General features: G+C 34.0%; 1 long non-coding RNA gene across 1 annotated transcript; it reads right to left on the minus strand.

Moving 5' to 3' along the window:
* Positions 1-23,836: 23,836 nt before the first annotated feature.
* Positions 23,837-41,400, minus strand: LOC140848202 (uncharacterized). The gene is made up of 4 exons (XR_012128763.1): positions 41,223-41,400; positions 40,697-40,772; positions 37,584-37,705; positions 23,837-23,971 (listed from the first exon to the last, which is right to left on the minus strand). It is a non-coding gene; the product is annotated as an uncharacterized lncRNA (long non-coding RNA).
* Between the last annotated feature and the right edge of the window lie 30,689 nt (positions 41,401-72,089).

Below are 72,089 nucleotides of genomic sequence, written 5' to 3' on the forward strand. Positions count from 1 at the left end.
GGGGAAATGGCTAAAGCAATGAGTAGGAGATAGATGACCTTATCTTGGGCACAAATGGAGGGCTTGACCTTAGTATCATGGAGAGAACATTCACTGTAACAGGACAGCAGGTAGTGATTAAGGGCACAGTTGAACACATTTGGTAGAAGAGGCGGTAAAAGCTGTAAGTCCTGTCAGTTGCTTCTGTATTCCTAATGAAATTATTGCCTGATTCAATTATTTTTTATAAATTTATGTTTATTTTTAGAAAACCTCTCATGCTAACAGAATTTTCAAATTTGTTACTATAATATTTTATATTGAATTTTCTTATAACTTTTTAGTTGTTTTTTTTTTGCTTTTGTTACTGTATCATTCTAATGACAAATTAAATACATATATATATTTTTTTCACTTCTTATATTCATTATGCTATCCAGAGGTTTGGAGGTTGCCTATCAGAGGCATTTTAAGGTGAGCCAGTAGAACAAGATTTTAAACCACATGTTTTAGGTTATCCAGATTACTGACAAGTCTCACACGTAGCCATAAAGTATCATATTGACAGACATGGCTGCATTTTTGTCCCTTTGACTGATTGCTCCTGAAGGAAAGCTGCTCTCCAGCTAGATATAAAGTTGAAATCAAAGTTTTAACAGCATGCTAGAGACCCCCAGTATTCAGATCTTTCTCTCCAAAGCAAGTCTTCTTTCAAAACTTCACAATTCAGTATCCTCACTTTTGTTTTGGGAATTTTCATTTTTCAGGATTTTTATTTTGAGAAAAAACCCTATTCAGCTAAACACCAAAAGAGCAACTTTACCATGAGCATAGTCCTCTCTGTGTAAGTTACAGAAGCTTCTTTACTCTCATCTTTCTCCTTGATTTCTTTGTCCGTCTACTTACCTTCCTAGCACTCTCACACTGCAGTTGGTAGCTGTTAGTTTCGTCTCCCAGTCAGTCAGTGCTTTGGAAGCCATCACTAAGAAGTCCTTGCCGTGCATTAGGAGGCAGCCTGTAATTAGCAGGTTTTGTTGTTATCTACGTGCCCCTGCCCTTCGCTGTGGAGCTCAGTCCACTAGTTCAATTTACAGTAAAAATAATTAGTTCTGGGCTTCACATCACAAGCAAAGGTGATGGCCTGAATCATATCCAGTACAAGACACTTTCTTGGCTCCAGCAATAATACTGGAGTAATTTCTTTACATGCCTTGGCAAAGGCATTACCAAGCCTCTCACTGAGAATAATCACCTATAGAACCAGCTAGAAGACCCAGAGGAAATCAATATGATTAAACACATACATAGGACATTTCTACTGTGATTTTATTGACATTCAATCCCTTTTAGTCCAACATTTAACTAGTCCCAGGACTGAGGGGACTGAGTTTAGAATAATAGCTCCGGAGTTGGATTATGTGAAAAAAAAATGTTCAAAATAAACCAAAGAATAATAAATAATTAAAGATGAATGTCTTATTTTTGTCAGCGTTTGAAAATAGTGCTTGAATATGATGTAGATTGCTCTCTTCAATTGTAATTAATTTTTCTGTTGACTCTGGGCTGCTTCTTCACAATGGAGTGTTGAAACGGAAAGGCACCTGCACACCAGCGTATTTGCCCAGCTGTGCTGTAATTGTCTTAAATGTGAGCTGATGGGAGAAAAACAAACAGCAAGAGACTTTGTCCGGAACCCAGACACTGAAAAGGAGACCAACCAAAGCAAAAATGACATTGAGAGTAAAAACATAACCCATTCCAAAAGGAATGAGTAGGCCATTTGCATACGAAATAAGATATTCTATCACAAAACATACTGAGGCCTATTTTGGTGGCTGCAGGTTAAGGGCTAAAATAAGATTTAGAGAATTACAAATGATTACAACTTGAAGTCCTTCTGTGGTCTATATTATTTTCATGTTGACTATTTTTTTTCTTTTCTTATGCTTTAGATGGAAAAAATGTAGGGGTATATTTTAGATGAAAAAATTGTATTCTTTGGATGAAAACATGATTACTAAGTTTATATTAAATATGGTAACAAAATAGCTGAGCTTTTTTAAGGGATACATTTCAAAAGTCGTGGCTACTTGTTTAGGCCATGCAATTCAGCTGCCCATCTGATACCTCAAACACCCTGTCAATGTGAACTTCTTCACAATGGAAGGAGTTCCAGTTCTTTGCTATCTGAATTCCCACCATTGATTGCCTTCTAGGGTCCATCCTCCTACCCCCTGCATTCCACAGGACACCATATGATTCAGAAACACGATGCCCTGCAACTAAATACTTTCTTAATACAAGCACAAGCGATAGCAACAGTTAGAAATATGATTAGCCAAGTAATAGAGATCCAAAATAGAGTTACTAAATAGTATCATTGTTTAATTTTTTCTTATATAAATATATACATGTATGGCAGCCACAGGTCTCTGGGACTCATTCTACCTATATCTTTCTATTCTCTGTCCTTAGACTGTACCCCTTAATGCATAGCCCACAATAAAATTCCAGTCATATTTAGCAGGAAAGAACATTTCCTAAAATCTGCCTAATAGCATTTCTACTTGCATCTAGTTTTCATGTGTTTGTCACATGGCCACATCTGCAGCAAGGCAAGTTGGAAAATACAATCTTCATTGAAAATAATAAGATGGCCAGACCAAACAAATGAAAGTTATTTGAGGAAGAGATTAGATGCTGACATCAGCAGCCAGAGGTCTTTGCCTGAGAGAATTCAGTATAATAGTCTAAAGTAGGATTTGGAATTTAATTAAGCAAAATAGTTGAGAGTGGATTTTGATGCTGTAAAATCAATCTTTTTCAAGGTATCTCTACCATAGTGGGGTAAACATATGTATGGAAGATAATGTATACACATCTCAGGCCTCCCTTCAAAATCCAGGGATGTTGGCTTCAGATCATTGGCAGCTGAGTCCTTCTTTGGGAATTTTCTTTTACCAAAGGGGTTGCCTTTCCCACAGTTAGGCCCCTTGGTCTGTTGACAGTCCACATCTGATAATTAGTCAATGCAGAGGTGTAAAGGTCTGCCATCTTGCTTCAATTCTGGACAACTGTGAAGCACCATCCCTTTTCTTTGGTTCCCCGGTGGGGCTAGCTGAGGCCACTGTTGCACCTTCATCTCAGTTCAGATTCTCCCTGGGCACAATCCTTATTTTCTCACTTCCTCCCAGGTCTTTTCTCCAAAAGCACTCATCAATAAATGTTCATGTGAATCTCTGTTACAGCGACTGAGTTCCCAATAACCAAATGAAGGACAGTTGATACCAGGCTTCGTTTTAGCTGGGTCAGCAGCAGGCTGACTGGCAATGAGGGCCTCATTACTGACAGAAAATAGACAAACAGTAGTCCCTAGCATGGTATAGTGGTACAATCATTTAAGCTTTCTTCCGACGTTTCTTGCCAATGGGTTTTAGCCGCTGGCAAGTCCACCATGAATCCAGTGAGACTGAGGAACGACAATGGAACATTCCTGGAGTAAAAGGGTTTTTACCTGGCTTTGTTCTCCTGGCAATAGATCAAACACTAGAATCACATCTGCATCCAACAATCTGCAGGTCTGTAATCCTGGGCAGAGCACTGGGCAGAGCTCTTTATATTGTGACTCTGTCAATAATAGCTTATTGCCTATGGGTGTGGAAGAGGTAGCCTAGCAGCAGGCCAATTGCATCATCAAGTAGTTTAGGATCAGATGAGGATACTGGCCATAGAAGCTTCCATTTTCCCCACATGAGGGGACCTGGGATGGCATGTTTATAGAAAGGAATGTACTGGTGGATGTGACATAGTGTAAGGACTATGGAATCATTGTTAGTAACTAGATACTATCAGTGTATTAAAGAAATACAGTAGAAAACTGTATTGGCAACTACCCACCAACTTAAGGTGACGTTTGAAACTCAGAGATTCTTCCCAACAGCATGTATGGAGTTTTTCATTTCCCGCAGCAAGAAAACAGAAAAAGCTGAGGATCAAGACCAAGACCTAAATATGAAAGAAAAGTAGAAATCCTAAGACATCTGAATTCTCAACTATATCAGATCTACTATGTCAAAGCCATGGTCCTACAGGGCCTGAGTCTTAGGATGGAGATATTTGGATATATGAATTCAAGAATCTTATAATTCTAGATCTCTCTGAACTCTCTGGGCCACTAGAAGTGGTCTAATACTCTCTGATTAAGGCTAGTGATCTCCGTTGGTTGAAGACAGTACAGCTACCTGCTTAGCTTTCCAGTCTCTACCCTATGGTTTAGTCCTCCTCTCCATCTCACTTCCTTTCCTAGGCATAATACAAATAATTGAACTCAAGATTAAACTATAACCTAGCTAGAGAAGTGCTGGTTTTCCAAGAAAGGAAATGGAAAACATTAAAATTACTAAATATCCTAGCAAACATGTGACAGGAGCCAAGACAGTATGTATGGAGCTGACCCATGAGGGTTCAAGATCAAGGCAATAACACATGCAATTGGATGTGGGAGCAATTGTCAAAATGAGAACACTCTCTGACAATACAGGAGTTAAAAAGTTTAGTTCCAAAGGACCTTGGAAAAATAGTGCTGTGTGCTGCCAGCATGACTCTTGGAAAAAAAGGACAGAGTAAATCAAGTGAAGCAGAAATGCCAGTATTGTTGTGAAAGATAAAGATGAGGTGATCAAAAGGCTCAGAGTAGTGGCAGACTAGAGTGCATATACCACTGAGGCTGGAAACCTCATCATTGGTCTCTGGTCTCTGGAAGGAACCAAAGGACACTTCATTTAGCAGTTTGATAAAGGAACCAGCATTGATGAGATGCTCATGAGCCACAGCCCTGGATAGGCCAGAATTGACTGTAGAAGATGCTTTCACAGAACTGGGCTTCCTAACAGCAATGGGGGTGATAGGATTTAGAATAGAGACCATATTGTGGTGCTTAATCATCAGAGGCATTGTGACCACAATTACTTTAATGGTGGTCAGTTACTGTAATGGACAGGGAATGGGGATATTTTGCATATTTGCACATTTTCAGAAAGTTATGGATATGAAACTGATTAATAAAATATGGCATTCTTAAGAACAAAGTAGGTGGTCAGTCAATAATAATATTGCATGGTCTGAATTCTAAGGGCTGCTGCTCCCACAGAAATTCACAAGGCCTTTCCCAGTTTCTTGACCTGGTATGGTTCTGGGACTCAAAAACCACTGTCTGAATAAGAGGCAGAGTCCCATGGAGAAAGGATGCTATTAATACCACAACAGGATACATAGTAATAATTCTTGTAGGCACTTTGCAGAAGGACCTTTGGCATTTATACACTGGTAACTGTACAAGAGGGATCAAGAACTGATGTACACAGGACCTAAGTTGATATTCACAGCTGGACCTGAAGGATCTATTTTACTCCCATCACCCCCACTGTAAAGGAGATGAATGGAGTATAGGTAATAATTGGGGTCTTGATGCTGGCCTGGTTCTCAGTGAGTGCACTGGGTCTATGAACTCTCATGATAGTCATTTTCCTGGTCTTCAAGCGTGTAATTCAGTGGATATACATGGCAGTTGACAGAACCCCTGTAATGGTTCATTAGCCTTTAAGAGCCATTGCAGTGCGGTGAACCAAGAGGGAGTACAAGAAACCATTCCTCCTCCTTGCCAAGGTAAGCTGTATCACCTTCCAGGGGAAATAGCAAAGATGAGTTTCATCCTTAATTATCTAAAGGATACAAGGGGTTGATTCCCATAATCTCCCCATTTAATAAGAAATCTAACATCTACAAAAGAAAATGGATCCTGGCAGATGACAATTGACTATCACAACTTAACCAAGCAGTAGTTCCCATTGTAGCTGCTATGCCAAATATGGTATCTTCATGAAAGCCAATTAACTGAGCTTCAGGCATGCAGCCATAAGCAGGTGAAAAAAATTTTTTTTTGATCCCTTTCAAGAGAATTGATTAAAAGCAGTTCACATTTATTTGGGACATACAAGGGAATACATTTAACTTCTTGCTCCAAAGCTATGTTAATTGTTCTGCCTTAATAAAATCAGAAGGAGCCTGGACTATCTGGACACTTCACAGAAGATAAAATTGGTCCAGTATTTTGTTGACATTAAATTAATTAAGCCAGATGAGCAAGATGTGTCAAGTATATTGGAGGCCTGGATAAGACACATATGCTCCAGAAGTGAGAAAGAAATCCTATAATGTTTCAGGGGCTTGTAGTTTTTAGGGGTCTAGCAGCCAGGGGCATTCAAGGAAAACCTTTCTAAGATAAAGGACAAAATTACTACATGTAACACTTCCCACACCTCAGCAGGAGGCAAAACACTTGGGAATCCTCTTAAGGTGCTAGAGACAGCATAGTTCACACTTCAGTATATGATTATGTTGTTCTGATTCACTTACTAAGTAACAGGAAGCGCTTCCAAATTTAAGTTGGACTCTTAAAAGGAAAAGGCTCTTCGGCTTGTCCAGGCTGCAGGGTAAATGATTCTTATACTTGGGCCAAATGATCTGTGGTCCTTGTGGTACCTGTAATGGTTAAGTTTATGTGTCAGTTTGGCTGCACTAAAGGATGCCCAGGTAGCTGCTATACATTATTTCTGGGTGTATCTCTGAGAACATCTCAGGAAGGTATTAGAATGAATCAGTAGACCAGTGAAAGAAGATTGTCCTCACCACTGTGGGTAGGCATCATTCAATCCATTGAGGGCCTGGATAGAACAAAAGAGTGGAGGGGAGGGTGAATTTTCTCTCTGTCTTAGCTGAAACATCAATCCTCCCCTGCCCTAGGATGTAGGCACTCCTGGTTCTCAGGCTTTTGTGCTCAGGTTGTCACATCACAATTGGCCCCTCCATTCTCAGGCTTTGCGATCAGACTGAATTATACCACTAGCTTTCCTAGTTTGCCAGCTTTCAGATAGTAAATCATGGGACTTCATAACCACATGAGCCAATTGCTGTAATAAATAAATATTGTCTCTGTTTCTCTCTAGAACTCTGACTGATACAGGACCAGAGCGGTGTTTTTCAACTTCAGACCATAAACATTTCAGACTAGATAATCCTTTGTTGTGGGACTGCCCTCTGCATTGTGAGGTGTTTAACAGCCTCTGTCTACTACATGCCATCAGCATCCCCCTTACCCAGCCATGACAATCAAATGTGTCTCCAAACATGGCCAAATGTCTGCTAGAGTGAAAAATGTTCCCTGGTTGAGAACAAGAGCTCTAGAGATATCTGTAGTGGGGAAAATAACTTCATGGGTTCAGGGCTAACTATACAATCAAATCACAACATAGACCTATGGAAGTCTGGTACCAAAATGCGTCATCTACAGTAGAGATACACAATTCAAAAGCATCCTGTTATGACTGGTAAAGGGAAAGAATCTAACCATAAAACATCAAGCCACATACAACCAAAGTTTCTCTTTATGAGTTGGGTCTGTCAGACCCATAAAGTCTTAAGATACATCTAAGATTAGGTGCATACAGAGTCAATGGGCATAAGTACACTACACAAGCATATATTCCAAATCCTATGTCATCCACCATGGTTCATCTGCTCCTGTCTTTCAGTTCACTCTTATGGCTACAAAGAGAATTTCTTATGACAAGCTGAAGTGAAGGAGGAGTTAAAAAACAAACTAATTGGTTCAGTAAGTGAACCTAAGCTGAAAATGAGATATTGCTGCACTACTGCCCTACTTAGGGGTAGAACTGAATAGGGCTGTGGTGGTCAATCCATATTTGACATAGTTGCTAATGCAAATTTAATTGAGAAAAAGTTGTTCTTCAACAAAGGATTTGGAAACTAGCCATTTGGATAAAAACGAATCTCAGCCATTTGTTTCCAACACACATAAAAAATACCTCAAAATGGGTCATAAACATAACAACTTTAAAATGCCCAAAGAAAATACAGATGACAGTTTTTTAAACTTGAGGTAAGCATAGATTTCTTATATAAAATAAAAAGCACAAAGATTTTCATAAAAGAAGATTAGATTTCTTGAGCATCGTAAAAATAAAGAACATTTGCTCTTTAAAATACTTCACTAATAAAATGAAAAGTCAAGCCATAGACTGAGACATATATTTGCAATGCTTATATCTGACAAAGACTCTGGAATCTAAATATATGAAGAAAAAAATCTACAAGTTGATGACAAGAAAACAAGCAGTGCAATGAAAGTGGATAAAAGACATACCTTTCAGAAAAGAAGTAGTACAGTGTCCAATAATCATATAAAATATGCTTGTATTCATCTGGAAAATTCAAATTAAAATAATTGTATCACAACACATTCATCAAAGTGGCTCAAATTTAAAGGCTGATGACATCAAGTGGTGATAAGAATGTGGATGGAGCATTTGGAACTAACTGCCTCACACTGATGAGGGGGATGTAAAATGGCAAAAGTGTTCTGGAAAACACTTTGGGAATTTGGTTACACATACTTATCACAGAGTCACCAATTCTCTTCTACTTATTTAAACAAAAGAAACAAAAATACATAAGCATGAATTTCCATGGATCTTTAGTCCAAACTATAAAACTGGGAACAACCTAAAGTCTGTCAAAAGTGAATGTTTAAAGAAACTGTACAATATTAATGCAATTAAATATGACCTCATATGTAAACCAATTACTGAGAGGTACAATAACATGGACAAATCTCCAAACCATTTTACGCAGATACAAAAAAGAACATGTGGTATGATTTCACTTTTACAAAATCCTAGAGCAGACAAATATATAGTGACAGAAACAGGTCAGTTGTTGCCTAGGGGTAGGGTAGGGAGTGGGGTTATTGACTATAAAGTGGCTTGAGGGAATAGGTAATAGAAATGTTCATCTCTTGACTGTGGCTGTGGTTACATGGACGTATATATTTGTCAAGCATTACAAACACTGTGCTTAAAATGGATGCATTTAATTTTATGTGAATTATACTTCAATACATTATTTAATAAGAAATAAAAGAAAGTTAATACATTTGTAACTTTTAATGCCAAGGGGAAAAATAATAAAAAGGAAGAAATGAATAAAAGAGAATATGATTATATAGAAGATAGTCAAAGATAATTCTACACACATATATTTAGACTCAATAAGAAATAAAAAGGAACAGAAGAGAATGTTGAAAATGATAATTGAAAATCATAACTCTTAAAAAAGTCTGGAATAAAAGAAGATATACTATACAAAAACTAATCAAAATTAAGCAGGATAAGCTCTGTTCAAATGAGAGAAAATAGACCTGAGAGGGAAGAATATTATTAAGGAAAAATGGGATAATTTCATAATGATAAAGAATTATCCAAGAAGACATAAAAAATATATGAGGCAAAACAGAACAGATTGGAGAGATAAATTTATCATTATAATTGGAGACTTCAACAGAACTATTGTAATAATTTATAGAAAAGTTAGATTATCAGTAAAAATAGAGAAAACTTGAACACTATCAACCAAATTGATCTAGTCAACATTTTTAGAACATTCTACCCAACAAAAAAGAATACAAGTTGTTTTACATTATACATAGAACATTCAACAAAATAGATTATACTATAGGTTAAAGAACAAGCCTTGACTAATTTAAAAGAATATAAATCATCCTAAACATGTTCTTGGATCATAACAGAATTAAACTAGAAAACATTAACACAGGAGTATTCAGAAATATTATAAATATTTGGAAATCATACATCTCACTTACAGATAATTAGTCGAAGAGGAAATTTCAAGGGATATAATTTTAAAAATACAGTTGGCCCTTGAAAAATATGGTCTTGAACTACACAGGCCCACTTTATGCAGATTTTTTCAATAAATATATTGGAAAATATTTTGGAGATTTGTTTTATAACATATAAAATGTATTAATTGACTACATCATTGGTAAGGCTTCTGGTGATCAATAGGCAATTAGTAGTTACATTTTTGGGTAGTCAAAAGTTATATATGGATATTCAATTGTACAAAGGGTTGGCACCCTCAAACCCTTACGTGGTTCAGAGGTCAACTGTATATTGAAATTTTCAACTTTCTGAAATTTGTACAATTCAGCTAAAGACATGCTTAGAGGAAATGTACAGATGTAAATATTATATTACAAAAGGAAAATAAAGTAGAAATCTAAATCCAATTTCCAAACAAGCAGAAGGAAAATAATAAGATAAGCAAGAGTACAAATCAAAATTCAAAGCAAAAGCAAAAGAGAGAGACAGCAAGAAAAGTAAAACCAATCCAAGCAAACTGGCTCTTTGAAAAGATTAACCAAACTGACAAACATTTTACAAGATTGACCAAGAAAAGAAGAGAAAAGATAAAATTTTTCAGTAGGAGAAATAAAGGATGGGGACATCACTGAAGACTTCAAAGCCTTCTCAAACTATCAATACTATGAAAATCACTGTGGCTCAGAATTCAATAACTTAGAAGAAATGGACCAATTCCTTGAAAGATACAAATTAACAAACTGTACTTATGTATTGTTAGACACTACAAATAACAAAAACAAAAAACAAACCATAATTCTTCATAATTATGGAAAAGTAAAAAAAAGTCCATAACAAAATACCAGTAAATTAAATCTCTAAAATAAAGAAGATATTATAAGCAAGCACGGTTTATACCAAGAATGCAAAACTGGTTCAATATTTGAAAACCAGTCAATGTAATTCACCATATTAGAGTAAAAAAGAAAAAACTCTAAGAACAGAAAGAAAATGATTTAACCTGACAAATTTCACCTACCAAGGAGCCTAAATCTAATATAATATTTAAGTAAGTGACTAAATGTTTTTCAGTTAAGATCAGGAACAAGACAAGAATTTATTTTCAACACTCCTATTCAAAATTATACTGGAAGTCCTAGCCAGTGCAATAAAATAAGAAAAAGAAATAAAAGAGATCAAATTGAAAATGAAGAAAAAAATCTGTATTTATCAGAGAAAACATATTTGCTTATGTTATATGTAACAAATAATCCAAATACTCTATGCAAAAGCTCCTGGCAACTGGAAATAAATTTAACCAAATCACAAGATAAGAAGTATATATTCAAAACTCATTTGTGTTATATATGTTAGTAATGAAATATTGGGATTAAATATCTTAAAAAGTACCACTGACAAGAACACCCCAAAAAAATCAACTGTTTATGTGAACTGCAAAACATCAGTGAAAGAAATTAAATAGGATGGTCTTTGATTGTTTGTTTTTAAGAAGAGATAAACTATGTTCATGATATGGATGATTTAATGTTGTTAAGATGTCAATTTCTCTAAAATTGAAAAATAGATCAAACATTATCCAGTTGAAATCCCAGCAGACATTTCTTTTGAGGCATAATAAAACTGATTCCAAAATTTAAATGTATAAATAGAGTTAGGTAACTATAACAATTTTGAGGAAGATGAACCAAGTTGTGATCATACTGCATCATTTCAAAATGTATGATTAAAGCTACTGCAATCTACTGCAATAAGACTGTGCTGTTGGTGACAGGATTGTATATACACATAGATTAATGGAGAACAGAGTTCAGAAATTTACACACTATCAGGGTCAACAGATTTTGACAAAGTTGTAAAAGTAAAGAAAAAAGATTAGTCTTTTAAACAAAGGTTACTAAAAAGATTGGTTGTCTAAATGAAAACAAAAAAGTAAAATTTTCTATTCCATATAGAAAAATTAACTCAAAGTAAATAATCCATCTAAAGGTAAAATGTAAAAATATAAAATTTCAAGAAGAAAATATATGCACAATAGTTACACAAATCTTACTTCCTTTCGCTTCCTTCCCTGAGTGTTTCAATATGTCTGTTCTATTAGTTGGCGAATTTCTTTAGAGTATAACTTAATACATGTGTCTCTCATCTTCCAAGGCCTTCTTATATAATACTTCTTAGTTGACAGATTAATTTGATTTACATACTATAATTCTCCTGAAAATATTCCATATTTTCTTTCACAGATGTGAACTTTCATTCAATATAGCAATGTTATTAAATGCAAAGAAAAATAAATTAACTGTTATATTAGTGACAGTTTAGGAAGAGAGCAGAAGGTAGAAGTTAGGTGTGTTAGTGAAGTATAATTTTAGCTCACAGTGTAAATGTTAATTAAATGTTATTGCTAATACTATAGCTGTAACAATGTAGTCACTTGTTAAATGTAGAAACAAAGTAATTATAGAAGTCAAAACAGTGAATTAAATCAGGCAGGTCTTGTTAGCATACCACCATATTTTCAAAGAACTAACAATGTAGTGAGCTCAAGACAATGAGGTAAAAAATTATTGGTGTTCAACATAAGCGTTCTGAAATCTATATTCAAAGAGAATTTTGAAGTCACAAGAGGAATATAATATTAAGTACTGTACACATTTGCCCTCTTGAAGGCAATTTCCTCCTCAGATTTGTTGATTTGAATATTCTTGTGCTCAAGTTGTTTTTAAATTATTGACTCAAATTAGTTTCTTAAAATTTTTGTGATGGTTCTTCTTCTGAAGGAATAAATTTAATATTCAGAATATAATTTTCATTTGCATTTATTCCCATGCTTGTTGATAAAAATTGAGATAACTTGATAATGGACTTCTCTCTAAAATGGAAAGTGAGGTAGATATAGAAAATTTTACCAGTAGGTACAGAGGGGTATATTGTTTGTTTTACCAGTTATATATGAAACCATGATAATTATGTATGTTATTTCTGATTCCTGTTTTGTCCACTCTGGTGCAGTGTATACAATGTTTCCAGTGTCTTCACACTTCAGATAGAATTTAGAATTTGCCATATTTTAGGGTATGTGGGAGACATATTTATTGTCATGGTTAAGAAATTTGCCTGCCCTGGCTCATTTTGAAATATACTGTAGCCTCTCTTAAAAGTACAAGTATGGCAGTGTAAAAAAAGCTCATTATTATTTGTCATCAAGGGTGAGCTTCTCTTTATTTAAAGTCAGATTCGGAGTATCACTAGTGATGAGCACTCCTTTAGGGGATATGGAAGAAATTAAAACTAACAAATTTCTCTTTCCTGTACATTATTTTCTTTTATTCATTTTTGCTTTTTCTCCATTTTGCTTTTTCTTGCATCATTAGAAAATGTATTCAAGAAGGCTGTAAAAATTATTGTAATACAAAATCATCAAAATAAATAGTTGGTGGAATGCAGTCAAGGGGAAATAAGAATGAGTCTATTATAAAATAATAGAGAACTAACAAGCTGTAATGTGTGTCCCAGTAACCAAAACACAAATACAAACAAGATACCTTCCCTATCAATGCATTTAGGCTGTGTGTAGTTTCCACATATTCACTCAAACTAATGCTTACTTATTTGTGTGTAGGAATGATGCATTTAAATAACTTAGTTCACCCAGTGAAGAGGAAAGTTATATATTTAAAGAGGAGAAGGTAGGTGAGAAAATTTATAACTTTCTGTGCTTCACATCCTTACTTTCCATAAAACAAAATATTTATATCGTTTTTTGGGGCAGTCATTTGAAATCCTCTGGGAGCTATGGCAGCCTATATGAACTTGAAAGTTTTTTTTTTTATCATTCCCTAAGGTAAAACTAAATTTAGATATCACTGCTTTGAAAGTTAGGAGTCTATAAAGATCACAGATGGAGCACACACTTTGTGTCTGGTTCCATCTCTAGATTTTGAGCCCCTAAAGGACACTAATTAGAATATCTTAATTCCCATTCATCACTGGCAGGCATTTTATAAATAATAATGCCAGATGAATGTTGGTTTGATTAAAATGAAAGACTTGTGTTTACTTTATTCTCTCATAAATGCAAACTGAGTACTACATGCAGATACTTACAAGTTGTTATATTTTCTTCTTGTGGAAAAATGTACTTATCCTAGGTATGGGTCTATCATGAGGAGAAAAAGAAGAAAAGTAAGAAATGAAACAATTACATACATACATACATACGTGTATGTGAGTCCAACAGTAGATTGGCAAATGTGTATTCTTAAGTTTTTTTTGTTTGATGTACCTATGATAGCACACACTGTTAACTGCCTACCCGATATCCATTCTCCCCATCTTCTACACCTAACCAAATAATAAATTCTTTCCAGAGGTCCAAGCTGTCCAGAAAAAAAAAGACAGAAACATTCTAATTCCCAGAATGTCTTGCATCTCATGGTCACTGTGCAAGCCAATTCTAACAAGCAAGATGAAAACAAACATTATGGGTAAACTAATTAAAAGTAAAGATGAAGTCAGCCAATATATGCCTTTTGTCTTACTATTTCTTTCCACTTGTGGAGTATCAGGCATTTGCATGTGTGAGGATGGAAGCCACACACAAAGTATAAAGACTCAGGGTTCCTGAGGAGCACATGGGTGTGAAATTCTAGGCCAGTCTTGCTTGCCTCTGGACTTCTCTCATATGAAAACATATTACTGCCACTGAATGCAGCCTACATCATGCTTGCTCAGAATTTGTATTTCTCCTGTTCAGAAGAGATTCAGGAGCATATAGATTTATAAAACTATAGTAAATAGGTTAAAAGGGTGAAAGAGAATGATAATATGGGAAAATGATAGAGATTCACATAAAGTTAATTCATGAAAAATCAAATGAACAAACAAGCCACAAGTTTCCATCCGTTTTGTTAGAAGAGGCTCACAAGTGTGGCTTAGAGTTTTCTAATAATCATACTGATGGGGAAGTACCATCATAGCCCTATCGCCAAGGAAATCAGTTGTTTACAAAAAGCCCAGCTCTTCCTGATACTTGGGTCCTAGAATGCAATTGAGAAGAAACTAGTTATACAGAGGGGAAGACAGGGAAAGAGCTGCTGGTATGTTTGAGCCAGTGAAAGAGTGATTGTAATGGTGATGGTTCACATTTATGCAGCGCTGTGTTGGGAATGTGGAAACAATTCTAAGGTTACTTGGTAGTGTATGGACTCTCACCCGATGCCCAAACAATGCATTATAGGTTAAAGCATTCATGCAAACCTACTTTTAAAAGAAATCATGAAATCCATTTTTAAATTTTGGTGAGGGTACAACTTCCCATGGGATAGTCATGGCCCCTCTATACTTACGGCTTTGACAGCACCAAGTAATTTTTTAATTTAAATGTTCAGACTATTGAAGAATAACAAATCCATAAAACTAATTTAGCTTTTACTGCAGAACAGTGTCTACTCTATTACTGCAGTCTTTGAGGCAATGCTTATCCTATTATAGGAAAATTTAGTGACAGGTGACCTGATAAAATTCAGGTCAGAAACATAGACATAAAAGGAGAATCTCCCTTTTCTTGAATCTTCCTGCTCTAGAGGCAAACTTCGGGACAGATAAGAGTCTAGCAACACTCACTATAGTATGTGGTTCAGAGTTAAGATGTGACTTGCAGATTTGTTTTTTGTTGTTGTTGTTTGGTATCATTAATATAAAATTGCATGAGCAGCATTGTGTTTACTACATCCCCCATTATCAAGTCCCCCCCACATACCCCATTACAGTCACTGTCCATCACCGTAGTAAGATGCTATTAAGTCATTACTTGTCTTCTCTGTATATATTGCCTTTCATGTGTCCCCCCACCCACTATATTATGTGTGCTAATCTTAATGACCCTTTTTCCCCCTTATCCCTTCCTTCCCACCCATCTTCCCCAGTCCCTTTCCCTTTGGTACCTGTTAGTCCATTCTTGGGGTCTGTGAGTCTGCTGCTGTTTTGTTCCTTCAGTTTTTTCTTTGTTCTTATACTCCACAGATGAGTGAAATCATTTGATACTTGTCTTTCTCCACCTTGCTTATTTCACCGAGGATAATACCCTCTAGCTCCATCCATGTTGTTGTAAATGGTAGGATTAGTTTTCTTCATATGGCTAAATAATATTCCATTGTGTATATGTACCCTATCTTCTTTATCCATTCATGTACTGATGGACACTTAGGTTGATTTCATTTCTTGGCTATTGTAAATAGTGCTGCAATAAACATAGGGGTGCATATGTCTTTCAAACTGGGCTCCTGCCTTCTTAGGGTAAATTCCTAGGAGAGGAATTCCTGGGTCAAAATGGTATTTCTAGGAACCTCCATACTGCTTTCCACTATGGTTGAACTAATTTAAATTCCCACCAGCAGTATAGGAGGGTTCCCCTTTCTCCACATCCTCGCCAATATTTGTTGTTGTTTGTCTTTTGGATGATGGCCATCCTAACTGGTGTGTGGTGATATTTCACTGTGGTTTTAATTTGCATTTCTCTGATGATTAGCGATGTGGAGCATCTTTTCATGTGCCTGTTGGCCAAATCAATTTTGTCTTTGGAGAAGTGTCTGTTCAGATGCTCTGCCCATTTTAAAATCAGACTATTTGCATTTTGTTTGTTGAGGTGTGTGAGCCATTTGTATATTTTTGTATTTTGGATGTCAGCACCTTACTGGATATATCATTTATGAATATATTCTTCCTCATTGTAGGATGCCTTTTTGTTCTACTGGTGGTGTCCTTTGCTGTACAGAAGCTTTTTAGTTTAGTATAGTCCCATATGTTCATTTCTGCTTTTGTTTCCCTTTCCCATGAAGATATGTTCATGAAAAGTTGCTCATGTTTATATTCAATAGATGTTTGCCTATGTTTTCTTCTAAGAGTTTATGGTTTCATGATTTACATTCAGGTCTTTGATCTACTTCAAGTTTACATTTGTATATGGAGTTAGACAATAATCCAGTTTCACTCTCTTACATGTAGCTGTCCAGTTTTGCCAACACCAGCTGCTGAAGAGGCTGTCATTTCCCCATTGTATATCCATGGCTCCTTTATCTTATATTAATTGACCATAAATTCTGGGGTTAATATCTGGACTCTCTATTCTGTTCCACTGCTCTATGGGTCTGTTCTTGTGCAGTACCAAATTGTCTTGATTACTGTGGCTTTGTAGTAGAGCTTGAAGTTGGGAAGCGAGATCCCTATGTTTTATTCTTCCTTCTCAGGATTGCTTTGACTATTCAGGGTCTTTTGTGGTTCTATATGAACTTTAGAATTATTTGTTCCAGTTCATTGAAGAATGCTTTTGGTATTTTGATTGGGATTACATTGAATCTGTAGATTCCTTGAGGCAGGATGGCCATTTTGACAATATTAATTCTTCCTATCCAAGAGCATGAGATGAATTCCAATTTATGAGTGTCCTCTTTAATTGGCTTTTCTTGTAGTTTTCAGGGTATAGGTCTTTCACTTCCTTGGTTGGGTTTATTCCTAGGTATTTTATTATTTTTGATGCAATTGTGAATGGAATTGTTTTTCTAATTACCCTTACTGCCAGTTCATCATTAGTGTGTAGGAATGCAACAGATTTCTGTGTATTAATTTTGTATCCTACAACTTTGCTGAAATCAGATATTGGATCTATTAGTTTTGGAGTGGATTCTTTAGGTTTTTTATGTACAGCATCACATCATCTGCAAACAGGGATAGTTCAACTACTTGCCTACCAGTCTGGGTGCCTTTTATTTCATTGTGTTGTCTGATTGCCATGGCTAGGACCTCCAGTACTATGTTGAATAAAAGTGGGGAGAGTGGGCATCCTTGTTTTGTTCCTGATCTTGGAGGAAAAGCTTTCACCTTCTCACTGTTAAGTATGATGTTGGCTGTGGGTTTATCGTATATGGCCTTTATTATGTTGAGGTACTTCTCTCTATACCCATTCTGTTGAGAGTTTTTATCATGAATGGATATTGACTTTTGTTGAATGCTTTTACAGCATCTATGGAGATGATCATGTGGTTTATGTCCTTTTTGTTGATGTGGTGGATGATGTTGATGGATTTTTGAATGTTGTACCATCCTTGCATCCCTGGGATGAATCCCACTTGGTCATGGTGTATGATCCTCTTGAGGTATTTTTGAATTTCGTTTATTAATAATTTGTTGAGTATTTTTGCATCTATGTTCATCAGGAATATTGGTCTATAGTTTTCTTTTTTTATATTGTCTTTTCCTGGTTTTGGTATTAGAGTGATGCTGGCTTCATAGAATGAGTTTGGAAGTATTCCCTCTTCTTCTATTCTTTGGAAAACTTTAAGGAGAATCAGTATTCTGTCTTCTCTAAATGTCTGATAAAATTCAGTGGTGAATCCATCTTGTCTGAGATTTTGTTCTTGGGTAGTTTTTTGATTACCAGTTCAATTTCATTGCTGATAATTGGTCTGTTTAGATTTTCTGTTTCTTTCTGAGTCAGTCTTGTAAGGTTATATTTTTCTATGAAGTTGTCCATTTCTTCTAGTTTATCCACTTTGTTAGCATATAGTTTTTCATAGTATTCTCTAATAATTCTTTGCATTTCTGTGGTATCTGTAGTGATTTTTCCTTTCTCATTTCTGATTCTGTTTATGTGTGTAGATTCTCTTTTTTTCTTCCTAAGTCTGGCTAGATGTTTGTATATTTTGTTTATTTTCTCAAAGAACCAGCACTTGGTTTCATTAATTTTTTTCTGTTGTTTTATTCTTCTCAATTTTATTTATTTCTTCTCTCATAATAAAGATGAGAGATGTTTCTACTGACCCTCTTTCTATTGATGTTGGGCCTCATTTGTTCTTCTTTTTCCAGTTTCAATAATTTTGAATTTAAATTATTCATTTGGGATTGTTCTTCCTTTTTTTTTTGTTTTGTTCTTCCTTTCTTAAGTAAGCCTGGATTGCTATATCCTTTCCTCTTAGAACTGCCTTCACTGCATTCTATAGAAGTTGGGGTGTTGTGCTGCTGTTTTCATTTCTCTCCATATTTTGCTTGGTCTGTTTTAATTTGGTCATTGATCCATTGATTATTTAGGAGCATGTTGTTAAGCTTCCATGTGTTTGTGAGCCTTTTTGTTTTCTTTGTACAATTTTTTTCTAGTTTTATACCTTTGTGATCTGAGAGTTGATTGGTTCATTTTCATTCTTTTTGAATTTAGTGAAGCTCTTTTTGTGGCCTTGTATGTGATCTCTTCTGAAAAATGTTCCATGTGCACTTGAGAAGAATGTGTATTCTTCTGCTTTTGGGTGTAGAGTTATGTACATGTCTGTTAGATCCATCTGTTTTAGTATGTTGTTCAGTGCCTCTGCGTCCTTACTTATTTACTGTCTGGTTGATCTCTCCTTTACAGTGAGTGGTGTGTTGAAATCTCCTAAAATGAATGTATTGCATTCTTTTTTCTCCTTTAATTCTGTTAGTATTTGTTTAAAATATGTAGGTGTTCCTGTGTTGGGTGCAGAGATACTTATATTGGTTATATCCATTTGTTGTACTGACCCCTAAATCATTATGTAATGTCCTTCTTTGTCTCTTGTTACATTCTTTGCTTTGAAGTCTATTTTGTCTGATACAAGTACTGTAACACCTGCTTATTTTCCCCTATTTTTTGCATGAAATATCTTTTTCCATCCCTTCACTTTTCATTTGTGTATGTCTTTGGGTTTGAAGTGAGTCTCTTGTAGGCAGCACATAGATGGATCTTGATTTTTTATCCATTTACATTTAGGATGATTATTGATAGATATTTACTTATTGCCATTACAGGCTTTGGATTTGTGGTTACCAAAGGTTCAAGGGCAGCTTCTTACTATCTAACTGTCTATCTTAACTCACTTATTATGTTTTTACAAATATAGTCTGATGATTCTTTCTCTCCCTTCTTTTTCTTCCTCCTCAACTCTTTATATGTTAGGTTTTTTTATTCTGTACTTTTTGTGTTTCCTATGACTGATTTTGTGGATAGCTGATTTTATTTTGCATTTAGTTAGTATTTAGTTGGTCTACTTTCTTTGCTGTGGTTTTATCTGGTGACAGCTATTTAGCCTTAGGCATACTCCCATCTAGAGCAGTCCCTTTAAAATACACTGTAGAGTTAGTTTGTGGGAGGTAAATTCCCTCAACTTTTGCTTATCTGGGAATTGTTTAATCCCTCCTTCAAATTTAAATTATAATCTTTCTGGATACAGTATTCTTAGTTTGAGGCCCTTCTGTTTCATTGCATTGAATGTATGCCATTCCCTTCTGGCCTGTAAGGTTTCTGCTGAGAAGTCTGATGATAACCTGATAGGTGATCTTTTTTTCTCTGTCTGTCTGCTTTTAATACTCTGTCCTTGTCTTTGATCTTTGCCATTTTTATTATTATATGTCTTGGTGTTGTCCTCCTTGGGTTCCTTGTGTTGGGAGACCTGTGGACTTCCATGGCCTGAAAGATATTTTCTTCCCAAGATTGGAGATGTTTTGAGCAATTATTTCTTCAAAGACACTTTCTATCCTTTTCTCTCTTTTCTTCTTCTGGTACTCCTATAATGTGAATATTGTTTTTTTTTTTGGATTGGTCACACAGTTCTCTTAATATTCTTTCATTCCTAGAGATATTCTTAACTCTCTCTGCCTCAGCTCCTCTGTATTCCTGTTCTCTGATTTCTATTCCATTAACAGTCTCTTTTACCTCATCCAGTCTGCTCTTAAATCCTTCTATTGTTTGTTTCATTTCTGTTATCTCCCTCCTCAATTGATCCATAAGCTCTTGAATATTTCTCTGTAGCTCCATCAGCAGGCTTGTGACTTATTTTGAATTCTTTTTCAGGAAAATTGGTGATTCCTGTTTCACCAAGCTCTCTATCTGGTGTTTGAGAGATTTTGGATTGAACAAGGTTCTTCTGTCTTTTCATGGTGATGGGAGTGGTCATCAGTGAGTGGCATGTGTGTCACCTGTGAGAATAAAGTCCCTTTCTGCTTGTCAGTTGCCTTGTCCATCTCTGCTGTCTGTGCTGGTTAAGCACACAAAGGGAGCAGCCTCTGGGTTAATCCCCTGAGCTATGGCACTGGTGGGGTTGACAGGCAAGCAGCACGTGTTCTGCTGCAAGAGCAAAGCTCCTTTGAATCTGCTGTTCTCTGCATACATTTCTGCTGTCTGTGCCAGTCAGTCGTGTGCAAGGAGCATCCTCTGGGTTAATCCCCTGAGCTGCCATAGGCGAAGCAGCCCTCAGGATGGCCTAGGGCACTGGCAGGGGTTGCAGGTGTGCAGCGAGTGCTCTGCCATGAGAACAAGCCCCTTTGTGCCTTCTGGTCTCTGCGCTCATGTCCACTGTCTCTGCTGGTCAACTGCACACAGGGAGCAGCTGCTGGTGCTAGGCCAGTTAACTGCGTGCAGGGAGAAGCCTCTGTGTTAAGCTGTGTGGTTGCTGTAGGCAGGGCTGCTCTCTGGATGGCCTGCAGCAATGGCGGGGACAGTGGTTTGCTCTCAGGTGCCTTTGGGGAGGAAGGAAACAGTCGGCTGTATTCCTGTAGGATCCCCTGAATGCTAATAAGAATATGTTTACCCTAGAAAGAATCCTTTGGTATATTATAGTTGAATATTAGTTGTTGTTATTCTTCTAAGATTTCTCCTGGGCCGACATAGATTTACAGCTCTTATACAATTGCCTTAAGACTCTGAAATATTAGTCTTTTCTTCCCCTTTTGGTTATGTGCCTTGATCCAGCAATTCTCTCTCTTCTAAGTGGGTCCAGGTTTCCCCCCCTTTCCTTTCCCCTTTCTTTTTCCTTTCATTCTTCCTCTTCCTTTTCATTTCCTTTTTATTTCCTTCTCTTTTCTTTCTAGACAATGCCTGATAATTTCCTAGAATTTATAAATCATAATGGTTTATTATTCCAGTTCTCCTATACCCATTATTCTCTGATAGTCATGAAATATATGTAAGTGGTTCCTTTTAATACCATTTTGTTGACTGGTACAATGGGAACAGCTATTGCTATAAAACTATTTGATGACAGAAACTGACATGAGACAGGAAAAAACATTTGAAAGAAAACTTGGGTGACCCCTTTCCCATCAAGTTCACATATACCTAGACTTCCAGCATCCTAAAGATCTTTGCTGTTCCTGCATTTCACTATAGTGACCTACAGATAAACTTGTATAATTAAATTAATAAAGATACTTCTTCCCTTTCTTTAAACCCAGTTTTACTCCTTTTTAAAATTTAGCATGAAGGACTGAACTAATTAAACTCACCTCAGGTCCAGAAGCTTTTCAAGATGAGAGAAACCCTTGTAAAAAAATATGCAAAGCTATTCATATTAAATATGCCTTTTATTCTAAATTCACAGCGTTAAAGTTATAACTAAGACAAGAAACTTTTGTTTTTCTCCCTGCCTTAATGAGTGCTTTATACTATTTGTTGTACACAAGATTGCACTGTTATCCAATTAGGAAAGTATACAGGATGCAAGGCTTATCATTATTTTGCACATAATTGAGCCATGAACCTTCTCCCATCATCATTGTTTTATCTCCCTCCAAGATGCTCATTTTCATGCATAGTCTTTGCTTTTTGACAAATTTGATGATGTATTTTGGGGGTTAAACCTCAAAGTAACTTGACATCCTCATTAATTTTTATGGCAACAACTATATTGAGCATGCTTATACTGAAAAGATGTTTCAGATTCTTATCATTTCTCTCTTTCTTGTTCCATTTATTACATTCAATTTTATGTTATGGATCAGAAAATAAAAGAAAACAAGAGAACTGCCCAGGTTTTTCAATTTGTGTTTTAGAATATGTTTAAGTAGAAATGGCAATTTGTTTCTCATAAACCAAGAGGCAGGTGTTCTATAAAAATAAACCTTTAGCAGTTCACATAACCATTTAGGTTATTTCAGAGAATTTGAAGTCTGAAAGGTTTGTTAGTGATTACTAAGACTACCCATCTTATTATATAAATGAAGTCACAAAGGTCTAAGTAAAGACACAAAAATTGTCAGAATAAAATTAAAATCACAGAGTATATTTTTCTAAGGCCAATTGTGTCTAATGCATGTCAAAGCATGCTAAAGTGTTTTAAAATAGGAGGCTATAATATAGGTAGAGTAGAAAGAATTGTCAAAATTTCATTCCTTCTGGACCATCCTCCAGAGTACTGTGACATTTATATTTGAACATGGTAGCCTTCTGTTTAAAAAGCTTTGCTAGTTATTCTTCATCTACAAAAGATTTTTACAAACTTTTATGATTAGAATCCCACAGCACCTACCATTTCATATCCCTTATTCAGCAATCAATCCCATATTGTTCTATAGTTGCTCACTGAATATGTGTTTTCATTGGAAGACCATTGTAGATGGATGCTTTTTTCTTCATACTTGATTGTGTGTTAGAAAATCTCTGATTAGTCTTTCCTACCAAAGTGTATCAACTCCTCTGGGCTGGAAGCAAGCTCTCATGAATCACTTTATGAGATGATCACCAGGGGGCAGGGTGAGCCGTTCATGAAAACCAAAGGGCTACTACTTCAAGCGTATGGTAGTGAATTAAAAATTGGCACTGTCTTTTAGGGGTACCAGAGGTGACATTGAACTGAATCACTGGGTGGACTGCCTGACTTAGGAAGATTCTTTGTAAGATAAGATACCTTCACTCACCACACAATTATATTTTTTAGAATCATGGAATAGAAAGATATGCAAATAAACATCTATATCTCTATCTCTGTTTCATCTATGAAACCTGGAGAGCCATGTGTGTTCCAGGTCAGAGCAGGGTTGCATTTATAAAATCATAGGTCCATCTATAAAAGTAATATTAAAATAACTCAAATCCTTTGCTTTCATCCCTGAATAATACCAAAAAACGGATCAAAAGATACAATTCACATCATTAAAGTCCTTTATTTCTTTTTCCCTTGGTTCTTTAGTTCCTAAAGCCCTTCGGAGATTCTCACTCCACAAATCACAACAAACCATCACATTCATGCCATTGTTCATTTTTCTCAATTAATTTCCTTTTCTTGGCTGCTTTTGTCCCCACCAGAAACTCTAATCATACCCATACCACTCCCTCATAGTCACCATGATACTGTCCCAGACGTGCTTAGCTGCTCATTTCTGGAAGTAGTAAATTCTGTCTTCCATGCTTGCAAATTTTCTCACTAGAATTAACTCTGTTTCCTTCCCTTCGTCTAACTCTGTAGGAGGTGAGAGTATATAATTGTAGATACATGTTAATAATTTTTTAAATTACATATGTCCATATAGATTTTAGTATTCCTAATTTTAATGTTTATAGATTACAAAAATGAAACATAAATAACAATCTCCTACATTTTCTCTACCCAGTGATATAGACAACACATCATTATGTGCCTTTTGAAAAGATTACATGTAAATATATGTTTTTTCAATATATACAATCCAAAAACAGGACTTGGATTATATGGTATATGTAATTTTCCATTCACACTTATTCTACAATATGTTCTAAGAAACCTTTGAATGCTTCTATAAAAATGTGATTTTAAATGTGTTTTATTTTGTGAATATACTATAATTTCTTTAGCCATTCTCATATATATGTACATATATGTGAAGGATACATAGTGAAATGGACTTCAGAAGGTTCCGTTTTATAGAAAGAACAATCTGATGTCAATACTTAAAGAGATTCACAACTACTTTTGAAAACGCTTCAGTCTTCAAAGAACCAAAGGTACTTTTAACTCCAAAGAAAATGGTTGGTGTAAAATGATACTGGCCTGGGTCCAGTTAAACATTCTTTTTAAGTTACCTTAAAAGCAAGTCAAGATGTCTCTCACTATATTTCAGGGGAGGAAATAGAAGTTTACCAATTTCCAATTTTATGAATTAAATTTTAAGTTCAGCAAGCGAAGTTCTTTATTAAATTTTGTTTCTATGATAACTAAGCATATGCTTATCAGAAGATATTTTAAGCTCACTGTAATCATTCAATTACTTCATCAATCTAATACAGACAGTACATATTCTTCATGGTAATTTTATTCAATATTCTGCAGTCCAGGCACACTAAAAATGCATTTTTTTTAAACAAACGAAATTGGATCAGTCAGTGAAAAGAGGCTGAGTCTGATGGAATTTTTAAGCAAATGCCAACTTCAGTATTCAATTTATTTATTCAAAAAGAGAGCAATTGACAGGTAAAGAGAAAAATTATATATTTTAATCACATTCTAAATTCATAGCTTAGCCCTGTGACAGAAAGTACCAAACAACATAAAATAATACTTTTGCCTTCTCTGAGCCTCTTACCAAAGAAGCTTTAAAAAGTTGCGAACATTAACCTTACTAGTAACCTTGATTTTTCAGCCAGAGAAACTAAAGTAACTAAGAGGTCCAGATGGTAGTATAAAGTGCAAAAAACAATTCAGCAAACATAGCCAAGATAAATCTCGCACTATGTTTTACTCTTATATGCAGCTGATCCCTTCTTCGCAAAAGAGAAAATACTACTTAGGACAACAATGACGCTGATGGTGACAAGCACAATGACAATAGCTACAAATATTTCCACTAGCACCATGTGATCTTAACAGCCATAGTGGTCAGAACAAAATGTTTGCATGGCTGGGAAAGTTTGAGAGCATTCAAAAATCTTCATCAAAATGAATTAAAATGAGGAATTTTGAAAGAAAAGTTTTGTATTTTTAAGAGAAGAATATGTTCAGATTATTATCCTCATCGTTAAGTAAGGATAGGGGAGCAAGGGAAAAAAATTGTATTGCTTTATGGTTAGTTATAAAAGGAAAAAACGGCCCACTTTTAAACAAAGTTTTGGCAATATTGGATAAGTTGAACTACATGAAACTGTTGTAAGGCAAAGAGTTAAATGTAAGCAATTTCATATGATATACCTAATAAAGCTAAGCCTATTTAGTTTCTCACATTGGATAGTATATATTTAGATACTTTTCTCTTAATTTATTTGCCTTTCCTACTAATCCCCTCAGGCCATCTAATCTCCCCTGATTTAACTTACTTCTCTCTTCTAAAATGCCCTTACTTAAAGCTTGCAGCCATGAGGGAGACATTTTTAACATTCCTTAGGGTTGCCACTTGAGGTAGAGGCTCTAGAGCCCAGGTCTTCATTAAAATGGTTCACACATGGAATTGCATTAACCAGTAACTAGAGTCTTAGCCATATTCCCAGTAACAGGAGTTTGAAGCTATTAGTAGATTTTAGAATCAGTTGGTTCTAGGTGTAATTGCATGTATAACCTCATAAGCATTGCAACTTTGAACAACTGAATTATTGTTATTGTACTAATTACTAATTATTGTAGTTGGAGTTTACAGATAAGCAAGGAGAGGAAATTAGAATGATCCATATAGTAATGGATTAGAGTTGATGACTTTAGTATAAATTCATGTTTAGCTTAGTATATAGATGCAAATGGTGACATGGAAATATTTATAGGTATATGCACATCCACAGGTTAATACACAAACATGTTTCCTTGCCTAGAGAGCCTAGTAATAACCATTCCTGGTAACAAAGAATGCATCTAGCACCCAGATCATGATTTCTAATACCACTTTCCAGTAAAAGAAACTATGGCTCCTTGGAAAAACAGTTTCTTTTAGGACTGGGGCAAGAAATATGCAAGATGAGCATGGGGAACCTTACAGTGCCATGAAGTAAGAGAGAACTAACAGCAACAAAAAAACCCTCAAAAAATCTATCATGATGGGATTTGTCAAAGGGACACAGGAGCCAACTAAAAGAACTCCCAAAGGCCAAAGCTGGAATACTTTGAACAACACAATAAACAGTATTGTATTATAGCGAAGTATAGATAACAATTCATGGGTCCATCCTGATATAAATAAGTTATTGAATAAATAAACAAATGGGAAAGAAGAGAAAAATATTCCATGTATAAAAATGCCTAATAATTTGAGTAGATATTTAACCTCAAAGATGTGGAGCAATATTTCCACTTAAATTTGAGTGGGCATGATGACCTCCTTCCAAGGAGTGTAATACGGAAAGGTGAAGAAAGAGTAACTTTCAGTTGAGAAGCCTGACCAACATGACCTCAGTAAGGTGAGGAAGGTCAACATCAAGAGTGATAAATCATGTTGATAATATGTAGCCTTGATACAATGTGCTGAAAATTGTACATTGCCCCATGATCTTCTTATCAAAAACACATAACCCTAGTTTAATCATAAGAAAAATAATAGACAATTACCAATAGAATTTTCTGCTAAATGCCTGACAAATGCTCCTTGAACAGTCAAGGTCAACAAAAACAAGGCAAGTCTGAGAAATGCTGAAAACAAAGAGTAGCCTAAGAATATATGACAATTGTAATGTTGTATCCTGGATGATATCTTGGAACAAAAAAAAGACATTAGGTAAAACTAAGGAAATTTTAATGAAGTATGTATTTTAATTAATAATAATGCATCAGTCTGGTTCACTAATTGTTACAAATGTACCATGCTAATGTAAGGTATTCACAATAGAAGAAACTGGGTGTTCAGTATTTGGGAACTGTAGTGTTTTCACAATGTTCTCAATAAATATAAAATTGTTATTAAAAATAAAGGTTATTGAAATAGAAAATTAGAATGACAAAATTAAAAACAACCACTAAATGAGTTAATAGAAAATTTTCTCATGCAAAAAAAGACAGTACAGAAGAAAGAGAGAAACAGAAAAGATATGGGAAATAGAAAACAAAAGCAAAGTGATAGACATAAATTCAAGCATATGAACAGCATTACATGTGAATGGAATCATATAATCAAATCAATAGGCTGAAATGGTCACATTAAATAAACAAATGAGATTCAACTTGATACTGTCTACAAGAGATACATTCAAGATTAAAGATATAAATAAGTTGAAAGTAAAACTTAGAAATAACTTTACCATACAAATAATTATGATTAAAGAGCTGTAGCAACTCTAATATCATACAAAAGACTCTAAAACAAAAAAAAGTCAGTGACAGATGTGAATTTTATAATGAGAAAAGAATAAATCCATTAGGAACATCTATCAATCATAAATGTATATACATTTAAGAAGAGTATATGAAGCAAAAACCGACAACCGACAGAATTGAAGGGACATGTAGACAATTAACAGTATTTGGAGATTTCACTACTCTACTTTCAAAAATAGAAAAAGAAGATCAATGTGGAAATCAGATTATTGAAAATACACTATAAGCAAATTAGACCTTACAAATATCTATAGAAAACCAGATCCAACAACAGCTGAGCACATATTTTTCTCTAGTACAAGTGGAAAAATCACCAGGATAGGCCTTATACACCTCAATAAATTTAAAAGGATTGATAGCATACAAACTATGTTGTCTGAGAAGAATGGGGAAACATTACATATTAATAACAAAAATTAGGAAATTCACAAATATGTAAAAATGAACAATACTTCACTAAAAAAAACAACATATCAAAGAAGGTTCTTAAAGTAGAATTAGAAAATACTTTGAGACAAATGGGAGTGAAAACATGACATAGTAATACTTATGAGATACAGTGAAAGCAGTGCTTTGAGGGAAATGTATAGCTATGAACATTAACATTAAAAGGCAGGAAGTATCTAAAGTCAATAACCCAACTTTACACCTTAAAAAAAATGGAGCAAGAAGAGAAACCTTAGGTCAAATCAAGCAAAAGGAAGAAAATAATAAGTATTAGAACAGAAATATGTAGAGAATAGAAAAAACAATAGAAAAAAACTACAGGAAAACAGAAGTCATTTCTTTGAAAATACCAATGAAATTGACAAAATTTAGCTACAGTGATAAAAGGATGGGGAGGAGTTCTAATTACTAAATTAAAAAATGAAAGATGGAAAATCACCACTAAACTTATAAAAATAAAAAGGTCTATAAGGCAATGGTATGAATACTTGTATATCAAATAATTAGGTTAGATGAAAGGGGTAAATTCCTAGAAAAATAATGACTACTTAAACTGATGGTAGAGGAAATAGAAAATCAGAATAAAGGCACAGTTATAAATTTAATTTATAATTATAAAATTTCTCACTAAGAAAATCCCAGATCCAGATGTCTTCAGTGATAAATCTTACCAAAAATAAAGAATTCGTACCAACCTTTCAGCAATTCTTCCCCAAAAATAGAAGTATAGGAAAAAGTTCCCAACTTACTCGATGAGGCCAATAATACTCTGATTTCAAAATCTAAGACATAACAAGAAAAGAAAACTATGGAGCAATATCCCTTGTAGATATAGATGTAAACATCCTTGATAAAATAGCAACCAAAATCTATAAACATATAGAAAGAATTACATACCATGACCAAGTGGGATTTTAACCCAGGAATGCAAGGTTGGTTTAATATTTAAAAAATTATACACTGTAATACATCATAGAAATGGAATAATGTGCAACAAGAGACTGATCATATCAACAAATATATAGAAAGCGTGATGACAAATTTCAACATTTTTTATGATTAAAAAATAAAAACTCAACTAGGAATAGAATATAATTTCTGAAATCCAATATATGGCATTTTAAAAAAACCCATAGATAACACATCATTCATTGGTGAAAGACTGAATGCTTTCCCTCTAAGATCAGGAACAAGACAAGAATTACGAAAGCAAATTAAAGCCATCCAGATTGGAAAGGAAAAGTAAAATGGTCTCTTTGTAGATGGCATTAGGTTGTGTATTGAAAATTCTAAGCAATCCAGTAAAAAATTATAAGAATTGAAAAATGTGTTCAGGAAGATTGCTTTATACCAGGTAAATATTCAAAAATCAGTTATATTTCTACACATCAACAATGATAAATATGAAAATGAAATTAAGAAAATCCATTCACAATAGCATAAAAATAATAAAATACTTAGAAAGAAAGTTAATAAAGTGTAAGACTTGAGCACTGAAAGCTACAAAATATTGTTGGAAGAAATTAAATAAGACCTAAGCAAACAGAAAGATGTCTCATGTTCATAAATTGGGAGATGTATTTTGTTTTGATGCCAATATTCTCCAAATTTATCTATGATTTATTGCAATCCTTATCAAAATATCATCTAGCTTGTTTGAAGGAGTTAGCCAGCTGATCCTACAATTCATATGGATATGCAAGAGACACAGAATAGCCAAAACAATTTTGAAAAAGAACAAATTTGAAATACTCATACTTTCCTATTTCAAAACTTAACAGAAGGATATAGTAATAAATACTTTATGGCACTGGAATGGGGATGGATGTATTACCCAAAGGAATAGAGTATAGAGTCCATGAATAAGCCCATATGAGTATGATCAACTGATTTTTAAGGATGCCAAGACAATTTAATGGGTGAAAGAATCATCTTTTTAAAAATTAATTCTGGGACAACTGAATATCAATATACAAAAGAATGAAGCTGGATTCCTATATCATCCCATATATAAAGATGAACTCAAAATGGATCAGAAACATAAGTGTAAGGGCTAAAACTCTAAAACATAGGAGTAAATCTTTAAAACCTTGAAGTAGGCAATGATTTCTTAGATGTGTGCCAAAAATACAAGCATGAAAAGAAAAAATAGTTAAATTAGGCTTCATAAAAATTAAAAACTTCCATGTTTTGAAGAACACTGTCAAAAATTGCAAAACAACTCACATTTCCAAATTATATATCTTATCAGTGTTTAGTATCCAGAATATATAAACAACTGCTACAACTCAACAAAAAAAAGGCAAAAATAACCCAATTAAAAAAAAAATGTGAACAGACATTTCTCCAGACATGATATAAAATGATTAATATGTGCATGAGAAGATTCTCAACATCATCATGCACTAGGGAAAATGAATCAAGAACACAGTGACATATCATTTTATACACCTTGGGGTGCCTATAATCAAATGACAGACAATAACAAGTGTTGACAAGGATGTGGAGAAATTTGAATCCTCACATAGCAGTCATGGGAATGTAAAATGGATAACATTCCCATTTTACATCATTTGGATAACAAATTTTACAGTCATTTGGATAACAATTTTATATTTGGATAACATTTTACAGTCATTTGGATAACAATCTGATAGATCTTCAAAATGTTAAACATAGAGTTTCCCTAAGATACAACAATTTCAACACTAGGTATAAGCCCAAATGAAATGAAAACATATGTCACACAAAATCATGTATTTGAATGGTCACATCAGTATTATTCACATTTGGCAAAAGAGAAGATGACCCAAATGTTCAACAACTGATGACTTGATAAGTAAAATGTGGAATGTCCATACAATTTTCTGAATATTATTCAGAAAAAAAACGTAGAATAAAATCTAACACATGTTAAATTTACTGAATTTCTAAGTATGGATAAACCTTGAAAGCATTACTGTTAAAGAAGCCAGTCATAAGAGACCACATACTATGTGACTCCTTTTCTATAAAATAACCAGAATAGGCAATCGTATATAGACAAAAAGTAAATTAGTGGTTATCCAGACCTGGAGAGTGGGAAAAATGGTGATAGACTGCTAATTTGTACCTGGTTTGTTTTGGGGGACTTAAAGATTCTGAAATTAGATTGTCATGATAATTGCACAATTCTGTGACTACATAAGAACAAATTACACACTTTAAATGGATGAACCATGTGTTGAGTTATATTTCAATAAAGCTGTTTCAAAAAGTATTGATCCAAAGTAAAGGCAGAATTTAATAACTTTTCTCTGAATTGCCGTTCTCCTTCCTTACTAAGAAAAGAGAGCCTTGAAAGAGTGGCTAAGCCTCATGGATGTCTGGAAGCCAGGAATGACTTAGAAAAGCCACATGCAAAAAAGGAGGGGCTCTCATCTAATTCATAAGGTTTTCCTAGCTTGATAAAATAGTATTTACTTTCAGTAATACATTGTGCTTCAGCTTCATGGTATGACTGAACAGCAAAGCCAGACCCCTGATTGTCTTTGACTCTATCCGTGAGTATGAGCGAATATATATGGTTGGTGTAATAATTCACCCTGCCTTAGCTATGTCAATTAGACTTCAATGTGCTTCTAACCTGAGCTTCTAGGTCCTACTACTTATTTTTCTGTCTTTGAATGACATTATAGATTTCAAGGAGCCTCAGAATTGCCTCTGCTGCTTGCTTTATTACATTAACATGATTCCCTAAGCCTTTCTGCTGCTTAAGTACATAGAGATGGCAATAATAAACCTTTTTCCATTTTATGGTTTTAAGTCATGACTAAGTAAATTTAGAATTTCAATCAATTCAGTTTAAAATGTCATCAAACCAACTGTTTAGCCAATTAAAATTACCTAATGCTTCAGTGCAAGTGTATTGAGATGCTGAAGATAAGCATTATAAATCAAAATCATTTTCCCCAAATGGTACCTTAGCATTTGCTAACTCATATAAGATTTTGCTGACCACCGAATTTATTCATTGTATAATGTTATTTACTGTTTATGTAGTTATGCTAGTTTGCATTGAACTCCACAACTGTTAATATGGTAGATTTCTTAGCTTTGATTACAAAGAAGTGATGTTTGCTCATGCAGTATCCAATTGTTACGTTTGTATAAAATGTGACTTCTTGCAAATATTCCTTTGCTTTTATTTCTGTGCATCTGCAGGGATTGTATGCTGATTTCAGTGACAAAAATTTAGTTGAGACCAATGCAAATTTTGAGCAATTTAATTGTAATTATCAAAACATTTCTTAGAGGGTCAACTTTAGTTTCAAATGCATCTTCTCTCATTAGATACATTTAATTACATCTATTATGACTTTTGTCTTTTTGAAGTAGAGGAAATCTTCAACTCCATGGAGCTTCTTGCCTATTGTTTTCAATTATTAATATTACTGTTATTGGTACTAAAGTAGTTTTATTCACTGAACAGTACTTGAGAAATGAAAAAAAGGAAAGTCCAAGAGACACAATTAGAATTACAATGTGGTGCTTGCCATCGGTCTGCAATTGTAATTCTTCTTTGTTCAAGTCATTTACAAATGCCCTGATCACTGCTTCTAATTCCTTGATTATTTTAGCACCGTATTTACCATTGTTTTCTCACATACCAAGAATCTTGCCTAATTCTTGATAATTTGAATATCCACATAGATCATCATCTTTCAAGAATTTTTGACTACCTCCTGGTTTCTTGATCTCCCTTCCACCTAATCTTATCTGCCACATTTCCCCAGTCCTCACTGCTATGGACAAACCACATTGTCAGCATCAACCTCTTCCATCATAACGATATGAATTCAACTCCCTGTCTTTCCAGTTTATTTTCCCTTCATCCCCAACTATTAAAATTTATTGACCTCACTAGGTCCTAAATAAAACCTCCTTTGTTTCTACCTGCTTGTTACTGTTCCTTACTTTCTATATTATTGAATCCTTTCCTATCTAGTGTGGTTTCTATAGTCTATCATTGGACTAATTTTCTTGCATGTACCTTTGCTCCTCTCTCCTGGGGAAATTTACCCCAAGCCTGGGTAAATCCAATTATCTGTCTATCCCACATCTGCATTTTGATAGTTGACTTGGGTGTGGAAAAACACAAACTTCATTGATTCTATGATAAAAATTGCAAAATGAATTCAATGACATTTTAGTTGTTTTCCTTCTGAGGCCCAAAGTCTATAACCCAGAAGTTTATATTTGTAGTAAAGTAGACAAATAAGTTAAATGAATCACTACATTATTATTTATAAGGTTTCTCTCATAATTCACAGATACTTGAAGTAGCCAAAGCTTTCTCACAGCTACGAAGAACATTTTCTTTTGATCTTGTGGCCCCATACTAAACTGTCTGTTCATTCCCTTATTTCTTTAAGCTACTTGCTCCTGTGGCTTTATTTGTATATTCTTGTCCTTAAATGTTGACTTTGGTTTGCATATATAGAAGATGATCTCTCTAAAGTATTTAATTTTAAGCTACCGTATACTAAGTTCAAACCATGTTGGCACAAACTGTAAACTGAATTTACCTCCAATCTTTAGCAAAGCCATTCAAGGTAGGCATTATTTTCATTTCATTAATGTCTAAATGTCTCCATGCTTAAAAGTCATACAGCTAATAATAAGTTTTGGAAATAGGATTCCTTTCTAGGTATGTTTAACTCGTAAGATATGACTTGTATGAAGTTATTTAGCCTCTTCATTGCCTACCAAACTTAAGATTACATAAAAAGAAATATGTGTGCTTCTTCATAAGAGTGGGTTTAACCTCATTATCATGAATAATCCCAATACTCCTTAACATCTACCCTAAATGTACATTTTCACTATGTTTATTTTACCTGAAATACCTTTTACTACTTGATTTTTATTGCAGAAAATGTTTCCTTTTTTCCATTTGATTTTATTTTTATGTTAACTTTTATTGAAGTGTAAATGTAGAAAAGTGTAAGTGTATATAAATTGTAAACTCAATAACTTTTCATAATGTGAACACACTAATGTAACCAGTTCCCAAATCAAGAACTAGAACAGCACTTGTACACATACAGTATGTTATCTTTTATGCTTGGCTTCTTTTACTCAATGCTAATTGCATGCTAAATGTTGTGAAATTCATTCAATTTTATGTGTAACAATAGCTTTGTTCATAACTGTGTAATATTTAATTGCTGGGATGAAATCCAATTTATTCCAACCATGATGGGCATTTGAGTTGCCACAAATTTTGGGTTAGCATGATTACTGTCTATATTCTTGAACACATTTTACATATGGAAATGAATTTATTTTAGTTATGTAAGTGAAATTGCTGAATTACTTAGTATTCTTCAATAGAAAGTGATACTCACTTCTCTCAAGTGTTGTGCCAATTTATATTTCCATTAACATTGTATGTGTTCCAATTCCCACCAACACATGAACTTGTTTGTTTTTTTGGTGAATATGTCTGATATTGCAGTATTAATATTCATGGCTCTAATGATTAATGAGCATCTTTTTTATATTACTTGACCATTTGGATAACTTTCTTTTGTGAAGTGCCTGTTCAAATCTTCTGTCCTTTTTTTAAAATTGTGTCATTATTTTTACTTGCTGACTTGAAGGAATCTTTTATATAAGTACTTGATAGTGTATTCACATTACACATCTTACCATACACCTTCCATATATATCTCCTACTCGATAGCTTCATTTTTCACATAATAATGATGTCTTTTGATAGGCAGATACCTTCAATTTTAATGTAGTCTGAATTCTTTTCCTTTTTGTATACTAAGAAATATTTCTATCCTTTTTTCTTTGATTTTTATTCCTCGCTATTTATTATATATGGTTCTTTCTTTTAAAACATTTAAAAGACAAAGCATCCCACATTTAATTTTATCAATATAAGAGGTTTTGAAAGGGCCTGTGCAAAATATCTAACGTTAAAGATTTTCACTAAAACTTCATCAATAAAAAAGATTTAATAATGAAAAGATGCCACAAAGTATTATTATTAGTACTTACCTCTTTTAAAGATTCCCAATTAATTGCAAAATATCACTTCTCCAAAAGAGATAGGCATTACTGATACAATGAATGATGAAAAGTAGAGTATTGGTCTACTTTAAGGAAAGGATGTGTTTCATCCTTGAGAACACAGCAGTATTTAAATTTCTCATCAGCAAAGCTGACTACATTTTCTTGATTTAACAGTTAATTACACTGGAGCTAATTATTAAAACTCATAATAAGTGATGCAGCAGAAACTACAGTATATGCCCTCTGAAAATGCAAATAAGCAATAAACATTTTATTCTAATTTACTTCTATTTTAATGTTCATATGCTAGTTTGATCATCTGATCTCTGTCCATTAAGCTTATATACATAACTAAACTTTAAGTAGGAATGAAATCTCATTGTACTGATTAACCATAAGGAGCTACTTAAAAAGAAAGAGTGATTATCATAAACTTCCTGAAAACTGCTCAATTTGGGTTCAACTGCAATGAAAAGGGACATTGCTGCTTCCAGTGTTCAGTCATTTTCAAAACCTAAGTTGGTTTTACACTTACGGATCAAACATCTGAAGTTGTTCCTAAACACATTCAGAGGGAGTAGTGGCTACTGTGAGTTAAAGCCAGAATTTCATCATACCATTTAAACTTAAGACAGTGTATAATGATTGAAAAACAGTTTGCTGAAGTTAATGAGGTTGGGTTTAATCTCTTTTAAAAAAATAGCTGCACATTTTTATATTCTTCTTGTTGGTTCACAGACTGTGTTGTTTTTCTCAACAAGAATCTGTGTTATGGTTTCAGTCTGGACGTGCTTGTCAGAATCATTGTTTTCCTAAGATGGTGTGGTTAATATACAATTTAAGTACCATCAAAATAACAATATAATGTTTTTAACTTATACTTAACATTGACTTTCTAGTTTGAGTTTTTTTTTTAACAATGAACATATTTTTGAGGTAGGTAAATCTACTTCAGTTTTCAGGATAGCCACACATGGAAAGAACTAACTTCTAATATGTGCATTTGTTTAAAATATTTCCTTCCAAAGGCTCATGATAGGTGATGACAGTGAGGCCAATTTTTTAGGTAATTTCTTTGATGTTGTTGCTTGACTGGTGGTGCTGCTGTTTTACACTGACTGGTGTCCCTGTCAGTCCTAGGCATCAGAACACCGAACAAATGTGTAATTGGTCTGCCGATGTGGCTGACAGGAAAGTCCTGCCCCTGACGAGGGCTACATCTGGGTAGCAGTGAGAATGAGAAACAAGGAGTGAAGCAGTTCAGAGGAATATATTACAGTGAAAAAGTTTGCACAGAAGTAGGCATGAGAGGACCATAGGACACCAAAGCCAAGAGACCACTAAGAGGAACATGGAAACAGAATGGAGCCCTTCTGAGGGTCACATTAGGAGATGTGATAGAGATGTCAAGAAATGGCTGTGGCTGACATGAAGGTGTCTTGGTTTGAATACCGTGTTGCCATTTTCTACATTTGGGGTTTTACCTACGTTTAGACCAACATGAGAGCAGTAGCATCTGTGGCTGCCAGAGGAATTTTTGCAAGGTTGACACATTGCAAACCTTTATTATTACAAGCTATTACTTAACTTAGTGCTCTGTACATGGTGAGTAATCAATAATATATACTTCTGTAAATATAATTCAATATTTCTACCCACTTCTGGTCTTCATTCTATCTCATTTCTTGTAGAAAGATTTTCTCCTATAGATCTTAAAGTTTGCAAGTGGTTCTGAAACCCTCAAGTCAAGAATGCTTGCATTAAAGTTCTCATCATAAAATTTTCCTTTCTTCTCTCTTTTCTCTTTTATCTTCCCCCTTTGCTCTCCATATCTCCTTGGATATATCTTTAAACACTTACTGATTGGCTCTGGACATATGCAGAGAAAAACATCTTATATTAAGGAGAAATTACAGTTTAGCTGGCAGAAACAATGTGTAAAGTAATATTTATAACTCACTGGAGTATGTTGTAAATATTATTGACTCTGAATAAATTTTAGTTTACTTAATAGGGTAAATTGGAGCAAAAATTTAAAAAAAAGCAGCATTAATTTATATTGTCTTGATAGGAGGGTTATTAAAAGTAGTTTCCAGGGAATCCAAAGAGTAATGTAAAAAAGCTTGCATAACATATTGGATTTGTTTCCTATGGCTGCTATAATAAAATACTACAAACTTGGTGGGTTAAAATAACATAAATTTACTCTTCACAGTTCTGGAAACTAAAAGTGTAAAATGAAGGTGTCTACAGGCATATACTCCTCCTGAAGGCTGTTGGAAGGATCTTTCCTTACTTTTTCATAGATCTGGTAGCTTCTGGAAATCCTTGCCATTATTTGCCTTGTGTAAGCATTGCTCCATTATCTGCTTCATCTTCACGAGGACTTCTTTTCTGTGTCTCTTAGTGTCCTTCTTCCTTATAAAGAAACCAGTCATTGGATTTAGGGTCCACCCTAATCAACTGTGACCTTATCTAAAGTTAATTACAACTATAAAGACCCTATTTCCAAATAAGATTGCATTCTGAGATTCTGGGTAGACATGAATTTTTGGGGAATAGTATTCATACCAGCACACACATATTGGCCCTTGCACCCCCTGCACAAAACATACATCTTCCATTACATCCACTGTGTCATAGGTCTGTAGATAAACAGGTAGGGCTAGAAAAGGCTTCTATAATATACTAGGTCAACTAAGAAATATATATCAAAAACTTTTTAATTCACTTTTTTTCTTTGACTATGTATTTATTTATTTTTCCTAAAGACAGGAGAGGTTAAGTATCTTAGAGACAGTATTTACTTTCTAAAGTCAAGATTCAAATATTATCTAAAATGTTTGATTTTATTCCTTACAGAAAGAGAGAGCTCTCACTTTTTTTTTTCTGAGACTTCCACAATAACTTCTTCCCTCCTCCCTAAAATCCTGACCATTTTTTCTCCTCTAAACCTCAGTTCCCTGGACCACCTAGATGTTTAGACTATAGCAAGTTTGAACACATCTGACAAATGTGCTTCTGAATTTTGTCCAGACCAATTGCTTAACAGCAGCTCCTATCTCTCTAAGAACTCATTTACTGTATCCAGAACATCTCTGAGTCATTTATCAAGAGTTGCTCTGTACAGCTTAAAAATGAGAAATTCCAAGTGATATACTTGGAAAACTTCCTTTGAGCTTGGACTGTCCTACCTCTTTTGGTAAGTAATAGTGTTTTTTATGATCAGTGAAATATATATGCTCTTCTTTTCCAGAGTAAAGAACCATGCCTATGATATTAATTACTTAAAACATCATTATTTAATGAAATAGTATCTCAATATTTATTGATTCCTAATTAGTGGCACACACTTCAGAAATACTTCTCCCAAGCTGTAGATGGCATATAAAAGCATGTATGTTGGACAATTTTTAAATTGTATTTGTATTTCTTTGGTTAAAAATCATGCCATCTGCTTCAATAATTGCTTGGTTTTAGCAAGAAATTATAGAATCTAATACAATCTTCATTGAGCTTATGGGAGAGGAAAACAACAATATTGTCATTTTCACTGAAAATTAATGTAATCTTTAGAGAAAGATATTTTAACGTCACCTATGCATTGCAAAATAGGACATTTACACATAGATGCAGACTCTCAAAACAACTAACTGCCAGGTTAAACAATAAACTGGTGCTAAAGAAATAGCAGAAACAATTATAGACTAGTGCTTGGGAAAAAAAGCTATACTTCACAGGGAGGGAGCTTTTGACCTATGTTCTCATTGAAAACAAAAAGAGATCAATTGCTAACTGCTAATTATGCTTCTATGGCTATTTTTCCAAGAAAGGATGAATGATCACTGAGTGAATAAGGGTTAGAAGAACAAAACACCTTTGATATTGGCAACTCATAAATCCAAAATTGGTTGGAGTTAGAATATATGCTAGAGTTCAGAAGTTTGAATGCTTATCCAAACTTGACTATACCCATATCTTTAAAAAATGTCAGGTGCCCACTCTTAATTGCTATTTAGTGTCAAATGCAGGAATAGAGATTATTCAAAGTAATAATGCAATATTCTTATGTATTAGTCACTGAAGTCCTAGGGAACACTGTTGCGATGAATGAAATGTTAGTATGCATTTTGATATCAAATGCTATAATTAAGACTAACTATAAATTACAGGGGATTGCTGAGTTGAGCAAGGTGTCTTTCGTGAGTGTCATTTATAGTATTCTTTGTCCTTGTATTCTCTAATTCAGCCCTTTGAGCTAAACTGACCCTGTAATTTACTATAGGAGGTGAGGTGATTTTCTTCTTCATTTCATGGCATACAGATTTTCAGTATCGGGATAGTCATTAGATTTTATCACAGTTGTTTCTCTATTTTCTTCCCCATATAAGCACAATCCCCAGTAACCAAAACTTAGTCTTGTTACTACTGAAGCCTATGCCAAGGACAGTGTCTTTTCCTTGTAATTGTCTAACAAATGTTTTCTAGTTGAATGAGTATACTAATAAATAACGGAATAGTTACCAAAGAGGACTCCATCACCGAACATTGAACTATTTGTTTCCATACATCTGAATATTAAAAGCTGTTCACCTAGATTTTCCTTAAGCAACATTTTTTCATTGGAAATGCCTTTAAGAAAAAAACTACTAAGTTCTTACCAACTGATAATGTAGAAGATAATGGGCAATCATGCTTTATTTTCTTAGATCAGTGCTCAGATCACCATATTGTCTCATTAATGTATAAGGGATCTCAGGAAGAGAGCTGGTACTGTTACGTATTAATCTGAGATTAGAAAATTTTGGTATTTGGATGAACTATGCATTGAATTTTCTTTTTGCACCAGATTAAAAGTCAATGTGGCATTTAAACACTGAACAATGTTCAAACATTAATTGTAATTTTTGTTCCTGGCTTTTCATAATTTTTGTAATGTCTTTTATTTATTGTTTGGAGTGCTTCAAATTAGGAGAATACCCTTTGAATACTAAATTTTTTGAAGATTTTATTGGTCATTTTGGTACACAGCCTTTTAAAATGGCTCCCAACTATTTCCACCTCTTGTTTTCTATGCTTTTGTATAATCCTTTCCCCTTAGATGTGAGTTGGATCTACTAAATTGCTTCTAACACACAGAATATGGCAAAAGTGATGAATTATCTCTTCCAAGATTAGGCTTTGAAAAGCATAATTCTGTACTGTCTGTCCAGTCTCTCTCTCTTGATCTTCTCATGTGCTATCTCTGATGAAGCCATCTGGTGAAACCTAAGTGTTAAGGAACTGAGGAAGGCCTTAATTGGTCAAAAGGTCCATTGGCAGAGAGGAATTGAGGCCCTCAATCCATAGGCCTTGAGAAACTGAATCACACCAAAAACTATATGAGTGAGTTTAGGATTGGGTACATACCCAGTTGAGTCTCAGTCAACACTTTGATTGCAGGCTCGTGAGAGCAAAGCAGAGGACACAGGTAAACTATGCCAGACTGTTGAATCAGAGAAATTATGACATAATAAATATGTATTCCTTTAAGTTGCCAAGTTTTGTGACAGTTTGTCACATAGCAATAAATAGCTAATACGATGCATATCATACTTCATGCACAGATGTCAGATGATATCCAAAATCAAGTCCCATTCAAAAGAGAGATTTTCTTGAAACTTAGGGGTTCCAAAATAACATTAAATTCCATGACTCTACCAAAAAATATTTATTCCTTTCCACCATGAAATCTACCCAGAGCCAGATTGGAGATACAAAAGCAATTAAGATAAATTTATCAATAGATACAACTTGTTGCTTAATTGGATGATTGTAATCCATTAGTTAAAATACATTCTTGTAATCAGTAAGAATATGAAATGTTATTCATACCAATACTCATTCTTAAACACCACAAAACCCCAAATCACATATCTGGTAGAGGAATGCATACCTGCTGCACATTTCCCAATCTTGGGAGTCATTTAAGACTGTTTTCCTCTATTGGTGCTTATAGTAGAATAGTAATTTCAATTTAACCAATGAAATCTTATTGCTTTCTAGAAGAATTATCTCAATTGCTGGTATGAAGCACTGTACTAGTCTCTTCAACCTAATTGTGGAAACATGTAAGATGGAGCCTTTGATATCCCGGCTCCCTGAGTGACTGCCACACAACAGCCATTGCCAAGTCATAATGCACATATTGTGAGGGAACAAAACATAAATGGATTTTGTAATAAAAGGCTGACAATTTGTGTGGTTACTGTAGCATCACTAGGCTTATCCTGACTCATTTATGCCTAGGGTTAAATTGGATCCGTGAGTCCAAATCTGGAGGCATGTTTGTGTGACAAACTGATTTTTCTTGTTTTTATTTTTGCTTTTTAATTCAGACTCTAGGAAAGATTAAGGCAGATAATTGGCCATTCAAAATTATCTTTTCTTAAATTGCTTCCTAAAAGCCACTAGAGGAATAAGTAGTATTTGAAAATTTTCTAGCCCCTGTGAGTTCTCTGTTAGTTTTATTTTAATATTAGGCTATTATATGAGTATTAATATTATTACCCACATTTTTGTGAAAATTAAATTATAATGTAATATATTAAGAGTAGTGAATATAATGTAAATAGTTTTACTTTGGCGATTATCCTGAGGATTGATTCAGTCATAATGTTTTAGCAGTTTTCCTGTTCCTCTCCTGAATCATCAATTGTAACTGCTGGACATTCCATTTGAAAATACATAGCCAGTTACAGTTCTGAGCTAAAAAGACAAAAAAATTAAAAAATACAACCTCAACCACATTCCCACCTCCATTTACAGTCCCACCCATTTCTTTCTTCCATCTAACCTGCTACTTTCTCAATCTTTCTCAACCGTTTCAGGTTGATGACAATTCCATTCTTCTTGATGTGTAGGCCAAAGAACTCTATGCCATTCTTGACTGCTTTATTTTGTACATGCTCTGTGTTCAATCTATCAGTAAATTATTTTGGTTTCATCTTTAAAATATGGCCCAAATACACTCATTTTTACATTACTTGATTCTAAGCTATCATTATCCTTTTCCTGATTTTCTAAAATTGCTTCCCACCTATATACCTACTTCTACTATGCTTTGTACAGTTGAATTTCAATTCAGCTTCTAGAGTAGCCTTTTCGAAAAGTAAGTCCAATTATGTTAAATCTCTCCTCCAAACCCTCCAATAGCTAGCTTCTTATGTCATTCACAATGAAAGTTAAGTCCACAATGGTCTGTAAAACTCGATATAGTTGACACCTTTGTACCTATTTTATTTTATCTTCTGCTACTCTCTCTCTCTCTCTCTCGTTTATTCCATTTTAACTGGGCTGGCCTCATCTCTGTTCCAAAACCACAACAGGCACCTCCTACTTCAGCACCTTTGCATTTCCTCTTTTCTTTTACTGGAATGCTTTTCCCTGGTATCTCATAGTTTATTTCTTTACTAGTTTTACTATCTTATGTAGTTATAGTGTTTTGAGTGAGACCTGACCTGCCGACCTGACTTAAATCTCCATTCCTATCTCAACAATTTCTACCTCTTTCCTGCTTTGTTCTTCTCCTTATCACTTATCATTATCTAATTTCTTATATAGTTTTATTTATTTTATTGAATATCTGTCTCCAAAAGCAGAACATAAGCCCAATAAGTGTGGAGATTTTGTGTTTTTACTGCTATATTCCTATCACCTAGAAGAAAGCTTATTTACTTAATGAAGGACTTGGCCACTACCTTGAGGTTAGTAACTATTTAGTTATCTATAAGAATGGTGCGTGCCTCTCTCAGAAGCTATTGTTTGTTTTTGTCTTCTTTCCCTGGAAAATGATTTGAGATAGCTACTCTTTCTAATGCATCTATTTATGAATCTAAGGAAAAAACTTAGCATTTATTACGCAACCTGAGACAAACGTTATTCTTCCAACTCTATCTTTAGTTGATTGAAATTTAAGGAGCCATGGTGAATAAAAATGGAATATTAATATAAATTCTTCTCATTATATAAATGTAATTCACATTTTCAAATTAGTAAATTGTAATAGTTTGGGCTCAAATCTCTGATAATTAATGATTTCATTGTCTTATTTTTCAAAATATAATTATCAATATTAAAATATTTAATATATAAAGCAGATCTTTCAGTTGCCCTATGTAGGAAACACCAGAACTAAGGATCTCTGTAATTTGGCCTGATTAAAACTCTAGCATCAACTTTAATATTAAGGTATAAATGAAAATTCATTGGTAACAAAAGGAAAGCCATACCAGAGACTTTGATCAATTTTGATTAATTTCAACCCTAAGGTCTTTTTTTTTTCTGACCCTGATAATGTTATAACTTCCAGCCTGAATCTCTCAAAACATACTTCATATGTTTATTATGCTTTCAAACTATCTTCTAATTTTATAGCCAATGAGAGCAATCCAATTACTGTTGTCACTCTTCTGATTTCCTTTCCTCACCAGTTTTTTTCTCATAACTCGGTGTCATCTGGCCTGTCCTAAACTGTAACCTTTCAAAGCAATAATAATCTTATTATTACAAAAAAAGAAACCCTCATGTTGGAACTTATCAAGGCGAGGTAAATATGATGCTCTTTTTTTGTAATGTTCTCTCTCTGCCCTTATAAGATTTATTACACTGAGTTTTATACCTATTCCAAGCAAACAATCAAAAAGCTATTCTCCAATGATTTTTAACTTTTTTTTCTTTCATTCTTCGTTATGTTTATCGAGTGGGATATGTTCCTCATCTTCATGAACCTATAGTATGGCAAACAAGTTTTCAGTAAACTAAACCAGACATTAATGGTAAAATTACTTTGACTTAGATTATATTTCTCACATACCTCTGATTTGCTATCATCATAAAACTCATATATGGGGATTATAAAAGTGGCTCTCATGATGAATTATGTAATGCTCTACTTACCAGTCAAAAAAATGCCATTTATATTCATTTTGTTTGCTGTCTTTGCTGAAGTGATTCTTCTTTACGTTGTTATTGAATCTTATAAAATGTTTGTTGAAAATCCACATTTGGTACCTAATGCATAAGGTCTTTCAGTACCTTATAATCCAAACTTTACTGTGTAGCTTCTAAATGTTTCTCTACTTTCCTGGATTATTTTTAAACCCAAACAGAATACTTTTAGGACCCACGGTCTCTCTTCCAATCAGATGTTTTTGTTGTTTTCTTGCTGCTGTTTTCTTTCCATACTTTTGCTGGGAAGAGTGGATGCATGGCATAGAGACATACTGGGTTGGTGCTCTAATAATTAGGCACAGTAACAGCTTTGTGCATATTCTTGTCACTCTGTGTGGGGCTATTTTACTGAATAATTTTCACTGAAGTCAATTGAGACACCTTAAATAGTTTCAACATGAAATTTCTCTTTTCTCAGCCAGAACTACAGACTGGTCTTACATCATCCTATCTTTAGTAAGACTGAAACCAGTTTGACACCCTGCTAGATAGAAAGGAACTTGTCATTTGATGACAAAATAGGCTCAACATATAGATCTGTTTTTCTCTATCCACAGAAGCAGTTATCTAATGGCATGTTTCTTGTAGAAGCCTATGGGAAATGTTTTGGCAATTAATGTGGCAATTAGTGCATTTCATATGGTCAAAAAAACATCACAATTTTTCTTCCACATATCACAAATAATTCATTTTTAGAGAGTAGAAATGAAAATCAAAGTTACATAAAAAGAAATCTATTGCTAATGCAGATTATGAGGTTAGATAATTGGAAAAACAGCTAAACAATGATTGATGTTAACATCCTTAATAAAATTTTAGTGAGTCAAGAGTAAATAAACAAATCTGATTTATTTGTTATGAGTTGGTAATTTTATTTAGATCACTTGACCCATGTCCTGTATCATATGAAGTTCTTAGATCTATGCTAAACAAAAAAAAATTCAAGGATAAACAGGTGTTTTGATTTTGCAGGACAAAGCATCAAATAGGCAATCTACAGAGAATCTCCTTCACGTGTTAAGTAGAGCAGTGATTACTGCATATGTGTGAGGAAACTAACAAAGGCTAGGAAAAAAATTTTCTGAAACTATTAGGAGAAATAGTACCTGGGCAATTATAATGTCAGGAACAGTCCTATTTCAACCAGCCAGACTGGAAAAGCTCTTAAGGTGGAGCACTGAGTAGAGTGCTCAGGAATGCCTTGCAGCTATAGTGAGTGATACTTAGCACTAGGAGGAACCAGCCAACTGAAAAATAAAGCAAGATCCCAAAGAATCAGACTGTATCCAGGCAATCTAATGACATGTCAAAAAAAAGTAAAAGAATAAAGAAATACAAAAACATCCAGAACCCAACAAGGTAAAAGTCACAATGTTGGGCATCCAATAAAGGATTACCAGACATGCAATGAAGTAGTAAAATATAATTCAGAAGGAGGACACTAATCAATAATTTTATTGAGAATGACATAGATGTTAGAATTAACAGACAAGAACACTAACAATTATTATGACTCTATTCCACATGTTAAATAAGTTAAGTAACAATTGGAAACTGTAAAGAAAGATCCATTCTGAACATTTAGAAGTGACAATTATAATGTCTAAAATGAAAAATACATGGAGTGGGATTAATGGCTGATTAGACACTGCATAAGAAAAGATTACTGAACTTGAAGGCATAGCAAGAGAAACTATGCAAAAACTAACACCAATAGAAAAGAAATTAAAGTAAAATGAAATATTAACTCTGGGGAAATTTCAAAAATACTAATATATATGCAATCGGAGACCTTGAAAGTGAGATGGAGCTAACACACCAGTTAAGGTAATTTTCTAATGCTAAATGCCAGCTTAGAAAAAAAGAAAATCTCAAATTGATTATCTCAGATTTAAGAAGCCAGAAAAGATACATCAAATGAGGGCCAAAATAAGCAGAAAATGATAATAGAGGTCAGAGGGAAAGTGAGAAACAAAACATAAAGAAAAACAGAAGAGAAAATTGATAAAACCAAAGGGTTATTCTTTTAAAAGATTAACAAAATTGATGAGCTTTTAGCCATACTAATAGAGAAAAAAAGAGAAACAGTTAATATTACAAGCATATTATAATATATATTTTGTATAAGCCTAATCTAAAATTTACATGGAGAAAAAGAAAAACTTTGAAAAAAAAGAATAAAGTTGAAGAAACTCCATTGCTGACTTTAAATCTTTTTAGTGCCACAGTAATAAAGTCAGTATGCTTCTGGTATGAAGACAAATAATCCAATGAACAGAACATAAAATGTACAAATAGATCCACACATATATGATCAATTAATTTTTGTGTAAAAGCAATTCAGTGGAGAAAATAGAGTACTTTCCATAAATGGTGCTGGAACAACTGGATAACGATTGGATTATGCAAAATAATTATTTCCACCCATAACTCATAATATATACAGAAAGTAAAATGAATGATAGACCTAAATGGAAAACCTAAAATTATAAAACTTCTAGAAAAAGTAGATGAAACTTTACTGTAACTTTGACTAAGGCAAAATTCTTAGATAATAACACCAAAAGTCCAATCTATAAAGAAAAAAAAAAGATTAATTAGACTCCATCAAAATTAAAAATTTCTTTTCTTTGAAATATTCTTTGAAGCAAATGAAAAAAAGAATGCCCAGATTGAGAGAAAATATTTGGTAATTATTCATCTGATAAAGTTCTTAAATCCAGGATATACAGAATACCTTCAAAACTCAATATAAAGTATGTATAGAACCCAATAAAAAATGAGTAAAATGTTTGGAAAGCATTTCACCAAAGACATATAGATAGGAAAAATGAAATCCATGAAAGGATACCCAATATCATTTTCATTAGGGAATGAAAAATGATACCACTACGTATCAGAATGCCTAAAAAAAAAAAGAGTAATGGTCACAAATGTTGGTATAGAGGGCCACTGACTCTCATACACTGCTGGGCATGTAAAAGAGAACAATAGCTCTGTAAAACAGTTTGGCAATTTCTTATGAAGTTAAACATTCATGTAGCATGACTCAGCTCTTCCACATCCAAGAAGTTATGCAAGAGAAATGAAAGCATATGTCTATAACAAAGACTTGTACATGGATGACCATAGCAGCTTTATGTGTAATAACCACAAACTTGAATTAATCCAAATTTTCATCATAGATGGGTAGGAACACAAATTGTGTTATGTGCATTCTTCAACAATAAACAGGATTAACTATTGTTACATGCAACTTTATGAATTATCTCAAAATAAGTAAGCTAAGTGAAAAAAATACATAATCTTTAATTTCATTAATATACAATTTTAGAAAATATAAATTGATTTATATCAAGAGATCAATGGCTGCCTGGAGGTTACACCAGGGAGAGACTGGAATGAGAGGCCCTAGAGGTCAAAAGAAGATTTAGAAATTATTGATTTGTTTGATATCTTGATTATATTGATGGTTTTACAGGTCTATATTTACATCATATATTGTACATTTTAAATATGTACATTTTATTGTATCTCAATTATACTTCAGTGAAGATAGTATGAAAGAGTTCAGTCTTTATTTCCAATTAGTTCATCTTAACCTCAAAATTCTATGTTAAAGACATATCTAGAATTCTACCAAAGCTTATTTAATAAAACACATAGTGATTTGCTCTTTGACATTGAGGTCCCATACTGTCTATCAGAAAACAAATTACTGAACAGGTGCTCCATGGTCCACTTGGATGTAAAAACTTAATATGGAATAAACACAAAGCAGAGATTGATATTTCTGTTTCAAATGAGAATCTGAAATACATAATTTCTCAACATAACAGTTAGAGATAAATGATCTTATTTCCTTTATCAGTATAGTTAACACATAAGAACTCACACTTAACATCCAATTTTCTTACTGTGTATGTGTGTGTAAATGTGTGTGGAGCTACAAATACATACAAACACATATATACTTATATATGTACATATGTGTGACTATATGTATATAGATATACACACACATATAATCATATACACACACATACACACACATATTATCACACACATTACTATTCAAATCTAATTTTCACATAGAGAACTAGAATTTAAAATTAGTTTCCATTTAGTTTTAATTTTGCTCAGTGTCTTTGCTTGTAAAGATATTGGCAAACAGAATTGTTCCATTTTCCTGTTTTACTCTCTGGAATCCTCTAAATATATGTTGCTTTATTTGATGGGAGTGGTCCTGAGAGTAAGGAGATCTCTAATGAAAGCTCCAGTTTGTATTGTGCTTCTTGAATCTGCTGTGCATCTGGAGCTCTCTAATGTGCCTGGTAGATTTGAATTTTCCCCTGGCCATATCACTAGCAAAGCAGATTAGTTTTTATGACTGAAATATTGCCCTTGTTAAGTATCTCTTTATTTTCCTGCAGCTCCAGCACTAAGGAAAAGTGAATTAAATGTTTTCACGTATTTTATTTTAGTTGAATTAGCTGCAAGAACCAGCGACTTTTCCTTTTTAGACTGAGAGAGAATTGCTGCCTTCTTCCAAGTCACTGCTTGGTAACCAGATAGCTCTTCTTGACCTAGATTTATATTTCTATGTCTGAGTGGAAAAATTCTGTAGTCAGTGTTGTTTGGGTCATAGCTGTTGAACTCTTTCACTAACACTGTCCTCATTAGGTCACTGAGAAAATTAAATAGATTCTATCAGTCTCCTTTTTAACACACAGGTGACACTTTATGTGCTATAGGCTGAGAGTGAAGAATTTGTGACTTCTAAGAAGTAACTTCGCATTAGGATAATGAAATATTTTATGCTTCCCGTTAATGTGGATGCAGTGGAATGATTAAGAAGCATGTCTTTTAAACTCCTCATTACCTATGAGCCAGATTAAATATTTAAACATGCCCCTAGAGTCGTTCCTAGCATAGTATCTGCCACCTTTTAAAACAAATATAAAAGAGCCAAATCTTTCCTAATTAGTGTTTCCATGTGCCCTAAGCTACAGTCAGCAATCACTTTGGGGCCAACTTTTACAATTCCATTTGAGAACTGAGCATTTGGTCAGACTTTCCCTGCCTGGGAGTCAGGTATATTTGCACAGGTTGGAATCAGAAACACCAGTCTTGCAGATCACTTTGCGACTTCTATCTGTATGATCATGGACAAGATCCTTAATTTCACTAAGTATCAATTTACTCTTCTGTGTTGTTTAAGTGTTCATTATTTTAGTTAGAGAGCAAGTTAAACTTAGTCTGTTATCACAAAGAGATGCTAAAAACACAGTGACTTAAACAAGAATTTTATTTCGACATGGAGGCAGATTAGAATTGAGCAGTCCAGGCTGCTACAAGGTGACTCTTTAATCCACAACATACAACTTCTGTCTCTGGGATCAACACTGGTGATCATTTCCACCCAACGTAAAATAAAAAGGAATATATGGGCAAGCAGTTGCCCTGCTGGGAATATCGCACATAATACAGCCAGTATTCTAGCGTTCTCCCACTGCTGGTTTGGTCACTGGGAGTCTGAGAGAATGTGCCCAACTGAAACTTGGAGGGATCTCTTTCTAAAAGAAAGAAATAGAGAATGAATATTGGGGGAAATGAACAAACTGTAACATTAAAATAAGCAATTACTTATCATAGGAGGTAATGTCCAAAAATCAGCTTGGATGCAGACACATCAAAATGATTCAATAAATACCCAGACATTTTAATTAATTAAATAATTATTTAATCTCTTTCTGTGTATAAGAGCTCCTGGAAGTGACCTTAGTTTCTTCACTGAAGTTTTCAAAAGATGTATCTGTGCATTTGTTTCTATCTGCTAATACAAATGCCCAAATATTTTTGAAGCACTTGGACAATCCAGCTTACACAGTTAACAAAGACAGAGGTAACACAAAATAACCAAGGAAGGAGATCCACACATTGGATATTTTAAAGTATTTTACATTTTAAAATAGCAAATTATACAGAATTTTATGGTATTATGATCATGAGTTTTAGAATCCAAAAAATATTTTTTGGGATTTCAGCTCAACCATTGTAACTAGCCATGTATTCTTTGGGCAAGTATGTTTTCTGTCAAAGATAGTGTTCATTTTTTTTAAATATGTAAACCTACACAAGTACTCATGCACTTTTCACTAAGAACAATAATCACACTCTTGTCCTGTTGAATCTACATTGTAACAATCTTCTTGAGCAAATAAAAAAGATTACAAATAAAATTGAGTTTCTTTTGTACCCTTCCAGTCACAAAAGTGCTGCTATTGTGATTTGTATGTATCCTATTGATGTATTTTTATACTTATTCTCTATATATACCTAGGTATCCTATATGTGCTTTTTCTGCATATGTGCATTCATAACATATATATATATATATATAGATCCTTCTGCAGCTACTTTTTTCTTTCAATATTATTTATATTTTTGAGATTTCTCCATAAATCTAGCTCATTCATTTTGTTATTTATTTATTTTTATTAAGGTATCATTGATATACAATCTTATGAAGGTTTCAAAGAAAAACAATGTGATTACTACATTCACCCTTATTATCGAGCCCCCCGCAATGCCCCATTGCAGTCACTGCCCATCAGTGTAGTAAGATGCCACAGCGTTCCTACTTGTATTCTAGCTCATTCTTTTTAATTTGGAAAAGAATTCTGTCATATTGCATTTATTCATTTCTTTATGACAGATATTTAGGTAGTTTTTTACTTAAAAACAATGCTTTATTAAACATCTTGTACAGGTGTACTTGTGCAGTACACATATAGAAGAATTTCATTGGGTCATATTACAAGTGGATTTGCTCTCTGTAGGCTACATAATGTTGAGTTTTGCTAGAGAGTGGTAGACAGTTTTCCAAGGAATACTTCTAGCTGTGATGTTAAAGAGTTCCAGTCATTCTGTATCCTCACTATGCTTACTATTATAAATTTCTATTTTTCAAATTTGAGGGCAATGAAATAATTTCTCACTGTCTTAATTTGCATTTTCCTTAATGCTGATAATGTAATCTTTCCATATCTTTATTTGACATTTTATTTTTCTTTTCTGTGACTTGCCTGTTTATCTCCATGAATTTTTTAAATTATCTTTTTCATATTGATGTGCATGAATTAGAGCTAATCAAAGCTCTAATCAAAGCTCTAATGCTTTTGTCTGTTATAGATATTGCAAGTATGTTCCATGTCTTTCACTTGTATTTTAGTCATGATGCCTTCTCACATAGTTTTATTTTTTATTTGACCTTGTTGAAATAATTTCATTTTTATGAGTGTATATGTTTATTTTTTAAAGAAATCTTTCCTACTCTGATGTTAAAATATTTTTAGCTACCCTGCTCCTATAAAATATTCCTATTCCCTACTTCTATAGGTTCTTTTAAAAGTTTTGAAAGTTCAGAAAAACAAATATTTAATCCATCTGGAATTTACTTTTTTAAAAAATATGAGGTGTAATAAAACAGCCTAATTTTATTTTTCCAAATGGATAGCTAATTATTATAGAACTATTTATTGACTAATTTTTCCCAGTCTCCTATTCTTTTCCCTTCTCCTCTATATTTTCAATTACCTTTTCCTTTCAAGTGCATCCCACACTTCTACCCTTGTTATGTCCCTTCCTTTATCTGTGCTTTTCCTCCTCTTGTTTCTTCCTCCTCTTCTTTCTTTGCCTTCTTTTCCTCTTCTTTTTCTTAATCGTTATTATTAAATTAGTGCATGTACCAAGTTATAAAAATCAAATAGCAGATCATCTAAAATAGTAAACAGATTAATCCTTCCCTCCAAAATCCAACAAAGATATCTGTTACTGATTCATCTTTTATTCAATAAATATTTATTAGGTGGCACTAGGGATTCTGAAATAAACAACACAGAGCTCTCCAGCCTAAAAGAAGTTTAACTATAAGCACATGCAAAGATGAAAAATTCTTTATTGTGATAAGCAGAGTTTCCAGAAGCAATACATGTGACAACTCCAGGGAATCCTCAAAAATTACAGATGGATGTTATATATATATTTTAATGTGTAACAATATATAAATATATATATTAAATATAAATATATATATAATATAAATATATATAAACGTATATATATTTTAAATGTGTAACCTACCAATGCCTGTATGTGCTATATAAAAATATCATATTGTTATAAATGTATATATTATTATATAAATGTAAATATATATACATTACTAATTGGAATGTAATTAAACATTTATGGCAAAGCAAAAGGATATTGAAATGCTCTTGCCCATTTTAAAGCCCTTATTCTCCATGAGGAGTTTAAAAAAACACTCTGAATTCAAGTTCTTAAGCTTATAATGAAGACATTCTCTCCTAGATGACAACAGTGTATCAAGTTAATTTCAAATTTATAAAAATTTTAATTATTTTTAATGAAAATGTAATGTGTCTGACATCAGTTACAAACTGCAGCTAAAATAGTTCTTTGGAGCACAGAAAGCACCATCATGAATATTAAAGAAATAAGCTAGACCTGATTTGGGAGAATTGAGAAAATGTTGACCTGAGACCTCATTGCCCTTTGGTGGTGCTCATGGCAAACGCTGACAGCCTGCTCTGTCTCCCGGTGGCTATGTGACATACAAAGATAATTTATTCTCTCAGAAATATATTGGTCTCTCTTCCCTGAGGCTGTATTTACACACAAAAATTATTTGTATTTTTTTAAAGCCACAAGAGATTTTGGTTCAACTCCCAAAGTATGATTTAATTTAATTAACACACAAAAAAGATGGAGGCCACAAGATATATATTAAAAGATCATCCCATTACTGAAAAGACATTTGATTTTAGATCTTTAGAGATTTTAACATTGTCAAATCACTCTTAAAAAATGTTAAGATTGTTCTAACACCCATCAAATTATGAAGCCTGGAGTGTTACATGTACTTGGCAAACCAGTGTGGCTTCTTGGTGAATCTCATTTGAATTTTAGTTAAAAAGAAAAAAAAAATAGATAAAGTCTAAATACTTTTTCTAGACCATAATCTTCAGACCTATCAATTTACCTAATATTAGCTTAAATTCATTTATATATTTCAATAAATATTTTCATTCTCTAGCATGTCATACTTTAAATTTGGTTTACATAAATAAGAGATAATTGATTCAGATGAATAATTTGCAAGAAATACTCCTTGGCCACCCTTTAGCAACTTAAACCAAGAAGGAAAGGCACTCGTAAGAAAATACTATAATCAGTTGTGAACAGTACTGTGATATTAGTTTATTTGTAAACAGTGTGACTGACATTCATAAATTTACTTAAGAAAATTGGAGATAGTGACTATTAAGCTGTATAATAAAAGATGATTTGATGTTCATTGGAGGCAAATTGGGATAAGCAGAAATGCAATCAGGATATCACAAATAACCATACAGACAAAGGTCCACAGGTATGAATTAACCTAGGGTGTATGAAGAGCTGTCAGGATTTTATTATTTTGATTATTTTAATGTCAAAAGAGATGCAAGATTAACTCTGACAAACCTATAAAGAATAACACTAGTGTCATGGGTAAAATACCCGATCTTGGAGAACCTTGAGTGCCTAGCAACTAAAACAACTTTATCCTGAAATTCAAATGTTTAAATGAGATAACATTCTTAGACATATGCTTAAATCAGTTAGGAAATAATTGTGAAAGTTCATTTGAGGAATGGTGATAACCTGAATATGTGCTGTCTGAATGGACATGGGGAGGGTGTTTCTGATCTAAACAGCAGTAAAGATACTGAATCAGCAATTGTCAATTAAGGACAGATATATGAGAGAATATAGTTACGGGAGACCACCCAGTGACTTAGAGCATCTAGCAATTACACCAGAAGGGTTTGTGAGAAATAATAAGTTGTGTATAAGAAAGCTGAATCTGAAAGGTATAGGATACTAGACAGCTGGATGATTCTACTAAAATTTGGACTTTGTGAAGGTTGATGGACAAAAATAAAAGTAAGATGGCATTAAGTTTCCACATGAATTTGATGTTTCAGTCAAATATGAACAAAATCTAGTTTTAGTTTTTTGAGGAACCTTCATATTGCTTTCCACAATGGTTGAACTTATTTACATTCCCACCAGCAGTGTAGGAGGGTTCCCCTTTCTCCACATCCTCGCCAGCATTTGTTGTTGCTTGTCTTTTGGATGTTGGGGATTCTAACTGGTGTGAGGTGATATCTCATTGTGGTTTTCATTTGCATTTCCCTGATGATTAGCAAAGTGAAGCATCCTTTCATGTGCCTGTTGGTCACTGAATTTCTCCTTTGGAGAAGTGTCTGTTCAGATCCTCTGCTCATCTTTTAGTTGGGTTATTTGCTTTCTGGGTGTTGAGGTATGTGAACTCTTTATATATTTTGGATGTTAACACCTTATCAGATATGTCATTATTTATGAATATATTCTCTGCCAACAGTTATTTTTAATTCCCATTTTCAAGAAGTGGAAGCTGAGGCTGAAGGAAATCTCATGACTTGTCAGTAATCACTACAAGTTCAGTAAGTGTCAAATCCAGAATCAGATCTCAGGTCGCTTTGCTTCAACTTTGAACATTTACCACATCCTCATGTTGTAGCCCTATGAGTAGTGAAAATAGACATTTTGTAATAATTTTCTTCTTTTCCTTTACTACTAGAATGTTCTTACATATAGACTGGTGTCTACCATTAGGCTATTTTAAGCTCCTCAAACTTGAATGTAGCACAAAAATGTTTATTTCCTATTGCACTCTTCTATAATTGTACATCTTCAATAATAAAATGGTCTTGACTACTGGGGCAATATTCTGAATATTTCAGGGAAGAAAATAAAACAAAAGCTCATAGTTTTAGCCTTGTCTAAATATTTCAAATCAAGGCACTATTCTTTTTATTCTGGCACTATTTTTTCTAAACCTGGCTTGTTCTGGTAATTGCCAGAAGCACTTCATTTTGTTTTCTTGCTGTCTACTTAGGTTTGGGTAGCTTTTCTGCCTAATATTCTGATTGAACAGAAAATGCATAGTGGCAGCAAAGGACACACTGATTGCCTATAAATGAATGGACTTTGTGATTTTGGGTTTCCAAAGAGTAAGCCTTTTCAAGTCCTGCCTCAATAACAACAGAACTGTAGTGAGGGATTTCCTGCTGTTTACTAAAAGCTTTTAGTCAAAAAAGATTTCACCTCTAGAGGATAGATAAATGGTGAAATGCTCAATGGGACAAGATTGTAGGTTTTTTAAGGACTAATAGAAGAAAACATATTAGAAAACCCAGAAACTCATCCAGAAATACAAATCTAGTTGAATGACTGATACACTTGGATTTCTGAAGTCTTTTATTGAGGTAAATGCCAGCAGATTCAAATATGTACTTAAACATTTCAGAAATGCATTTAAGCCAATTATTGGTTGTTGGAAAGAATTTGGCTGGTCTTGGACATGTTAAACATATATCTTTAAAAAACATAGTTGTGTAGTCTCTGAGTAGCATGATAAGAAATACAGTTAGCATACTTAACAGACAAATATTTCAGAAAAAAGGCATAATAATGAACATGATTCTCACCAAAGCTTATCATCAGTATTCAAATTTCTCCCGAAATTCTCATCTCGTCTGGTTCCCTCTTCTTATTCTTCCTTTTCTTTCTTCTTTCCTCTGTTTCCTCCTTCCTTTTTCACATTTCCACTCTACTATTTTCACTAAAATTTGAGGGCTATGTGAATTATGAATTACAATATGTGCCATATTTTAAGAGGGACAAATGATAAAACTGCCTATGGAAACTAGCATGGTTAAAGAACTTGAAGACATGGTGACAAAGCCTTGCTAATATTTAATTATCATTTACCCTAGATTTTATTCTCATCATTAAAGTAAAGTACTTTCAGGCAAGCACACTGATTTAAGATATCAGTATATCTTATACAAGCTGATATGTTTATGAACAGCAGATTTAACTTTCAGAGAAAGTTCCAGAGCAAGTAGGGATGATCCATCATAAATTCAACTTGATTCCCATTCTAAGCACAAATTTTCCCAATATTTACATATTTTGATAGTGGAAAATGTTTTTTTCACAGCTGCTTGTGTTTGGGATATTTTGCTCTGTATTAGATTTTATCTGTTCTTTGTTGCTGACTGTCCTCCAAACTCTGTTTTAGAACCACATGAAACTGGCAACAAATAGACTGAGACCGTGTAAATCCCTGTCACTTCCGCTTAATTGGTCTTGTTCTTTATATTTCTTCTCCTTTGTAGCCATCCTTTTTGACTAATTCAAAATATTGGAAGATATTTGATTCCTTCAAGTTTGAAACCAAGATAATTAACAATGTTTCCTGGAATATTCATGTTTTCTGAGTATAAAGGCTATTCTTGAATGGGAAAATGTTGAATGGAATAAATATGGCATGAAGTGTATAACAGCCTAAATCTGTACATACATACCAAGTAGTTTGTATCTTTATAACATTTATTTAGTAATTTACATATTATTGATCATATATTTTGATGTTATTTTATTACAATGTGAAAGTTGATACTTTTTCCTGGTGGAAAATTAGTATATCAAAAAATATTTTTGTGAGGTCTGTAGGGAGTAGAAAGGTGAGCAAAAATATTAGCATCAATATTCTTGATATGAGAAAATCAGTTACAAAGAATGCCTAGGTTTGGAGGACAATGGTGAGTATCTGAATTTGATTCTCTTTACACATTCTCCACTGAAATAGTAAAATCAACAAGGAAAATAAATGAAACAATGCAGAACTCAAGCCTTCAACAGTACTAGGAGAAAGGAAAATAGCACAACTTTCCAGTTACTTGTAAGTGAAAAATAAACCAAATTCCAATTTGACTCTGTCACCTATCACTCTAAGCTTAAAAGACTGAATGGAATGAGTACATATACTTGAAAGATTTAGATGATGTATGGACAAAACTAACCACAGAAAGAAGAAATTTCAAATTAAATGTTACTATGTTAAGAGGTTGGGAGTTAGTAATTCATAGCTCTATTTCCAGGGAAGGGGCTTGAAGTAATCAGAGCCATTAGAGGCAGACAAAGAGAAGCATTACATCTGGGATGGAATCAAGTAGGTAGAGAAGGGGAGGATCCTTTTGGTTTGGTGGAACTGACAGAGAGGGAAATAATGGGGGAAAATAAGAATCCCATAGAAATGAAATGAATTAAGATGTGCCAGTCCCTTCTATACCACAATCATAACACATCCGTAAAGAAACTGCACAGACAGGTCAGAAGTGACAGCATTGGGCACTCCTTTCATAGGAACCCTGTCTGAGAAAGTAGGTGATGCCTGTATAAAGTTACTGGGGAAAAATATCAGTAAATACAAATCAGTAAATTTCTGTTGGTTAAATTTCTACCAGCACCCTCAAAAAAAGGCAGTGAAGAGAACTGTAACAGATCACTCCAAACTGAATTTAAAATTTTTAAATAAGGATGTGGTAATATTTTTCCTAATGACAATTTTCTGCCAAAAAACAAAAAAAGAAAAGGCTAATAATGATTATATCACAATACTCCAGAGAGGACTGCAAAGTCTCAAATAAGGATGTGAATATATGGAGAAAAAATGAATCAGTAAACAGAATGGATAGAAATGGACAAAAATAAAGATAAAGAAAATAAGAGTTTGAAATCTGGAAAGAAAAGAAAAAAATTGTATCAGAAATGAAACCTAATTTATGATGTGTATAATACAAAATATATTTAAATGAACATTTAATAAGGGGCTTTAAGGAAATAGGGAAATTACCAATAGATTAAAAATGGGATGAAGAATGTAATAAGGGTCTGAAAGAAAGCAGTTGAAGTGGAAGATAAGCAATGAAATCCAACATAAATTAGAATCTCAGAATCATATTAAATCAACAGAACAGAATTGACATATACTATACACCAAGAAAAGTTTCTAGAAATAAAAGAAGGCCTGAATGTGTGCATCTTTTCTGTTCTCACCAGCAGTAAAACCCTAGGAAGTCTCTACCTGAATTGAAACACCTTAGACCACAGTGGGGTGGCCGTGCCATGTGAAATCTTGAGACATCCGGTGTGCCTTGTAGGTTCTCAGCCTGCAAAAAGCTGAATTTGATGAGGAAGCCCAGTAACAGCCAAGTAAGAAAGAATTCTTTATTTGACAATCATAGGTGACTGATGGAGCAGAGAAAGGACCAGAAAGGCAGAAATCTGATTGCAAGCTACCTGGACTCATTCTAACTCAAGAGCACCTAGAAAGAATAGGGATTGGAGCCCTTACTTGTACCTACTCTGTATTTAGGAATTAGAAATTAGTGACACTGCTGGGAGCCCTGATTTTTCTGGCACCCCATTCAGATGTGTTTCATATACTGTGTGTTTGTGTGTATGGTTTTTTTTTTTTTTTTTTGCATTGTAGCCTTGAATGAGCCACTGAAATATAAAGGCCTTGAAGGCAAAATTTCTATCCTGTCTCATAATGACATTTTAAACATTCAGTAAAGTTTTATATCTTAAAACAAAACAGAGGAGTGGGGTAGGAGTGAAAGCCAGTCACCATGACCTCAGTGGGAGGCAATCGCTAAGGAGCCGTGGATTCTGGGGAAATGTCCCTCCTGTTCCTGGAACCGCAGGCCAGATGGCACCAGGAGGACAGAGATCATAACTCTCAGATGTCCAAACAAGGATACAAACAGGCAAATATATAACGGCCAACTCCCATCATCACTCTTCTGCAACACAATACTGTGTACTATGTATATATGTCCTATGTATACTATGTCTATCTGTGTATCTATACCATGTTTATATGAAAGCTCTTTGTTTCAGTAGAATACCAACTAATACATGTAGAAGGAATGATGGAATTAGAAAAGAACCTTTTGGCAATATTCATAACAATCATTTAGGCAGGAAGTACCAAGAGAAATAGAATGAGACAGAATATTTACATGATCTCAAAGCATCTCACTATATAATATTCCTTAATTACAAAGGAAAAAAGACAACTTTGTAATGAAGAAAGATTTCAGATCAACTTAATCAAATTATCAAATTTATCGTCACTAATAGTGAGACAAATCAATTTCTGGTGTCACCTGATAAGATAAAATGAGAAGCATGTTTTTTATAATAGTTCTACCTATAATGTACACCTGTGTCTGATTAGGAGATATCAGATTAAATCAAATTGAGTGCCGTGCTGTAATATTACTGTTCTGTAAACTTGAAAAACTTGAAAAGGAAGAAACTCAAGGAAAGATGGAGGAATTCTTTCAAATTAAACACTTGGGTTACAAGAAATTTGGGTAAAACAAGTGAGCTTCGATTGTATCCATTTGTTAATAATGGAAGGAACACTGATGGGGTTTCTGAAATGAGTTTAAGTGAAGTATTCGTATTATGTTTGAAACTTATCTGGATCTTTACGTTGTGCAAAAAGAAGTATTAAAAATACACACATCTTGTTCCATAGTCCTACTGCATATCATGAAAATGGAACTCTACCAAATTGGGTTGCAAATTGGTTTACCTCCTCTTCAAAGAGAGGAATCCACTGACAACATGTTTGTATATTCTTACATTGTCAAACGGCATCTGTGTTTCTAGACACTTCCTCTCATTTTCTGTATTTATCTTCTAGTGAACTGGTAGGAACCAGTTAATGGACTGGCATGAGTGTCTACAGGCTACAGTTTGAGTATAAATGAATAGAAAAGAAGAGAGAGGCCCAGGACTGAGAACACAACCTTTATCAATGCCTAAGTCGTAGGGCCTAAAGAGGATCTTCTCATATAGAGTAAAAAAGTAGGAAGAACAAGGAATGGAGAAAATAGTGTTAGCTGTTTGCCCAGTCTAACATGCTTCCTTCTTTAACACATTGAAAATAATGAGTATGAAGAGCCACTGTTTCCATAAGATCAGCCTAAGAAAACAGGGAAGTACCACATTTTTAACAGGGAAAATATAAAAGATAGTCAATTCTTGCCATTGTTTTAATATTTAAATGAATAATGTAACCTTTTGGTTTTATGATAATATTGAATCATAGCACCTTAAAATATATAGATTTCTGTGGCAAAGGTATAGAATTCTGATTTTAAAAAATATTCTTAAGTTAGAGAATGCAAAATAAAATGCTAGACCTTTACAGAAACCTAAAGAAAATTTTTGAAGTCCACAGGTATGGTGTAATTTTGGGGTCACCATTTTGTTCTGATGTTCTTTGGATATTTATGATAACAAAATGACACATGGAAAAGCTAATGTTTATTACTTGTGCATGTGTTAGCACGTTTAAAACATCTCACTGAATTGTTACTATAATTCTATGAGATAGATATCCTCATTATTATTTTCATTGTGCAGATGCAAACACTGAGGCATTGAGGGCTTAATTTGCTCAAAGCTGCATAACTGGAAATAAAAGTTGGGATTTGTGACTCAATGTTTATTTTTGGTATTGTTATTATTAATATTATTACTATTATTATTATGATAGTGCACTTGATTACAAAAGAAGTCTCCTATTCCCAGAGTGAAAAGGTTAATGACTAAAATAGTCAGAATTTATTTATCCTGTTTTTTATTTTTTTCCACTAGCAAAGAATGAAAGTGTACCTGTGAAGTTTTATGCTGTGCTTATTTGGTAGCTAAAGGTATCATTTTTATCTGCTGCATAATTTATTACATGTGAATATGTCTTCCATTTTCTGATTTGGAAGTGAGAAAAGATATGACCTGATTAGAATTTCTATGGCAATTATACATTGATTTTCCATTACTCTCAGATAATTATTTGAACTCATTGACACATCTCTGAATGTGACTTAAATTATCTCACTTTATTTTCCATTTGCTTCTTTCTCCTTTCAGAGAGGTAATTCCTAATAAAAGTAACACCTGGTTACAAGAAGTAATATATTTGAGTTTCTCTGAAACCTTTAATTCTACCACTTTTATTTCTATTGTTTCTCTTCAAGCAGCTTTATTCACCAGTACAAAGTGCCTTTGTACTATCAGTCAATTGTAAGATTTGAATGGATTCTTCTTTGAATATTTCAAACAATAAAAATTAATATATTAAAAGCTGGAGGTTATTTCAAAATTTCTATTTTCTTTTTACACTTTCTCTCATATTGCAATCTTAAATTGCGCAAAAATACTAATACCAGTAAAAGTTACCTGTGTCCTGATTGCTTTTTTCATATGAGTGAATAGGACTTTGTTAGTTATATTTAATCAAAATGGGTCCTAAATGTTAAAAAAATTAGTGAGGCAAAAGCTCAAATAGGTACAATTCTATATTGTATTCTCTTTCTTCAATCACACTCTTCCGTTTGTATCTTTCAAACAATACATTCTCCCTCCAGCAGCTACAGTTTTCCTTTTAAAAATGTGGATTTTTCTTGTCATCCTCGTTTGCTCTTGTCTTGCTCACTTTGTTCCACCTCAACAGACTTCATGGCTAGTATGGGTTTTGCCTACCTTTTGATGAATGAATGTATCCCTCCCTCATTTCCATTCCTCCTGTGTGCAGTACAGCTAACCCCTCATGGTCAACTTTCTTATCCTCAGCAAAATATTGAGATATCATTAAAAAGTTCATCTTAACTAGATTACATGAGCTGCCTTTTCTAAGAATGCAGGGCCTAATCTATCTTCTTTCTTTTTGTCTTTGTAGGATCTCTTCTTTTTTTCTGCTCTCCCTTATTATCCTAAACTGAGATTAAGCCTCACCCCCAGCATTAGCCATATTCTTTTTATCTATTCCCCTTTTTCAAGAAAGTTTGGAGAATTATGAACAAGCAACGCCTATGAAATTCAAAGCAAAGAAACTGGTTGCTGGGTGAAAAAGACTGTTAAATTGTTAAAATCCTGGAGAATTGAGAATCCATCTATACCATGCTGTATCATCATGCTTTTTCTGGTTAGTTGAAAAGCCAGGATAATACATTTTGCAAACTTTCATCTTCATTGTTCATAATTTACATAATCCCATTCAATGTAAACTGTATTAAAAACTCAAATACACTGCACAAAATTAAATTTATATCACTTTTGTCTTCAATAATTCAACTTAAAAGACTGTCATCTAGAAAGACACATATTAAGTGAACACGTAAAGAGAGCAATTTCTTTTAATTAATTGTCATTTTCATTTTAGTTAATGTGATATGAATGCCAGTTCTCTGGACAGGTAGCTGAGGCCGCAGGACCCTGTTAGTACAGACAAGACAGTCACTCCAGATCCTCCGCTAGTAGATCTCTCTTATTCTCACCGTAGTCGCAGCAGTGGGCTGTAACGTTCCCCTGACCTTGTAGGTTGGGACCCTTCTACCTGCTGACAAACTTTTCTGAAGTCCATTTCTTGGCCTGGCTTTGAGAACTGGCATTCCTAGATTTCCTTCTCTACTGTTTCTTATACCACCACACAATTGAAGTTTGTACGGCAATATTAATTGTGCAAGATGGTCATGTAGATAAGTGGAGAGATGACGGAAAATCAATAGATAAACAGATATGATAGATGGATGATGGTTATGGGAAGTTAAATGTAAAAAGCAAGGTAGAGAGCAGGTTCTAGAATATAATCACATTTTTATAAAAACAAAATATACATTATTATATATATGGTATGCCACCCCCCCACACATACACATACACACAACCAAACTTAACAGAGGTAGCTCCTGCTTATACAGTCCCCAAATTATAATTTTCTTTATTTAATATGCACCTATTTTGTTTGAATATATTGATTTAAATTTTCTAAACAGGACTCACTGAGTAAATATATATTAGTTAAGTTGGCTGCTGAGATATATACGAAAAAGTTACATTTACATAGGTCAGTTAACAGAGTACTTAATTTATGGCTAAAGATAACGGAGTTGACAGAGCTTGGAGAGGCCAGCTTATGTAAATAAACCTCAGAAGGGATGAGTTAGTTAAAATTTGAGTATACTATTTACACAGCTTGCAACAAACCACCGATTAAATCAAAATAATCACACTGGATTATAAGTGTTTTATTATGTAAATCTACATCTACTATTAAATCTTTTTGTGTTTTTGTAAAACGAAAGTGAATAAAGTAATTCAGATATTTCTTCATTAAATGGTGCTATCATTGCATTTTTGTCTCAAGAAAGAAGAAACAAGTGAGAATAATACTAGATACTTTGTTTTTTCTGAGAGTCAAAGTCAAAATATTTAAAAAATGAGAATCAGTTTTTCAGCATTGTTCTTCCTTACATGTAAACATGCAAGAAATACATTTAACAAATGTTCACATATCTAATCACATTACAGTTACCTTGTGGGGTTGTAAACCAGGTGTTATCTTCCTTGCTTACGTATTTGTAGAAGCTGAGGCTCAGAATAAATGACTCATTTAGGGTCACAAACAGGATCAATTGACTGAGGGTTTTTACAAAGATCAATAAAATAATCCTCCAGGTAAGGTTAAATTATTCCCTCAGGGACAATATTTCAACCGATACTTACCTTTCTTTTCATGAATAGTTTCTTCAGAGGGCAGTTTAGTTTATGGGAGAGTTTTATTACAAAGTATTTGGCCCAACTAAATTTGATTTTCTAGATGACTAAGTAGCCATTTACTGTAGGCAAAGATTTTAAATAATATGAAAAGGGCAGGTAAGAGCTGAAATATGTAAATTTTGTCACCATTCATTTTATGGCAAATATTTCTTCATTATGTGTGGAAAATTTGGATTTGATTTTTTTTCTCATGACTCTCAAAGCAATATGAGAATGTTTCATTTTATATTGATGAAATAAATAGAAATTGAGGCTTTCTTTACAGAAGGATAGTTATCTTCAAGCATTTATGTAGCACTTTATATTTCTAAACTGCTTTACAAGTTTTATATTGCTCATATCTTTCAACAACCTTGTGAACACATCAAGAATATTAACTTAAAATGTAAATAGAAAAAGTACCTTAGGCATAACAAGTCGAATGACTTCCCTAGATATATAAGATTTTGTACTCCTCACAACTTCATTCTATTATTTGATTAAAATAATGCTACTACCCTTTTATATCCTCTGCTCCTTATTAAATACTTTATATGAATTTAATAATGATTGCAATTCTGAAAAAAATTGAGGTGCAAAATTTTTATTTCAGATTATAGCATGAACTACATATATCTAGTATTTTACTTTGTAATAAAAATTCTGCATGTATAATATAAAAATATTTTGTTACTGTCTGAAGTTTAGTTTTCATTAGATTCTATATTTAGATATGATTTTAATTTGTGTGACTTATTGCATAAATGTATCATCTCTATGAATTATATGTGGAGTTGTTAGTTACAAATATATTTGGTTTCATTGGGCCAACTAATTGATCCCCTCTCCCCATCAACCCTTATTAGTAGGCATCACCATAAATATTGTAAAATATGATAACTTTAGGGAATATAAGTTGATATATTCCAAATCTAATAAAACCTCAGTATGCAGCTGACTTAAGTAATGGTGAATAATGATAAGTTATGTCTGTATACCATCATGAACATAAATGAGGAGAAACATTGGACAAATTAGACAGATATTTTTCTATTTAGGCATCTTTATCAAATAAAAGATCCTTTGATAAACTTCAATGACTAAGAGGCAGATATGCTGGACAAGTGACCTCAAAAATAAGTGTTTACATGATTTGGTATTGAAGGCAAGGGCACTAATGGAGGGAGCAGTTGCAGACAGTGGGAACAAGCAAGAAAGAGAGGTGAGAGAGAGGTGAAAAAGGAAATTGCTGAAAATAAAGCATCCATCTACTTCTGTATGACCCGTAGAAACACAGAATGATGTTACAGTGTGTGGGTCAAAGAATGACCTTGAGAAGTCCGAGGGAAGCAGGGCTCTCTTACGAGGGAGACTTGAAGAGGGCATTTCCCTCCATTCCTCCACAGAACTCAAGAGCAGGGCTGCGGCTGCATCAGTGTGATGGTGGCAGCCTGGCCAACAAAGTGGCATCTGGTCCCTGTTGACAGAGGGCATCAGAAGCAAAGCTGGGCAAAATGCCTCCCTTAAATGGTTTAGAAGCAGCAGATACCAACTAAGAGGCCATAGAAGAAGAGCACATATAGATGTCACTAATTCAACAAATATCAACTGAGCTCACTCTCTTCCAGTTATTATACTTGTTGCTGGACCCAAATGAGACTGCTCCCAGAGAATCCAAGACACAACTATGGAGACCTTTTTGACTGAGTCTAGTCAATATTCTCTGTGGGGCAGCATGAAAAAAGCCAGTAGAGTGATTTCCTGATGTTAAAGTAAACTCATTTATTCTTAAGGGGGTTCTGTAAGCTATGACCCCTTACTTTCAAATTAAATTGGTGGTCCAACTTTCCCCAGGAGATTGTCAAGATTAATCTGTTCATGCATCACATTCCTATTTACGTCACTTAATTCCAAAACCCTGGCCTGAAGACTCCTGCCAGTTCCACAGCAGTCTGTGCTATCTTTTCCTGACACATTTCAATACCTTGCTCCTTTCTTGAGTTTTCCTTCTGACTAACTTGTGATCACTCCCAATAGCAAATACCTCTGTCAAACAGGAAATAACTGAGGCTGTAAAGGAAACTAAAAAGCTTATTTGGGGTCTTTAGGAATTCAAATCTGGGAGAAGCAAACTCAGTGAGGCACCCGGAATGTGTTCCAAGGGGAGTTGAGAAAGAGAATTTTTAAAGGTGAAAACACAGGTTTACATAAATTACTTTGAAAGAATTGAAAGTGTAGACAAAAATAGCATTGGCCTATTTAGGATAGGTCACCTTATTAATCACGAGACTGGAGTCCAGCAAAATAAGCCTCATTCTGAGAGCTGCAATAGGACGTAGTCACTTGTGATTGGCTCAGTCCAAAAATTCACGTTCCATCAAGGTATGGATGTACATAAGACCAACTTCCACAGTGGCCTCCTGGCTCCACTTTAGGACCTGATGATATTCTTGACTTCATTACAGATGTTTCTTTTCATACCTCCATATCCTTAACTGTATCTCTGAAGCTTCCCCCCATGCCCCATGTGAAATCTGCTCATGCCTGGTGAAGCTTTCACAAATGGAGCTGTTTCTTTCTCTTGTTTCACAGTCTGCATACTTCAGGTCCTGGTTTTAAGAAACAAATCCTCCTTGCTCCTATTGCTTCTTTCAAATAATTTATTTCCATCTCTTCTTCAAATTCCAGGGCTTTTGACAGTCATTTATTCCACCTTTCCTATCTACTAACTCCCCTTGTTTACTGCTCGCCTCCCACCACTAAAATCAATATTACTGATAACTTCATCATTCACATGGATGATCCTTTTAGAACCTTGACCTCTCAGTTGCTTCATCTTTTCTCCTCAATATCACCTCAACCCTACTCACATGGACAACTGTATTAAAGTGTATCAAATATAAAATCTTTACTATCCTCCCTTCGTGCTACACCCTAACCTTCCAGCTCATATACTTTAATATACCCTCCATAGTACTTCTTCTACCTCATAGAAAGTTCTTATGCATTAATTATTACTTTTGTGCTCAATAACCAAGTTTATGTCTTCCTACCTGTTCTTATAAACTTCTAATCTATGATTTATTTAATCCTCCCTAAAAAAACCTTTTCTTTCACTGCTCCTCCCTTTATTGAATATGAATATGAAGAGCCCAACTAAGGTAAAATATAACTTTCTATTGCCTTTGTATCTGGTTTAAGATAGTTAATGTTTCTAGTGGAGAACATATGTTTGATGAATGTCTCATTTTAAGTTCAGGGACAAGGATCTGGCAGTATTCGCATCTGTCTGACAACCATATTGCACTTCCTACTATGTTCATTTTCCCATTATCCAAAATAAATTTCAGTTTTCCGCTTCCTCCTCTTCCTGTGCAAACTTCACTCTTACCTGATGACTAAGAAAATAGATTCAGCAAGATAGGACTTCCCTAATTTTTCCCTAATCTTTGCAGAACCATCCTACCCGTATCCATTCAAACACACATTTGCCCTCCTTTTGTCTTTCTTTTTATGTATAAGTTTACTTTGTCCCTGTAATAAACCAAGTTTTCCCTTTCTCTTCATTTTCTTTGTCTGACCTCAGAATCTTTCCTTCTGTAATTATCCCTGTCTCTCAATTTTTTTCTTTACAGTAAAAGCATTCCTCTTTGCCTACATTTATCTTTTATAAAACAAAAACAAGAAAGAATCCTCATAGACCCAACACTGACTCTAGTAATCCCTCACCCATCCTGTACCTCTGATTTCATTTATAACCATATAAGTTATAGAATGTTTCTCCAAACCCTCACCTCCAATTCTCTTATCAACTCAACATCAACTGGGTTTCGGATTGGAACAATCTACTAACATTTTCCCAGTGAAAGTCAGTCATAATATGTATATTGTCAAATCTAGTGGTCACTGGGCTCTAGAGCTTCCTTTTGAACCCCATAGATTCTTTCTTCACCTTCTCCAACATATTCTGTGTTCTGGGAGACTTATCTGTGTGGATAATAGTCAGATTTCTTGACCTCCAGCTGTCTTCAGCCAATGGAGAACAGAAGATCAGAGACCAGGATAGAGTTCAGTAAGGATATTTAATTTTTTAGCTTCTCCTTCACCACATTCTCAACTCAACCTGTGAGTTGATTGTTCCTGGACAAATGTCACTTATCTTTTCTTCTCTATAGGAGTTTCCTAGTTGTTTGGACCTAAAGATGGTAAAACAAACCAAAAACAAAAATTTGCTATTACCGTCTTTTGCATTTTCCTTATATCCAATACATATCTTTATAGAGTACTTTATTAAACCTTCTTAAATGACCCTAATTTGTATATACAATCTACTTCTTGCTTAGACTAATACTGATAAAGTCATTTTTCTGTGACTTTTTTCTCCCTTGAGATCTTGTCAGCATTTGATATTCTTCCTTCTTGAAATCCTTTATTCTCTTGACTACTAGGACTCCACAATTTCCTTATATTCCTCCCAAATCAGTGATTTCTTCTAAATGCTCTTTACCAGATACTTCTCTTCCTTTCAACTTCCAAACAGAGAAGTACACTATGGCTCATTCTTGGACCACTTCTAATGTCTAAGTAAAATGTTTGCCTACATGGTCTCACCCAATCCTGTGACTTTTAATAATAACTGTATGTAAATGACACTTTATCTTTAGCTCTAACAACTCCTGACATGAAGATCTTGAATATCAAACTACCCACCATGTGCTTTCTTCACATGGATTTCTAAAAAGAATCTCAAAATGAACATCAGACTAAACTTCTCACTCCACAGTTGCTCTTTGTCAGTAAGCACTACTACCGCCTACCCCATTATTAAAACCATAGATCAAAGAATTGATCATGATTTTTTCTTTTATTTTCCATATCAATTTTAGCAGTAAATATAGTGGACTCAGCCTATAGAGTGTATTCAGAATCTATACATTCCTCTCTGTTCCTATCCCTAACTGCTCAAGGCAAAGTCATGATCATCTCCCCTCCAGACTATTACTCTCCTCTTAAAATTGGTCCCCAAATAGCAACCTTAATTATCTTTTAATTTAAAGTCAAACCAAAAAATCCCCCTGTTCAAATATCCCCTCATCACATTTACAATGAAATTTAAACTCCTCATCCTGGTATATGAAACTCTAAATAACAAAGAATTCTTTGTCTCCTACCACATCTTGTTCCACACATTTTCTCTCCTCGTATGCTCTAGGCACTTCGGCCTTCCCTTTATTCCTTAAACAAGACAACCTAATTTCTATCTCATCCTTTTGTACAAGACTCTCTGCCTGAAATGCTTTTCCTCTAGTTTTTACCTGGTTCTCTACTTCTTACAAGTCTCAATTTAAGTATCAACTTCTCAAGATGCTTTCTGTATTCATGAGATGAAAAGTTACCACCCAGTTCCAACATTATCAACTTATTTTAATTTTTCATCATGTATTTTGTGCCTTTAAACTACTTCTTATTTATTTTGTTTCTTTGAAAATTCTTAACTTTCTCCTGCTTGAGAACATGAACTCCCTAAAGGGAAAGATCTTTCCTGACATTTTCTTTTTTTTTTTTTCAAATTAAGGCATCATTGATATACAATTTTATGAAAGTTTCACATGAGCAACACTGTGGTTTCAACATTCACCCATAATATCAAGTCACTCTCCACCCCATTGCAATCACTGTCCATCAGCATAGTAATATTCTGTATAGTCATTTCTTGTCTTCTCTGTGCTATACTGTCTTCCCTGTGACCTACCTATATTGTGAGTGCTAATTATAATGCTCCTTGATCTTCTTCTCTATCCCTCTATACCCACCATCCCTAACCCCTTCCCTTTGGTGACCACTAGTTCCTTCTTGGACTCTGTGAGTCTACTCACCTGCTTTGCTTCTTCAGTGTTGCTTTGTTATACTCAACAAATGAGTAAAATCATTTGGTATGTGTCTTTCTCCACCTGGCTTATTTCACTGAGAATAATACCCTCTAGTTTCATCCATGTTGTTGTAAATGGCAGGATTTGTTTTCTTCTTGTGGCTGAATAATATTCCATTGTGTCTATTTACCACACACTCTTTATCCATTCATCTACCGAAGGACACTTAGGTTGCTCTCATATTTTGGCTATTGTAAATAGTGCTACAATAAACACAGGGGTGCATATGTTTTTTTGAATCTGGGATCTTGTTTTCTTTCGGTAAATTCCTAGGAGGAGAATTCCTGAGTCAAATGGTATTTCTATTATTAGTTTTAGTTTTTTTGTGGAACCTCCATGTTGCTTTCCATAATGGTTGAATTAATTTACATTCCCACCAGCAGTGTAGGAGGGCTCCCCTTTCACTGCATCCTCACCAGCATTTGTTGTTGCTTGTATTTTGAATGTTGTGCATCCTAACTGGTATGAGGTGATATTTCATTGTGGTTTTAATTTGCATTTCTCTGATGATTAGTGATGTGAATTATATTTTCATGTGCCTGTTAGCCGTCTGAATTTATTCTTTGGAGAAGTGTCTGGATGTATTTTTTAGTTCAGTTCCCTGCTATTTTGTTGAGGAATTTTTCATCTATGTTCATGAGGGATATTGGTCTGTGATTTTCTTTTTTTGTCATGCCTTTGCCTGGTTTGGGTATTAGAGTAATGCTGGCCTCATAGAATGAGTTTGTAAGTATTCCCTCCTCTTCTACTTTTTGGAAAACTTTAAGGAGTATGGGTATTAGGTCTTAACTAAATGTATGATAAAATTCAGTGGTGAAGCCATCTTGTCCAGGTGTTTTGTTCTTAGTTAGTGTTTTGATTACCAATTCAATTTCATTGCTGGTGATTGGTCTGTTCAGATTTTCTGTTTCTTCTTGGGTCAGTCTTAGAAGGTTGAATTTTTATAGAAAATTGTCCATTTCTTCCAGGTTATCTGGTTTATTAGCATATAATTTTTCATAGTATTCTCCAGTAATTCCTTGTATTTCTGTGGTGTCTATAGTGAATTTTTCTTTCTCATTTCTGATTCTGTTTATATGTGTACACTCTCTTTCTTTCTTGAAAGTCTTGCTAGAGGTTTATCTAAATTATTTTCTTGAAGAACCAGCTCCTGGATTCATTGATTCTTTCTATTGCTTTATTCTTCTCAATTTTATTTATTTATGCTCTGATCTTTATTATTCCCTCCTTCTACTGACTTTTGGCCTCACTTGTTGTTCTTTTCTGGTCTCCTTAATTGTGAGTTTAGATTGTTCATTTGGGATTATTCTTGTGTCTTGAGGCAAGCCTGTATTGCAATATACTTTGCTCTTAGAATTTCCTTCACTGCATCTCACAGGTTTTGGGGTGTTGAGTTGTTGTTTTAATTTGTCTCCATATATTGCTTGATCTCTGTTTTTATTTGGTCATTGATCCATGATTATTTAGTAGCATGTTTTAAGCCTCTACTTGTTTGTGGACTTTTTTGTTTTCTTTGCCTAATTTATTTCTAGTTTCATACCTTTGTGGTCTGAGAAGCTGACTGGCACAATTTCAATGTTTTTTAATTTGCTGAAGCTCTTTTTGTGGCCTAGTATGTGATCTATTCTGGAATATGTTTCATGTACACTTGAGAAGAATGTGTATCCTGAAGCTTTTGGGTGGAGTGTTCTGTATATGTCTGTTAGGTTCATCTGTTCTAATGCATTGTTCAATGCCTCTGTCTCCTTATTTTCTGTCTGGTTGATCTGTCTTTTGGAGTGAGTGGTGTGTTAAAGTCTCCTAAAATGAATGCATTGAATTCTATTTCCCCCTTTAATTTTGTTAGTATTTTTTCACATATGTATGTGCTCCTGTGTTTGGTGCATAGATATTTATAATGCTTATATCCTCTGGTTTGACTGACCACTTTATCATTACATCATTTATCCTTCTTTGTCTCTTGTTACTTTCTTTGTTTTAAAGTCTATTTTGTCTTACACAAGTCCTGAAACTCCTGCTTTTTATCCCTATTATTTGCATTAAATATCTTTTTCCATCCCTTCACTTTCAGTCTGTGTATGACTTTGAGTTTGAAGTTAGTCTCTTGTAGTCAACACATAAATGTGTCTTCTTTTTTTATCCATTCTCTAACATGATGTCCTTAGATTGGTGTACTCATTCCATTTACACTTAGGGTGACTGTTGATAGATATGTCCTTATTGCCATTGCAGGCTTTAGATTTGTGGTTACCAAAGAATCAAGGGCAGCTTCCTTACTATCTAACAGTCTAACTTAACTCATTTGT

Source organism: Manis javanica, chromosome 3, assembly GCF_040802235.1.
Source record: "Manis javanica isolate MJ-LG chromosome 3, MJ_LKY, whole genome shotgun sequence".
NCBI lineage: Eukaryota > Metazoa > Chordata > Mammalia > Pholidota > Manidae > Manis > Manis javanica.